This window comes from Lynx rufus, unplaced genomic scaffold (genome assembly GCF_022079265.1).
Source record: "Lynx rufus isolate CCGP_SWC_20201006 ecotype Redwood Valley unplaced genomic scaffold, mLynRuf1.p SCAF_10, whole genome shotgun sequence".
NCBI classification, from domain to species: domain Eukaryota; kingdom Metazoa; phylum Chordata; class Mammalia; order Carnivora; family Felidae; genus Lynx; species Lynx rufus.
In genome coordinates this window covers 1,765,371-1,837,459 of record NW_025814824.1, presented here as the reverse complement: position 1 = coordinate 1,837,459, position 72,089 = coordinate 1,765,371, and the positions used below count along the sequence as shown (strand labels likewise).

Genomic DNA, 72,089 nt, shown 5'->3' with positions numbered 1-72,089 from the left:
CCATTCATGTTAGGTTATCAATTCCAGAACCCCAGAAACCAGTTCAGATTGACCTTTTGTTAAACTGGAAAATAAAATGAAATTTAGTGGTTGCTCTGGTGCTGGAGAAAGGGAAGGAAATAAAACCATGAAGTCAAAGCTTTAAATTCCCAGTTAGAACTACACATAAGTGACCTGAAATTATCTATCTCTGCCCTAAAAGAAATGTTTATCTCCTGTAGCCAAAGAGCTGACATTTCTGAAAACAAAACCCAGAGTCTCATTCTGAATTACTGTGCAGGTTGAGTTTCTCACTTTGTATGGTGTGTTCTGTTAAAATGTGGACATTTATTGAGGAGGAATGGATCCCTGAAAATTGGAGTGAAAACATACAGAAAGATTCTGATGAAGCTAGAGGCATTGAACCCCTATATTACACTGACTCTTTTCTGCTAGTAGAAATAGGCATTCTGTCACCATCTGAGATTAATCCTGCTTTGCATGAATAAACTGTAATGTCTTTCTCTAAGGAAGTTATCTCACAAGATACTGCTGATTTTTTTCACAATTCACCCCCACCACTGTCCTTGTTTATGGACTTGAATTAGACTTCAGTTTCAGCAGGCCACAGGGTGAGGTCAAAAATGTGACTCGGAGGAGGGGGATACTACACTCCAAAAAACTGTATGGGTGTTTCATTATATACAGACATAAGTTTAGGAGTATGTTGGAAATTTTATTAATGGTGTAGGATAATGGTAGAAGGAACATAATGTTGTATCAGGCCTAATGTATTGGTAAAGGCCCACTAAGAGATTTTAAACTCAGTTATTGAGTGGATAGACAGGGCTCTAACAATTTGGTTGGTTGGTTGGTTGGCTGCAACATGGAACAAAAGGTGGCCTGTGCTAAATGAGGTTGAAATGCCAGAGCTTTCTTGATATACTGTAAAGTATTCATTGATTTAGGGAGATTGTTTAGGGAGGATGTCAGGATTTATCATGGTCTCACCTCAGGAGGGACCAGAGGGCCCAACTTTCACTACAGCTGTTAAGAAAGAAATCTGTGAGCACGTCCCGAGAATCCTTGGAGAGCATCATGGTCATTCTTCTCTGTAGGTCAGAAATTACAGTGGGAACTGTAGCCACTGAATTGGGATCCTTTAACTTTAGTTTAAATTGTGGTAAGGGCACATGATGTAAACTCTATCCAGTTAATATATTTCTAAGTATACATCACAATATTCTTAACTAAAAGTACAATTTGTACATATTTTTAGGACTTTTTCACCTTGCATAACTAAAACATTATGCTTGTTGAGCAGTAACAGTATGTCTGTATATATCTTCCTACCTCCATACTCATTCAAAGAACATTCTACTTCCTTCATCTGTAAGCCTCACTGGTTTGTGTACTTCATGTAAGGAGAATTGTAAAGTATTTGTCCTGTAACTGACTTATTTTGTCATATTTTTGCATATAGCAGGATTTGCTTATTTTTTAAGCTGAATGGTATTCCATTGTATATGTACTTTTTCTTCATTTATTCATCAGTGGATGTTTAGATTGCTTCCACATTTAGGCTATTGTGAATAATGCTGCAATGAACATAGAAGTGCAAATATCACTTTGCTGTCTTGATTTTAATTCTTTTGGATAAATACGCACAAGTAGGATTGCTGGATCATATGATAGTTCCATTTTTAATTTTTTGAGCGGCTTCCATGCTGTTTTCTGTATTGGCAGAACCACTTTACAGTTTCACCAACAGTGCACAGGTGTTCCAGTTTGTCCACATTCAAGTCAAGACTTATCTTTGAACTTTTTAAAAAATAATGGCCATCCTAACAGGGACGAAATGATCCTATTGTGGTTTTGATTTGCAGTTTCCTGTTGATTAGTGATGTTGCACCACAGTTTCATATACCTCTTAGCCATTTGTATGTCTTCTTTGGAGAAATATCTATTAAAATCCTTTGCCCATTTCTAAATTGGGGTATTTGACTTTTTGCTATTGAGAGTTGTAGTTTCTTCTATATTTTGGATATTAATCCCTTACCAGATAGATTATTTGCAAATATTTTCTCCCAGTCTGTCAGTTTGCCTTTTCATTATGTTGTTTCTTTTGCTGTGCAGAATCTTTTTTTTATTTTGATGTAATACATTTGTCTATTTTTGCTTTTGTTACTCTGCTTTAGGTTTCATATTGAAGAACTCACTGCCAAGACTGATGTTATGAAACTTTCCTTGTGTTTTCTTCTAGTAGTTTTACAGTTTCAGATCTTAATGTTTTTCAAGTCTTTAGTCCATTTAGAGTTGATTTTTGTGTATGTGTAAAATTAGGGTTCAACTTTGGTCTTTTGTACGTGAATATACAGTTTTTCCAACACCATTTATTAAGGAGACTATGCCTTTCCAATTGTATGTTCTTGGCACCTTTGTTAAAGATCTGTTTATTGTATATGCATGGGTTTCTTTCTGGGTTCTCTATTCTGTTACATTGGCCTATGTCTGTCTTTTAGCCAGTACTGTATGTTTTAATTGCTGTAGCATTGTAATATATTTTGAAATCAGGGATTTTGATGTCTTGTGCTTTATTTTTCTAAAGATTGTGTTCACCCTTTGGGGTCCTTTGTGGTTCCATATGAATTTTAGGATCATATGTTTTACTTCTGTAAAAAAAAAAAAAAAAAAAAGTTCGTATTTTGGTAAGGTTGCATTGAATCTGTAAATTGCCCTGGCTAGTGTGGACATCTTAACAATATTAAGTCCTGTTGTCCATGAAAACAGCACGTATTTCCATGTATCAGTGTTGTCTTTAATTCCTTTCATTAGATTTTTTATACTTTCTAGTTTATAAAGCTTTCACCTCTTTGGTTAAATTTAACCTTAAGTACTTTTTTGTTCTTTTTGATGCTGTTGTAAATGGGATTCTTTTCTTAATTTTCCTTTCCTATATTTCATTGTTAGTGTATGGAAACATAATTGATTTTTGTATGTTGATTTTGTGTCCTTCAACTTTATTGTTTCTAAGAGTTTGCGGACTCTACAAACAGATAATTTCACTTCTTCCTGATTTGGGTGCTTTTTATTTTAATTTATCTGGCTGAGACTTCCAGAATCATGTTGAATAAAAGTGGCAAGAGTGGGCATTTTACCTTCTTCCTGATCTTAAAGATTACAAAGCTTTTAGTTTTTCACCACTGAGTATGGTTAGCTGTGGGCTTTTCATATATGGCCTTTATTATATTGAATTAATTTTCTTCTATTTCTGTCTTGTTGACAGTTCTTGTCATGGAAGGATGTTGAATTTTTTAAAGTCCTTTTTCTGCATCTGTTGAGACAATTGTATGTTTTTTTGTTCTTTCATTCTGTTAATGTGGTGTGTGTATCACACTGATTGATTTATATATGTTGAACTATCCTTGCATCCCTGGGATAAACTCCACTTAGTCATGGCATATAGTCCTTTCAACAGCCATTTAATGTGCAGCTTGCTAGTGTTTCATTGAGTTTTTTTTTATATCTGTATACATTAGGGGTATTAGCCTGTAATTTTTTTCTTGTAGTGTCTTTGTCTACTTTTGATATCAATGTCATGCTAGCCTCATAAAATTAGTTTGGAAGACTTCCCTGCGTTTAATATTTTGCAGGAGTTTGCTATGGTCTACATGTGTTCCCTGCCACACCCCATTCACATATTGAAAACTTAATGGCCAATCTGATGGAATTAGTAGGTGGGGACTTAAGATGCTTGGGTTATGAGGGCAGAGCCATCATGAATGGGATTAGTGCCTTTAGAGAAAAAAAGACTCCAGACATACCTGTAGCTCCTTCAATGTGAGAACACGATGAAAAGGAACTAGCTTTGAACCAGAGAGAGGGCCCTCATTCAACTATGCTGACACCATGATCTCAGATGTTCAGCCTCCAGAACTTTGAGCAATAAATTTCCTTCATTTATAAGTGACTAAGTCAGTGCTATTTTGTTATAGCAGTGCAAATGGCCTAAGAAAGCTTGAAAAGGATTGTTGTTAATTCTTCTTCAATTGTTTGGTAGAATTCATCTGTGAAGCCATCTGGTCCTGGGGTTTTCTTTGTTGAGATGATTTTGATTACTAATTCAATCTCTTTATTGGTTATAGGTCTGCTGACATTTCCTATTTTTTATTTAGTGTTTGTAGGTTGTATGTTTCTAGGAATTTATCTGTTCCTTCTAGGTTATCCAGTTTCTTGGCATATTGGCATATAATTGTTCATAATAGTCCCTTATAATCCTTTTTATTTCTGTGGAATCTGTTTTAATGTCTACTCTTTCATTCCTATTTGATTTATTGGAGTCTTAGTGTTTCTCAGCTTTTTGGCTAAGATCAAGTGATCTTATTGGATCTTATTGGATCACTTATTGGATTTATTGGAGTGTTTTCACTCACACTTGCAAGCTGTTTGTTGGTTTTCTGTCTAGATGTTCTATCCATTGTTGAGAGTATTGAAGTCCCTTACTATTGCTATGTTGCTGTTGTCTCCCTTCTGTTACATCATAATTGCTTTGTGCATTTATGTACTCTGATGTTAGGTGAACTTAGGTTTATAATTGGTTATATGTTCCTGGAGAATTGATTCATTTATGGTTATACAATGTCCTTTTTTGTCACTCGTGACAGTTTTTGACTTAAATTCTATTTTGTCTGATTTAAGTATTCCTACCGTGCTTATCTTTTGGTTGCCTTCATCGTGGAATACTTTTTCCATCTCTTCACTTTGAGCCTGAGTGTGCCTCTTAAATCTAAAGTGAATTTATTGCAGACAGCATGTAATTGGGTCTTGTGTTTTGTCTTATTCATTCAGCTGCTCTTTTGACTTGGGACTTCAAATCCATTTACATTTTAGTTAATTATTGGTTAGGAAGAACTTAGGATTGCTGTTTTGCTAATTGGCTAATTGTTTTTCTGTCTTGTAACTCCTTTGTCCCTCTTTTCCTCTCTTGCTGTCTTCCTTTGTGTTTCACTTTTTGTAGTCAACATGCTTTGATTCCTTTTCTTTAAGCTGATAACAGAACTTCAGTTGTGTGCAAAATATGTATACATTTACTTCTCTTCCTACACAGTGTTATTGACATCAAAGTTTACACCTTTTATATTGTGAATCTCTTAACATATTTATATATTTTTATATGTCTATTACTTCTGTACTAGAATTAAGTGATTTTCTCATCATTATTACAGTATTTCAGTAGTCCATATTTTTCTACATATTTACCTTGACCAGTGAGTACAATACTTTTATTTGCTCTCCTGTTGCTGTTTAGCATGCTTTCATTTCACCTTAAAGAATTCCCTTTAGCATATCTTGTAAGGAAGGCTAGTGGTGATGAACAACTTCAGCTTCTGTTTATCTGGGAAAATCCTGATCTCTCCTTTGCTTTTAAAGGATAGTTTTGCGGGGTGCCTGGGTGGCTCAGTCGGTTGAGCATCCGACTTCAGCTCAGGTCATGATCTCGCAGTTTGTGAGTTCGAGCCCCGTTTTGGGCTCTGTGCTGACAGCTCTGAGCCTGGAGCCTGCTTCAGATTCAGTGTCTCCTCCTCTCTGCCTCTCCCCTGCTCATGCTCTGTCTTTATCTCTCAGTAATAAATAAAAATGTTAAAAAAAAAATAAAGGATAATTTTGCTACATACAGTGTTCTTAGTTGGCAGTTTTTTTCTTTTAGTGCTTTGACTATATTGTCCCACTACCTTCTGGACTGCAAGGTTTCTACTGAGAAATCTCAAATTTTATGGGAGGTCCTGTACATGAAAGGTTGCTTTCTTCTTGTTACTTTTGAAATTCTTTGGTTTTGGCTTTTGACAATTTGATTATAATGCTTCTTGCTGTGGACTTCTTTGGATTCCTCTTACTTGAGTCTGTTAAGTTTCCTGGAAATGGATGTCCATTTCCTTCCCTAGACTTGGGGAAATTGGGGCCATAAGTTTTTTTTTTTTATTAAATTCAGTATTCTGTGCTTGACAATATTCTGTGCCTTGACATTTGAAGCCATCAGGACCTCATATAGTATACTGGCAAGGTCTCCTCTCCACTCTTGTCCTGTCAAACAACCTTCCTTATCATAAAGACTAGGCATAGTGCCTTATTCATGAGAAGTAGGTTTCAGTTCCTTGACAGTCCATAGAATTACTCAAACAAAACAATAACACAGTCCTGTGGAAACCAGAACACTGTACAGTTTGTCTCCCATCATGGCAGGATCAGTGCTTTGTTCCTAGTGGAATAGACACTTAGTCTATTAGATATGGTTTTGCATTCCCTGCATACACTGCTTTTGCCAAAACTATCATCTGTGGATTTACCGAATGTTTTATCTACCATCATGGTATTCCATACAGCATTGCTTCTGGTCAGGGAACTCACTTCACAGCAAATGAAGAGTGAATGGGCTAACACATGGAATTCACTGGTCTTACCATTTCCCCACCATCCCGAAGCAGTTGCCTTGATAGAACAATTAATTGGCCTCTTAAAAACTCATTTATAGTGCCAGGCTAGATGGCAATACTTTGCAGGGTCAGTACAGTGTACTCCCAGAAGCTATATATGCTGTAAATCTGCCTTCAGTATATAGTGATGTTTCTCCCACAGCCAGGATTCACTGGTCCAGGAATCAAGGGGTGGAAGTGAAAGTAGTTCTGCTCACTATTAGCCATAGAGATTTGTCAAAAATTTTGCTTCTACTAGGAGACGGCAGTAATTCTACTGACCTGGAAATTGCTACTTTCAGATCCTCATGCCTCTCAATAGGCAAAAAAGGAGGACAGCATACTGGGTGGGGTGATTGATCCTGATTATTAAGGAGAAATTGGGCTGCTACTACACAATAGAGTTAAGGAAGAAAGGGTCCAGAACAGAGGAGATACCCTAAGACATAAAGGTGTGATTCAAGACATAAAGATGTCATTCATCCTGTGATTAAAGTCCATGGAAAATTATAATTCAGCTAGAACTAATGGCCCATTCAAAAATGAAAGTTTGGGTCACTTCATTTGGCAAAGAAAATACGGAATGGGTAGGGGAATAAGGTAGGTGTAAATACCAGATTCAGCCACATGACCAGTGAACTCCATATAACCAAAAAGGAACTACCACTTCCCTGCAAAGGAGTTGTATCATGTTAGGCAGAATGACTTTGTTGTTGTTTTTATTTGGAGATTAAGTATGGTTTAAGGAGATGTATATAGGTGTTGACAAGGGGTGGGCTGTGATAGATCTATGTGTTAACTTGGCTACACTGTAGTACCTAGTTATTTAATCAAACACAAATCTAGGTATTTGTGTGAAGGCATTTTGTGGATGGTAATTAACATCTACCATCAGTTGACTTTAAGTAGAGATTACTCTTTGAAAGTGTGGCTGAGCCTCATCCAGTGATTTCAAGGCCATAACAGCAAAAACCAAGGTTTCCCAGGTAAGTTATGTCCTAAGCATCATTTTTGTTTGTTTTTGCTTGTGTTCCCCTCTGGGAATCATGAGTTTGTTTTCTGTATCTGAGTCTGTTTCTGTTGTTGTTGTTCATTTGTGCCCCCAAGCATACCTCTCACTGGGTTTTCAGCCTCCTGGCTTGTCCTACAGATTCAGAACTGCTACCCGTGAATCATATGAGCCAATTCCTTAAAAAACACACATAAATCTATTGGTTCCGTTACTCTGGAGAATCCTAATACGCTGAAGTTTTTTTTGTTTTCTGTTTCATTTAGTTTCTATTATCTTTCATATTTTCTATGTTCTTTTTCCTTGAGCATTTACCTGTTATTTTTCTGACTTTCTGAGGGAAATGCTCATTTCCTCCAAATATTAGTGTCTAATGATGTCATCTTGGCTATTGATATCCCTTTAACATTTTAGTTCTCTGATATATATTGGGTTTAGTGTTACTCAGTTACAAACATTATTAGATTTACACTATGATTTCATTTCTGATGTGTTAATTAATAGAATTTTGTTTTCTAAGAGGTTTTTTATTATTTGTAATTTTATCGTATTTTGGTCTAAGAAAATGTTGTAAGGTCAGCTCCAATGTTTTGATTTTGGATTTTTGTTCATGTTTTATTTGATGATTTCCATTTTTCAACATAAGTTTTGTATCAAAACTGTATGATTTTCTAGAATTTCTGTGTTGGGGAGTGGGTATATACGTTAGCACAGTGTGTCCTATTCCAGGGAACCTGATGTTTTATTTAAGGGGAAAAACCCCTAAAGTTTTTACTTTACAATTTGTTATAGAAGAGCTAAAGTTAGCAATGGGAGGTTTCTAATATTTGTTGATTTCCCTCTATACCTTGAACATTCTACATGTTGTCTCACTTATTTCTTAAACAAAAAACCTAAATGGTAGATGTTATTATGACCAGTTTCAAGGGTGACAAATAATTGTCCTGTGGACAGAATAAATGTGAGTCGTGTGCTTGGCCTCCAATATCCTGGAGTCCTGTGACCGTTTGTGCCACCTTTTCTCTATCTGGACCATTTCTTCTGAGAGTTCTCAGCACACTTCAGTCTGATTCCTTCTGGAATGGAGCCAGGGACCCAGAGAGGGGGCAGTGCTGATTGCAAACCCTATCCCATCAGGAGACCCAGGAGTGAATAAATAGTGGCTTGCGAAGGAAACCAGAATCTTCCTACAAAAGACCCTCCGTTTTGTGCTCAGCTAGACCAACCATAGGCCAGAGCCTCCAGAAGATTTGGGGGATTTAATAGAAGAAAAAATTGTTTCCCATGTTTCCACCATTTTAAAAAAGGTGATTGGACTTTTTGTTCCCAAATGGAATAGAAGCAGCACCGCAGTTGCTTGGAATTGGGAAGATCCACGTTCTCTGTTCTGAACCTCCAAAACACACCACTACACAAACTTCCCTTGTGGCGTTCAGCTCTGCCCTGGTTGATATAAGGCCAGTGGACTTTATTAGAAATGTGGTGCTTATGGGGCCCTACACATTAATTTTTTTCTCCTTTGTAAAGTTTTGAGTTTATTTACAATTACTGAAGTGCTTATTGGTCTGAAAAGTTAGCACAAGAGCAGTTGTAGATCTTAAAAGTTCCTGAAAAAGAAACCAGGCCTAGATGGTTTCATTGGAGTAATTTACCCAGCATTTGGATTGGATGGATGGATGAATACCAATGCTGTGCAATCTGTTCCAGAAAAGAGGAATATTTCCTAACTTATTTCATGAGGCCAGTTCTACCCTGATACCCAAAGCAGACAATGTTAAAGTATAAAACGATAGACCAATATCTCATGAAGATGAATGCAAAAATCCTCAAAAACATTAGCAAATAGAACCCAACCATGTATAAAAAGAATGATACTATGAATTTAGTTTTCTTAGTGGTTATGTAAATACTCAGATTCTATCTATTTGATTTAGAGTTTTCAGATGTGTTTTTTGAGGAATTTGTCCACTTCAAAGATACATAGTTCATGACCGTAGTAAAAATTGTTCATAGCACTCCCTTGTTACCCTTTTGATGGCTATAGGATCTGTAGTAACAGATATCCTACTTTATTCCTGACTTTGATGATTTGTATTTATGCTCTAATTTTTGTCATTCGTACAAAAGGTTAGTCAAGTTTATTTTACTTTTTGGAGAACCGGCATTTTGTTCCCTCCATTATTCTTCTATGTGAACTACACTGATTTTTGTTTTTATTATTTCTGTCCATCTGCTTTCTTTGGGTTTACTTTGCTCCACTTTTTAAGCTCTTTAGTATAAACTTGTGTCACTGATTTGAGTCATTTTTGTATGTATAATGTGAACATTTAGTGCTATCAGTTTTCTTCTCATGGTGTTAGCTGCATCCCTTAATTTGCTATGTTGTATTTCATTTTCATTCACTGCAGTATATTTGTTAATTATTTCCTATGAAACATCTTCCTGTTTGACCATGGTTTAGTACTATGTTGTTAAATTTCAGAGTCTTTGTAAGTTTTCCTTTTGTCTCTGTTATTGATGTCTAGTTTGATTCCATTGTAGCTAAAGAATATACTCCTTATGGGGAGCCTGGGCAGGTCAGTCATTTAAGCATCTGACTTTTGGTTTCGGCTCAGGTCATGATCTCATGGTTTTGTGAGTTTGAGCCCCACATTGGGCTCCATGCTGACAATGTGGAGCCTGCTCGGGATTCTCTGTCTCCCTCTTTCTCTGCCCCTCTCCCGCTCACGCTGTGTCTCTCTCAAAATAAATAATAAATTAAAAAAAAAAAACTAAAAACAAAAGAAAAATACATGATTTCAATTATTTTAAATTTAGGTGTATCTTATGAGTCAGGATATGTATGGACTGTCTTGGTGAATGGTGTTTGAAAAACATTCTGTTGTTTTTGGATGGAATGATCTATATGTCAGATCCTAGTTCTTGATCATGGTGTTCAGGTTTACTGCATCCTTGCTGATATTTGTTCTGTAGTCCTCAGCTCCTGAGAGAGCAGTGTTGAAGTCCTCAATGATTATGATGAATTTTCTCAGTTTCTGTTTCAGCTCTATCAGTTTTTGCTTCATGCATTTTGTTATTTGGTTCATTCACATTTAGGATTGTTATACCTTCCTGATGGATTGATTCCTTTATTACTATATAACATCCCTCTTTGTCTCTAGTCAGTTTCTTTGCTGTGAAGTCTACTATATTTGATATTAATATGGGAACTTAATGCCTTTTAAAATTCATGGTTGCGTGGTTTTGTTTTGTTTTTTCTTTTGAATCCACCTTTGCAATCTTTGTCTTTTGATTAGCGTAATTAGAACCAATGTCTAGATAATAAAGTAATTGCTGCTATGTTAGGGCTTAAGTTGGCCATTTTATTACTGAATTAAAATTTGTTTTCTCTAGATCTTATTTTTCTGTATCTCTTTTATTGCTTTTCTGTGGGTTATTTGTTGTTTAAGATTCCATTTAGATCCATTCCTCATGTTTTTTAGTGTATCTCTTTGTATAATTTTCTTAGTGGTTCCTGTGGGTATTACAATACACATATGTGCCTTATCACAGTATATCAGTATATTATCACTTGGAGTGAAGTGTGAAAATGTTACTTTTGTTTAGGCCCCTTTATTACCGTCCCCACTTTTAAGTCATTGTCTAGAGTATCAAGTGATATTACAACTTACCACATTTGATTTTAAAAACCTGTGGGTGGAAGGATGCCAATTTATATAGTTCTATTTGTGTTCTTTCCATGATTTTTTCTTCCTTCCTGATGTGCCAGTGTTTCTTTTATCATTTTCTCTATTGAAGAATTTCCTTTTAGCCATTTTTCAAGGTCAGGTCTGCTAGCAGCAAATTCTTAGTTTTCTTTCCCTGGGAATGTGCTTAATTCTACCTTCATTTTTGAAGGATAGTTTTGGTAGATATTCACTCTGCAGTCAACAGTCTTCTTTTAGGACTTCGAAGAAAAATGTTGTGCCACCTGCCTGTGACCTCCGTGATTTCCTGAGAAATCTGCTCTCATTTGAATTGTTGTCCCCCTATGGGTAGTAAGTCATTTCTCTGGGGTTGCTTTCAAGATTTTTTTTTTCCTTTAGATTTCAAAATTTTAATTATGATGTCTTAGTGTAGATTTCTTAGGATTTGTTTTATTTAGTATTCATTTGGCTTCTTGAATCTGTATATTTATGTTTCTTGACAAATATGGGATATTTCTGGGCATTTCTTAAAAATATTTCTTCAAATATTTTCTCAATTCCACTTCTTTTCTTACTTTCTAGGACTTTGATGACACATGTTAGCTTTTTTTGTTTTTCTCCCAAAGATTCTGGCTCTTTTTCTCAGTCTTTTTTCTCCATTGTTCAGATGGGCTGAATTCAATTGATCTGCCCTCAAATTCTCCCCAATTCCATTTTCTGCCATAACAACTCTACCCTTAAGCCCGTCCAAATAGTTTTTAAATTTGTTGTCTAGTTTTTTTTTTTTAACGTTTATTCATTTTTGAGACAGAGACAGAGCATGAATGGGGGAGGGTCAGAGAGAGAGAGAGACACAGAATCTGAAACAGGCTCCAGGCTCTGAGCCATCAGCACAGAGCCCGATGCAGGGCTTGAACTCACGGACCGCAAGATCATGACCTGAGCTGAAGTCGGACGCTTAACCGACTGAGCCACCCAGGTGCCCGTTGTCTAGTTTTTAATTTAACAATTTCCCCTTCAACTTTGGTGTAACTTCTATTTTTTGTTGTTGCTGAGATAGTGTATTTTTTTCATTTGTTTCAAGAGAACTTGTGATTGCTTGAAGCATTTCTATGATGGCTGCCTCGATATCCCTGTCAGACAGTTCCATTGTCATGCTTATCTCAGTGTTGATGTCATTTGATTGTCTTTTCTCATTTAAGTTGTGTTTTCCTGGTTCTTAGAATGATGAGTAACTTTTTATTGCATTCTGTACATTTAGCTGTTAAGAAACTCCGGGTCCTCTCTAAACCTTTCCTTTAAACAGGGTGACCAGGCAGGCAGTCACCCTGCTTTAAAGGGTACCTCCCCAATTGCAGCCTACTTTTGTGGGCTCTGTTTGATCCAATGACAGTGTAGCTTTCAGAGTTCTTGCAATGCTATTTAGGTCTACTTGACTTATTTGGTACCACTATTCCTCCCACTTTTCACTGCTGGTATTAGAGTGTGGAAGGAGTTTCCCTCAAACGGGCTACTTGGTGTCTCCAGATAGAAGGGATGCTCTGGCCCCAAAGAAGAAAAAGCTTCACAGGTTGAGCTGCTAATGCGTCAGGATCCCCATGGTGTCTATCGGTAAGGGAGATGGGTCTCCAGATGTGGAGGAGGGTTTAGAAAGCAGCCATGTCCAGCTCCCCTCTCTCCTCAGCCGTTGAAAGGACCAGTATGCTTCTTGCATTCCACTTGAGGAAAGTGCAGCACTGCCCATTGCTTCCTGCTGGCTTCACACTCATGGGAAAGGAAAGGTCATGACCCTTAATGGCAGGGGTTGAGGGCCAGGTAGGAATTTGGGGGAGTCCAGAGAGCAGAGTGCTATGAACTGAATTCTCCCCAAAAGTCCTTGATGAAGTCTTTTCCCTAATGTGACAGTGTTTGGGTACAGGACCTAAGGAAGTAATGGAAGTTAAATGATGTAAGGATGAAGCCCTCATCTGCTAGGCCTGGCATCCTTATAAGAGTAAGAAACACCAGAGCTCACTCGCTTTCTGGCACACATACAGGGAAGGGAAATACCATGTGAGGAGAGCACACCATCTGCCAGCCAGGAGGTGAGGCTTCAGTCGGTCAGGGTGATCTTGGACTTCCTGTCTCTGGTTTTGTTATGGTAGCCCTGACAAAAGAATACAGTTTTGGTACTGAGAGTGGTGTGTTATCATAGTATATATGAAAAACTATGGAGGTGGTTTTAGAGCTGGGTGATGGGTAGAGGGTAGAAGAGCTTTGAGGTGCTTGGTAGAGAAAGCTGGGGTTGCTTGAAAGAGACTATGGTAGTAATAGGGGCATTAGAAGTGATTCTGCCCCAGCCTCAGACATAAATGTGGAACATTACTGGAAACTTAAGGAAAGGCATTCCTTGTTATTTATTTACATGTATATGGCAGCAAAGAATGTGGCCAAGTTGTGTCCCAGTGTTTGGTGCAAGGTAGAAATCTTAAGTAACAGAAGTGACAAATTCCTAGCAAAGTGATGGAAGGTGTAACCTGTTTCTTCTCATAGAAAAATGTGACAAGGGAGGTGAATCGAAGGAAGTGTTCGGCAAAAAGAAGCCAGAACTTGAAGATTTAGAGAATTCTCAGCCTGTCCATATTGCAAAATGAGAAAGCATGTTCTGGAGAAAATACCAGTGGTGTTGCTGGACAGTCATTTGATAGAGATTAGTTTGGAACCAGTCAACCCTCAGTGGAAACTGTGTGGCTCAGCTAAGGATATGTAGATGGGACACAGTGAAGGTCAGGTGTCGGACCTCTGTGGTGTTATCCACCAAGAGGAGGAAACAGTGACCCTCATGGTGAAATATATCAGGTCTGCCATCCCCACAGTGGGCTCAGAGGGTGAATGCCTCCATGGTCTCACAGGGACTGCATGCTGCTACAACAGCAGGACCAGAGGGCAGAGCATCCAACCAGAGAATTTTCTCAAGCCATAAAACGTAACAGAATTTGCTTGCTAGGTCATAAGATGTGCTTGAGACCCATCAATTTTTTCTTCTTTCCCCCTGTGGAAAGGAATGCAAATTCTACATCTGTGGTAACTGGTCTGGTTCACAGATTCACAGCTGGAGAGGAACTTTGCCTCAAAATGAAATATACCCCTAACCTCACCCACACTTGATTTACATGAGATTTTGGATAGAGTCAGTGCTGGAATGGGTCAGCACTTTGGGAGCTTTTAAGAATATGGATGTGAGGGGCGCCTGGGTGGCTCAGTGGGTTGGGCGTCTGACGTCGGCTCAGGTCATGATCTCGCGGTCTGTGAGTTTGAGCCCCGCATAGGGCTCTGTGCTGACAGCTCAGAGCCTGCAGCCTGTTTCAGATTCTGTGTCTCCCTCTCTCTCTGACATTCCCCCATTCATGCTCTGTCTCTCTCTGTCTCAAAAATGAATAAACGTTAAAAAAATTTTTTTAATATTCTGTGGATGTGAGAACATGAATTTTGGGGGTTTGGAGGACTGAGTATTATGGACTGAATTGTTCCAAATTCATACACTGAAGCCAGAACCCCCCAATGCAACCTTATTTGGTCATAGATTGGGGGCTCTAACCTAGTAAGTCTGGTATCCTTAGAAGAGGGGGAGACACCAGGAAAGAGCATGCACAAAGGCCATGTGAGGACACAGTAAGAAGGCAGGCATCTGCCAGCTGAGGAGAGAGGCTTCAGTAGAAACCAAACTACACACATTGATCCTGGACTTCAGTCCCAAGAACTGTGTGAAAACTGTTCTTCAGCCATCAAGTTTGTGGCGTTTTTTTAATGGCAGCTTTAGCAAATCAAAGCCATCGCTAGTACAGAAAATAAACCATAAATGAATGATCTTACAATCATTGAAAACACATTTTTTCCCCTCCACTGCATTTGAAGAAAGTGGAACATTTCCTAGTGCTTTCTGCCATCTTCACAACCGTGAGGAAAGGAAAGGTCAGGAGAGCAGCTCTTGAGGTGGGAGGCGATGGCCAGACTTGGTCCTCCTGTGTCTGTGGAGGTGAGACTTCTGGCTGAAGCCTCGGCCACACTCCCTGCACACATACGGCTTCTCCCCTGAGTGGGTGCGCTGGTGTCTGATGAGGGCCGACCGGAAGCCGAAGCCACGCCCACACTCACCGCACACGCACGGCTTCTCCCCTGAGTGTGTCCTCTGGTCAGAGGTGAAGTGAGACTTCTGGCCCAGTCCTTGCTCACACACTCTGTACACATCAGTCGCCTCCCCTGAGTGTGTCCTCTGGTGTCTGGTGAGAAGCGACTTGAAGCCAAAGGTACGTCCACACTCCGGGCACAGGTAAGGCTTCTCCCCTGTATGTGTCCTCTGGTGTCTGATGAGGGTAACCTTCTGGCCAAAGCCACGCCCACACTCAGGGCACAGGTAAGGCCTCTCCCCTGTATGTGTCCTCTGGTGTCCCATGAGGGAGACCTTCTGGCTAAAGCCGCGGCCACACTCAGGGCACAGGTAAGGCTTCTCCCCTGTGTGTGTCCTCTGGTGTCTGACAAGGGTGACCTTCTGGCGAAAGCCATGCCCACATTCAGCACAGATATAAGGCTTCTCCCCTGAGTGTGTGACTTGGTGACTGAGGAGCAGTGCCTGCTGCCTGAAACCACGCCCACACTCAAGGCACAAGAAGGGTCTTTCACTCGAATGTGAGCTTCGGTGTTGGAGGAGCGATGCCTTCTGGCAAAAGCCTCTCCCACACTCGGGACACACAAAGGGCTTCTCCTCCAAGTGTGTCCTCTGGTGCAGGATCAGGGCGATCTTTTGGCGAAAGCCTCGCCCACATTCCTGACATTCGAAGGGCCTCTCCCCAGAGTGTATCCTCTTGTGGTTGGTAAGTGAGGACGTGTACCTGAAGTGGCGGCCACACTCCCGACACACATAAGGCTTCTCCCCTGAGTGTTTCCTCTGGTGGATGGTGAGGGAGGACTTGCGGCCAAAGCCTCGCCCGCACTCCCTACAGCTGTAAGGCTTTTCTCCTGAGTGTGTCCTTTGGTGCTTGGTGAGGTCTGACCTCTGGCAGAAGCCTCTGCCACATTCGGGACATACGTGATGTTTCTGGAGGCTTAAGAGACTGGATTTGGGACCAAGTCCCAGTCTGTACTTCCCACACATGGCTGCTCCAGATGCTGAAAGGTCTGCTTCTTCAGGACCCATCCCCTGGTCTACTCCCCCAGCTCTTTTGCCTTCTACCCAGTCTACTGGCCGACCCTGAGAGGATCTGAAGAGCACCCGGGAAACCCCACTCAGCGCAAGTCTCCCTTCTATCTCTTCCTCATCTCCTTGTTCACTTGAGCAGCTTGGAGCTTCCGTTGAGATGGGGCTTCCTGCATATGAGCTTGGGAAGATCTGAGGAAGGTGACCGCACAGCACGTACTGTTGAAGGAACTGTGGACTGGAAAAGGCCACCGGGCAGGAAGGGACACATGGCTGGAATTCTGTTCCTGGTTCTGCTGGAGAGAAAATGTTGGTCAGAATCACTACAGGCACCTTGTGAAAGGTTGGTTGTACCTGCCCAGCAGTCATTGCTCCGATGTTCTCACAACCAAGACTTCCTTTACATACCTACTTTCCATCCTTTGCTGACACATTATTGCATATCTTACTACAACACAGAAGATACACATGATGAGGCAGCTCTAACACCAGCCCAGCTCTATAAACTGCTGCCATTAGAGTTACACATTTCCACCAGTACGGTTCACTTGCAAGACATCATCAATGCTAATGCAGACGTTAATCCACAAATGTATATATGCTTCCACTAAGAAACAACGTGACTCATGGGGGCAGGGAGCGCAAGATGGTGGAGCAGGAGGACCTCAGCTCACCCCATCCCATGTTTACAACTAGGTGTCACTCACATCCACATCAGTAAACTGGAGAGTGATCTGGCAGAACAGACTCCACAACTCAACAGAGAGCAGCCACCTCTGAGAGATTGTGAAGGACAGAAACGGTCGTCAGGAGCTGCCCAAAAGGAGCAATGAGGAGCTGTGGTCATGGGGATGGGAAGCCCACACAGAAAAAGGAAATCCCCATAGCATCCTGCCTGGAAAACCAGAGGAGCTGAATTCTGTGAGTTTGTATACCCAGTGGGATTTGGAGCCTAGAGCTTTAAAAGTCAACCACTTCAGCACTGGGTGAGTGATAACCAGGGCCTGCCCCTAAAGTGCAGCCCAAGGAGAGTCAACACAGAAGCGACAGCTTGCACAACAGGAGGGAGATCTGTTTATGCTGATTTTGGAGTGTGCTGAGGAGACTTCTCTGGGAACAAAGGAACTGGCAGGTGACATTTTCCTTCCCCCACTCCCCCAGCATAAACACAGGGCCACCTGTGGGAAGTGGGGCTGCACGGACACTTGCTAGCACTGTGCCATGTCCATGTATTCTCCTGAGGACTTGCTCATCCTGCTGGCCTTGGCCCTGGGCTTATCACAAATTCTTTTAATACCCTGTGTGCCATGGCCCTCTGGCCTGCATTTCTTTGGGGGATCTGGTTTAGGATTAGCAGCTCAGTGCAAATTTTGCTAATGTAGTGTACATGCCCTGCCCAGTTCCTGCAGAACCCCAGGTCACAGCCACTCCTGTGCTCTGCACCCCTGGCTGTTGCCTTGCTTTGGGGGATTAGCCTAGGACACATGGCTCAATGCAAATTTTGTTAACATCATACATGCCATGACCGTCTATCACATGTCAACTGCCATGTGCCCGTTGTTGCCACCTCAGCCGCTTGCGTTACCCCTCGCCACTGCCAATGTGCACCACGCTCCTAGCCACCACCGTGCTTTATGGCATCTATAGCCTAGGACTAGTGGCTCAATGCAAATCTTGCTAATACTGCCATCCCACTCTTGAGCCCTCGTACGGTCACTCCACTTTGAGAGCCAGCCTGATTCAGTCTCCCTAACGCCACAGAGCAGGCACAGCCCATAACAGGCAGAATGAGTGAAGTCTGCACTGAAAAGAAAAGCTACTCAGACACAATAGTAGGATGCAAGCAACACACATAGGAGACACCCCTGAAGCGCCAGCTCCTGGTGAACAGGGGACACTACAGGACCTCTTCTTCATAGAACCACTGCTTTCAAGAGCAAGAGACATTGCAGACTTTCCTAACACATAGAAACAGACAAGATGAGACAGAGGAATATGTCCCAAATGAAAGACCATGATAAAAACACAGTAGGAGAGCTAAGAGAATTTAAATTAATGACCATAAAGATACTCACTGGACTTGAGCAAAGAATGGAGGACATCAGTGAGATTCTTAACACAGAGATAAAAAATAACGTATCAGAGATGAAGAACTCCATAAATGAAACCAGAAATACAACAGATGGAATAGGCAACAGGAAGGAAAGGAATATATCAGCGACCTGGAGGATAGAGTAATGAAAAGCACTCAAGCTGAGCAAAAGAGAGACAAATACTCCATAATGAGAATAGCATTAGGGAAGTCAGCGACACCATCAAGCATAGTAACATTCACATTATAGGGATCCCAGAAGAAGGGGGGGGGGACAGAAAATGTATATGAAGAAATAATAGCTGAAAATTTCCTAAATCGGGAGGGAAACAAATCCAGATTCAGGAGGCACAGAGATCCCTCAACAAAATCAACCCAAGGAGGTCTGCACCAAGACACATAGCAATTAAAACGGCAAGAAACAGTGGTAAAGAATTTAGAGACTGCAAGAGAAAAGAGGACAGGTACGTGGGGAAACTCCATAAGGCTGTTAGATTTTTTAGCAGAAACTTGCTGGCCAGAAGGGGTTGACATGATGTACTCAAAATGCTAAAAGGGAAATATCTGCAGCCAAGAATACTCTATCCAGCAAGGCCATCATTCAGAATAGAAGAGAACAAGAATTTCCCAGACAAACACTATAGGAGTTTGTGACCACTAAACCAGACCTGCAAGAAATGTTAAAGGGAATTCTTTCAGTGGAAAGGAAAGTTGATAAGTGAGAGTGTGAAAAGTAGACACAAAAATAGTAAGAATAAGTATTTCTGTAAAAAAATCAGTCAAGACATTCATAAAAGGATATAAAATGGGACACCATATATCTAAAACATGGAGGGAAGAAGTAAAGAATGAGTTTAACATTGAGCAGCCCTCAGCTTAACACAGACTGCTACAGATGCAGAAAATGTTAGATATAAACTGAATGGTAACCACAAAAAAAAAAGTAATAGATAAGCAAAACATAAAGAATCTAAATATATCACTAAAGAAAACCAACAAACCACAAAAGAATCAGAAAACTACAAATATAACCGCAAAACAAGTAACAAAATGGCAATACATAACTATCAATAATTACTTTCAATGTAAATGGAATAAATGCTCCAATCAAAAGAATGACAGAAGGGTGACAGAATACATTAAAAAAAAACAACAACCCATCTATATGCTGCCTACAAAAGGCTCATTTCAGACCTGGAGACACATGAAGATTCAAAGTGAAGGGATAGAGAATATCATGCAAATGGATGTCGAAAGCTTGGGGTAGCAGTACTTATATCAGACAAAATAGACTATAAAACAAAGTCTGTAAAAAGACAAGTACACTATATAATAATAAAAGGGACAATCCAACAAGATCTAGCAACTGTAAATAGTTATGCACCCAATATGGCAACACCCGACTATGTAAAACAGTTAATAACAAACATAAAGGAACTATGTTATAGTAATACAATAACAGAAGGGGACTTTAACATCCCACTTACATCAATGGACAGATCATCCAAACACAGAAAAGCAACAAGGAAAACAGTGGCTTTGAATGACACATGGGAACAGATGGATTTAACATATGTTCAGAACATTCCACCCTAAAACAAGATAGAATACACATTCTTTTCAAGTGCACATGGAATGTTCTCCAAAATAGATCACATATTATGCTACAAAACAAGTCTCAACAAATTTAAAAAGATTGACGTCATACCGTGCATTTTTCTCAACCACAACCCTATGAAACTAAAAATCAACCATAAGAAAAAATCTGGAAAGACCACAAATACATGAGGGTTAAATACTATGCTACTAAACAATAAGTGGGTCAACCAAGAAATCAAAGAATAAATCAAAGAGTACATGGAACCAAATGAAAGTGAAAACACAATGGTCCAAAAACTTTAGGAATGCAGCAAGAGTTGTTCTAAGAGGGAAGTTTATAATACATCAAGAAGCAAGAAAAATCTCAAACAACCTAATCTTACACCTGAAGGAGCTAGAAAAAGAACAACCAAAACCCAAAACCAGCAGAGGGAAGGAAAGAATAAAAATTAGAGCAGAAATAAATGATACAGAAACTAAAAGAACAGTGAAACCAGGAGCTGGTTCTTTGAAAACATCAAGAAAACTGAAAAGGTTCTAGTCAAACTCATCAAAAAAAAAAAAATCAAAAAATCATAAGTTGGAGAAATAGTAACCAACAAATAACACAAACTGTAAGAGAATGTTATGAAAAACTACATGCCAACAAGTTAGACAACCTAGAAGAAACAGATAAATTCCTAGAAACATATAACCTACCAAAACTGAAGCAGGAAGAAATAGAAAATCTGAAGAGACCAATTATCAGCAAGGAGATTGAAATCAATAATCAAAAACTTCCAACAAACAGAAGTCCAGGACCAGATGGCTTCACAGGCAAATTCTACCATACATTTAAAGAAGAGTTAACCTATTCTCGAATTCATTTTGGGAGGCCAGTATACCCGATAGCAAAACCAGATAAAGACACCACCAAAGAGAAGAACTACAGGCCAATATCTCTGATGAACATAGATGCAAAAATCCTTCACAAAGTACTAGCAAAGAGAATCCAACAATACATTTAAAAAATCATTCACCAAGATCAAGTGATTTATTCCCAGGATTCACAGGTGATTCAGTATTTGCAAATCAATCAATTTGATACATCACATCAATAAGAGAAAGTATAAAAATCATATTTCAGTAGACACAGAAAAATTATCTGTAAAAGTAAAGCATCCATCCATAATAAAAACCCTCAACAAAGTAGGTTTAGAGGGAATATAACATAATAAAGGCCATATATAAAAAACCCACAGTAAACATCATCCTTAATGGGGTAAAAACTGTTTTCCCCCTAAGGTCAGGAACAAAACAAGAATGTCCACTCTCACCACTTTTATTCAACAAAACATTGGAAGTACTAGCCACAGTAATTAGACAACATACAGAAAAGGAATTCAAATTGGTAAGGAAGAAATAAAGCTTTTACTACTTACCAATTTGAATTCCTTTTCTGTATGTTGTCTAATAACATAGGTGACAGGAGAGTATACATAGAAAACCCTAAGGACTCCACCAAAAAGCTACTAGAACTGATAAAGGAATTCAGTGAAGTTGCAGGATACAAAAGCAATGTGCAGAAATCTGTTGCATTTCTATACACCAATAGTGAAACAGCAGAAAGAGAAATTAAGAAAACCATCCTATTTACAATTGCACCAAAAGCAGTAAAATACCTAGGAATAAACTTGAGAGGTGCCTGAAAACTATAAAGCTAATATAAGAATTTTATATTATTCTATAAACTATATTTATAAAAAACTATAAACTATAAAAAACTATTAAAAACTATAAAAAACTTTATAAACTATAAAACTAATATAAGAAATTAAAGACAACATAAGGAAATGAAAAAAACATTCCATGCTCACAGACTGGAAGAACAAATACTGTCAAAATGTCTATACTACCCAAAGCAATCTACACATTTAATGCAATACCTATCAAATACCAACAGCAACAATCCTAAAATTTATATGGAACCACAAAAGACCCCAAATTTTATGAGAAACTGATCTTAAAATTTAAGTGGAAATGCAGAGAGCAGTCTTTAAAAAGAAAAATTAGGGGTACCTGGGTGGCTCCACTGGTTGAGCATCTGACTCTTGATTTTGGCTTGGATTTTGGCCCAGGGTCATGGGATCAAGCCCCATGTCAGGGGGTGGGGGAGGAGGGGGTTGAGCATGGACCCTGCTTGGAATCTCACTCTCTCTAAAATAAAAGAAAAAAGAAAAAAAAAAAGAAAAACTTCTACCTGACTTAGAGAGGGAGAGTACTTCCACTACCTGACTTTAAGACTTCTGATGGTCCTACAGTAATACAGTGTGGTTTGTTTAAGGATAGGGCTATTCTATTGAAGAAATAGAACTGAAAGTGTAAAACAGACCCACACTTAGCCATTGGATTTTCAACAAAGCAATTCAATGAGGGGAAGGCAAGTCTTTTCAGCAATTGATGCTAGAGCCACTGGGTATCCATATGAAAGAGTAAAATCTTGATTCCTGCCTGACACCATATACAAAAGTTACTTCAAGGTGGATCATGGACTTAAAAGCTAAAACTATATAGCATTTAGAAAATATAAATTATCTTCATGACAATAAAAATTTTAAAGGAGAAAAATTAGACTTCCTCAAAATTAAACATCTGCTTATCAAAAGTAACTTTAAAAAATGAACAGAAAGGTTTCAGACTAAGAAAATGTTTGCAAAATGTACATATGACAAATTGGTATCCAGGATTAATAAAGAATTCATAGAACTCAACAATTTTAAAATGCAATAAACTGGAAGAAGATTTAATAAATACTTCACAAAGTAAGATATAGAATAAGGCACAAAGAAAGTGCTCAACACTTAACCATCAGGGAAATGGAAATTAAAGATCCCATGAGAAACCACTACATATCCATCACAGATAAGGTGAAAACTGTGGGGGAAGTTGTGAGACAAATGTCACTCTCTTCTTATGTGTTCATGGAAGTGAAATATGGTACAGCCAGTTTGGAAAATAGTCATTTCTCATAATACTGCATATAGTGTAACCCTGTGACCCAGTGTATCAAATTGAATGGTATCCCACCAAAATTCATTTCTACCTATAGGACTTCTTTTGAAATCCGGTTTTTGCAGATGTGATCAAGTTAAGATGGGTCATACCAAATTAGGGTGAGCCTTAATCCAATGACTGGTGTCCTTACAAGGAGATAGACTTAGATACAGAGATGCATAGAAGGAAGAAGGCTGTGTGGTCACAAGGCATGGATTGGACTGACAAAGCAACAAGCCAAGGAATGATTGCCAGCAACCACCAGAAGCCAGGAGAGGTGAGGAACAGATTCTCCCTCCAAACCTCCAAAAGGAACCAACCCTGCCAGCAGGTTGATTTTGGACTTCTAACTTCTGAACTGTGAGAATAGATTTCTTTTGTTTTAGCCTTTCAGTTTGTGGTAAATTGTTACAGCAACCCTAAGAAACTAATACACCTGGCATTACTCTAGGTCTTTATCCAAAGGAAATGAAAACATAGGCTTACCAAAACAAAAAACCTAGCATAAGATTACTAATAGCAGCTTTTTCACAATAACTAAGGACTAGAAACCATCAAGGTGTCTGCCAAGGAGAAAGGATAAATAGTTGTATATTCACATGATGGGAAGCCACGCAGCATTAAAAAGGAACAGGTTACTAATGTATGCAACAACATGGATGAAGTTCAAAACCTTTGTACTGGGTGAAGAAGCCTACACAAAAGAATACGTATCATTCCATTCGTGCAAAATTGTATAGTGGGCAAAATTAATCCATGATGAAATAAAATCAAGACCAGAGGTACCTCTGAGGGTTAGGGTGGGAGTTTACTGGAATGGGCCATAAGGAACTATCTGGAATGCTAATAATCTGTATTTTGATAAAGTTTGAATTGTAGAGATAGACACATTGTTTGAACTCTAGCAAACTTAAGAATTTGCATTTCCTGTAAGTAAATTCTATCTGAAAAGAAGAAATACACTAGGTAATGATACACATCTACCCATTGCTCCTGTGGTCAGCCACCTTACATGACTCTGCTTAGCTGAGAAGAACTACCAGGGATTACCCTCTTAAAATGCAGTGTCTGAAGATGCTTAGCTGGACACCCTAGACCTGAGTCCGTGGGCCCTTGCCTGCCAACCACTCACTGAGCCAACCTAGGAAGAGATGGTCTCTTTCCCCTCACTTGTTAGACCATCTTTGCCAGATCCATTCAGTGGTCAGATCAGATCTTAACACACACACACACACCTGCCAACCACTTTTGGATAGAGATCGTCTGGGAAGAATGAACAGAGATGCAAGGACATGCCACAAAGACCTTGCAAAATGACAGCAACAGCCACCCATAACCAGAGGCCTCATAAGCTCTTTACCCACAGGGAGAACACCAGTCTCTTTTCCAAGGAAACTAAATCCTTTATACAGTGCACAGACTCAGATATGCCCAGCTCTCCATGAGAGGAACTGCTTGCACTAAACCCCTCACTCTTACTAACCAAGGAGATATTTCTAGAAATCTGTCAGAATGGCCAAAATAAAAAATAGGGCTAATACCAGATACTGGCAAGAATGTGGAGAAACAATCATGCAGATGTTGCTAGTGGGAAGATAAAATGGTGTAACCATTCTAGACATGGCTATGGTGGTTTTTAACAAAACTAAACATTTATTTACTATATGACTCAGCAACTGCACTCTTCAGCATTTATCCCAGAAATAAGGCCTTAGGTTCACACAAAAACCCGTATAGAAATGTTGAAAGCACCTTCATCTATAAAAGCCCCAAACTGTAAACAACTGAAATATCCTTCAGTGGGTGAATGGTTTAACAAACTGTGGTACATTCATACTATGGAATACTAGTCAGCAATAAAAGGAATGAAGTATTGGTACATGCTACAGTTTGGATGGATCACAAGAGAATTATGCTGAATGAAAAAAGGCAATCCCAAAATGTTAACATACTATATGATTTCTTTTATATAACATTCTTGAAATGACAATTCATAGAGAAAGAGAACAGATTAGTAGTTGCCAGACAGGGCAGGGGAGGAGGGAGAGAGTTGGCTGTGGCTATAAAAGAGCAGCACAAGGGATCCCTGTGATGGAACTATTCTGGATCTTTGGATATACTGGCAGTTACAGGAATGTACATGGGATAAAATTTCATAGATCTAAACAAACGTATACCCACACATACAAAAGAGTGAAGGTAAAACTGGTGAAACCTGAATAAGGTCAGTGCATTATGTTAACAAAAATACAAGCCTGATTTAACAAGGGGAAAAAAAAAAAAAAAAACGCCTTTCACCTCATATGTGGAATTTAAGACACAAAACAGATGAACATAGGGGAAGGAAGAAAAAAAAAAAAGAGGGAGGCAAACCATCAGAGACTATTAACTTTAGGAAACAAACTGAGAGTTACCAGAGGGGAGGTAGGTGGGAGATGGACTAAATGGGTGGATATTGAGGGCACTTGTAATGAGAACTGGGTATTAGATATAAGTGATGTATCACTAAATTCTCCTGAAACCAATATTACCCTATATGTTAACTAACTAGAATTTAAATAAACTTGAAACATAGAAAAAAAGGACTGCACTTGTCAAGAATGACACATGGAATTGTTTTGAATCACTCTATTGTACACCTGAAACTAATGTAACACTGTATGTTAACTAAAATTAAAAACTTTATAAAAGACTAAAAAAAAAAAAAATAGATCATAAATGATCACCTCAAAAGATGCCCAGAAAACATTTAACAAAATCCAACATCTATTCCCAATAAAAACTCTTAGCAAAGAAGGAACAGAAGTTTGTTGTGCTCATAAAGGGCAGCTATAAAACTTACACTTAGGAGAAAGCATTCCCCCATAAGATCAGGAACAAGGAAAGGATGTCCACTCTCACCATTTAAATTGATCATTGCACTGGATGTTCTCGCCTGTGCAATGTGGCAAGAAAAAGAAAGACATACTGAATGTAAAGAAGTAAAACTATACTTATTCACAAATAACATAATCATCTATTAGAAAATCCTATAGAATTTGACAAAAGCTACTAGAACTAAAAAGTAAGTATGCAAGTTTACCAGATACAAGATGATTATCCATAAGTTAATTGTGTTTCTCTGTACTTTCAACAATTGAAAACAATGTGAAAATAGCTTCTGTGGTATAAAAAAATACGAAATATAGAGGGATAAATCTGAGTAGAAATGCATAAGACCTCTGTACTAAAAATTCTAAAACAAGGCTGACAAAAATTAAAAGAACTCCCATAAAAATGGATATACTGTGTTCACATATTGGGTGATGCAGTGTTATTTCCATGTAAATTCTCTCCAAAATGAGGTAGATTTAATTCATTCCAAATCAGAATCCCAAGTAGGGTGTGTGTGTGTGTGTGTGTGTGTGTGTGTGTGAAAATTGCTATTCTAAATCCATATGGAAATTCAAAGAACCTAGAATAATTAAAACAACTTGAAGAAGAAAAAAACGTTGGAAATTTATATTGTCTGAACTCCAGACTTATAAGGCTAATCAAGACTGTGTGGTATTGGCATCAAGGTAGAAAAAGGAGTGAAAAAAAAAAAATAGAATCCAAATATAGACCCATACACATTTGGTCAATTCATTCACCACAAAGGTAAATAGGCGATTCAATAAACAACAGGTTGCCTTTTCAATAAATGGTGCTGGAAAATTTAGGTATTTGTATGCAAAAATAAATGTACTTAAATCCAGAGGTGGTACCAAGTATAAAAATTTATTCACAATAGATTATAGAGCTGAATATAAAATAAAAATTGTAACACTTCTAAAAGGAAAAAAAAATGAAAATCTCTTTCACCTTAAGTCAGGCAAATATTTCTTAAACACACTACCAAAAGTGAAATTTGTGAGACAAAAACTTGGACTTCATCAAAATTAGGAATTTCTCTTTGAAAGACTATTAAAAGATTGAAAAGGTGGGGCACCTGGGTGGTTCAGTCAGTTAAGTGTCCAACTCTTGATTTCAGCTCAGGTCATGAGCTCACAGTTCATGAGATTCAGCCACATGTCCAGCTCTGTGCTGACAGCACAGAACCTGCTTGGGATTCTCTCTCCCCCTCCCCTTGCACACTCTCTCTCTCTCAAAATAAAGAAAAGAAAAGGAAGCCATAGGGAAAATATCTGTAAATCAAACATCTGACAATGACCTTCTATACAGAATATATGAAGAACTTTCAGAACTCAGTAACAAAAATATAAGAAAACAATTTTTTTTAATGGGCAAAAGATTCAAAGAGACATTTTACCAAAGATGTACAGATGGCAAATAAGCATATGAAAACATCATCATCAGCCACTAGGAAACTGTCAGGCAAAACCACAGATGCCACTACACAGCTGTGCAAATGTCTAAAATGAAAACAATACCAGGGTGCCTGAGTGGCTCAGTCGGTTGGGTGGCTCAGTAGGTTGAGTGTCCGACTTTTGATTTCAGCTCAGATCATGATCCCAGGGTGGTAGGATCGAGCCCTGCATCCACACTGAGCATGGAGCCTGCTTAAGATTCTCTCTCCGTCTGCCCCTCTCCCCCCCTTCACATGTGCTCACTCTCTCCCTCTTTCTCGCAAAAATAAGAAACTTTTCATTTCTTTGCCAAGTTTTGGCAAAGATGTGGAGCATCGGGAACCCTCATACCTTGCTGGTGGGAATGTGAATAGCGTAGCCACTTTGGAAAATAGCTTTTGAATACTGTAAAAAGTTAAATATACACTATATCCTATAACCCAGCCATTCCCAGTTCCGGGTATTTATCCAAGAGAAATAAAAGACTTGTCATGAACATCCATGCTGATTTTACTTGTATTAGTCAAAACTGGAGACGACTCAAATGTCTTTCAGTAGATGAATGGTTAAATGAATTGTGCTATCTATGTAATGGAATACTATCCAGCAGTAAAAAGAAATGAACTATGATACAAACAGCATTATGGATGAAATTAAAAATAACTGTTGAGTGAAAGAATCTGGTATACATTCTATATATTTAACTTACATTAATTCTGGAAAATGTGAGCAAATCTATGATAGCAGAGCAGTGGGTACCTGAGTCTGCGGAGGAGGGAAAGACAAAAGGATAGGAGATAGGGACTATAATGAGGCACAAGGAAACTTTGAGGTGACAGTTAGGCTTGGTATTTGGATTGTAGCAGTGATTCCATAGCGGTAGCCAAATTTTACACTTAAAAACTAAAGTATTTATCCCTAAACTATTATACCATAATATACCATAATACATTTTATATTATACCATTATCATAGCTTATATAATAGTTTCTCTTTAAAAAAAAAAAGACAAAAGCACTGATTTCTGATTTTGCTATAAAGTACAAGTCTAGATATATGGTTGTATTTAGAAACAAAATGCCAGGAATGTTGAAAACAAAAGAATAAAAAAAAATCAGGAAAAAATTTATTCTTACCTCCAGTCATTCACATAAAATTAATTCCCACTGGATTAAAGACCTACATGTTCCCAGAATTTATATGGAATTTCTACAAATCAATAACAGAAACAGCCCAAATGAAAAGGAGGGAAACCCCATGAACAGACAAATCACAGAAGAGGTAAATGACCAAACAACATAGGAAGAGATACTCATGTTCCCTGAAAAGCAAAGCTCCTCTGAGATTCAAAGCAAAGGGAAGAAGTCTGACAATACTTAGTATTGGTGAGGATGTGTGGGACAAGAACCTCTGAGATTCACTGCAAAGGGAAGAAATGTGACAATACCCAGTATTGGTGAGGATGTGGGACAAGAACCTCTAGGCTGGAAAAATTCTTGCCCCTGTTTGTATGGAAGTAACAGGAGTATGTAGATAGCATTATTTAATAGCCAAAATTGGAAATAAGTGTCCAAAAGAAGGGAACTGGTAATGTGTTTTAACAGGATACTCACACAAAGTCAGTGAAAAAGCATGTTCCAGAAGGATGTGTACAGGACAATACTATGTGCAGAGTTTACAAACATGCAAAACAACACTATATGGTTGAAGGACCCATCGAATGGGGAAAAAGAAAAAGGGCACATGAGAATGCTAATGCACAAACTGGATTCTTGGCTGGGGTGGAAGAGCAGGACACAACAGGGAAGGTGTGGGGGCTGTTAACTGGTGTTCTAACATCTATTTCTTAGGCTGCAGGGAAGGCACACAGGCACTCATATAATTCTACACACCCTGTTGTAATCTTAAATAATCCATCATAAAAGAAGCAGGCTTATGGGAATTTATGGAGTAAAACCAATGCACTAAGAAATTCACATGTTATAAAAAAAACTAGATAGTGTCTCCCAGAGACAGCAGACTTAGTCTCAGAAGGCAAGTGCTATGCAGAATATCAGGCCAACCAACAAAAGCCCAAGAACAAGGAGATCCTAGAACTGGAAAAGGTGCTGGAAAAGAGACACCACATGAACAGAATGAGCCTGCAGAGGGGAGGGGAGGACGGCCAGGGTAGCCCTCTCTGGGTAAGCAGGATATCATGGAAGGGGGGCCCAAAGAAGAGCCCTCCCCAGGAGTTCATAAGCACTCCTTCCTCATCTGCTAAGCACCTCACTGCCTGGTCTCCTCACCAGCCCACTGCTTCCCACTCACCTGGACAAAGGTCCAGAAGACATTCGCTCTCCTCTCTCCAGGGCTCATCCCCTTGCTCCAGCTGGGTGATGAGTTTGGGTTTGGAAAAGGCAATTCCTACTCACAGGGAAAGAAACCAAGGTGACCCTGGGTTAGTGGTTTAAAAGGCTATGGCAGAACTCAGAGTCAGCAGGGGAATGCAATAACCCAGAAAGCTGGGGGGGGGGGGGGGGGCGGTGGCAGTGCGCAAAGGCTCTCTGAGTGCTGAGAAAGGATGACTAAGGGGAGGGGGAGTCCCAGATCTAAAGTCTCCCCTGTGGTTAACTGAATACCACTATTCCCAAATTTGAGGCAAGATCACTTTGGAGGAAGGGCCCAACCTTGGAAGAGTCCTGGCAATTCAGTGTCACATAGCTTCACCCCCACCCCCACCCCCGCCACACACACACCTTCACTATTTCAGCTGTACAGAATCCAAACACTCTCTAGGGATATAGGGAAAATATTGTTTTTCTTTTTGACCCAAAAGTATCATGGCTACTACATAAAATCTTAAGATGTTCACAGGCAGTCTGAGACCTGAGACAAGACATCCTTACCCAGCGACACCAAGTGGCTGTAGTTCTCCAGCATTACATCCCGATACAGGGTCCTCTGAGCAGGACTCAGTAGCCTCCACTCCTTCTGGGTGAAGGCCACAGCCACATCCCTGAAGGCCATTAATGCCTGTAACACAAACACATTCCTGCTCACCCAGAAGCAAACCACATGCACTAGTCAACCTAAGCTAAGCCACTAACTAGGGCCAAGGCAGGAAGAAAGGCTGGTGTGGGGCCCCAGGTGAGATTCAAAGCCCCTGCTTTTAACCCAAAATCTAGTGCCGTGTGTTCAAGACTATTAATCCCCTTCTCACATTGCTCATGGGTCTAGTTAGGGGATCCTCTCTTTTCTTCTCTTGATCTTATGTCTATGATGCTGCTATATAGTAGGTCTTGAAATCAGGTAGAATGATTCCTCCCACCTTATTATTCTTTTTACTCTGTTGACTGTTCAAATCCACAAATGTGGTATGTCTCTCCATTTATTGTCTTCTGATTTCTTCCATCAGCATTTTGTGATTTTCAGCATACAAATCCATATGTTTTGTTAGATTGACACCTTAGAATCTCTTTAAGTGATTTTAATGGTATTTTTAATTTCAGTGACACTATGTTCATTGCTAGGATACAAAAATACAATTGTTTCTATCTTTATCTTAAATCCTACAGCCTGGCTGAACTCACTTAGTTCTAGGATTTTTTTTCCTCCTAGATTCCTTTAGATTTTCTACATAGACAAGCATGGCATTATTTCTTCCTTTATAATCTATAATCTATATGCATTTTATTTCCTCTATTTTTTTGGTGCCAATTTTAAATACAGTTTTAAGACACTGCATTTTCTACTTAACAATACAGTGCTTATAAAGTGTAACGTTGTATTTCCTTTCCTTGTGCACGTATTCCATATTCAAGTATCAAGAATGCCCAGTTAATTAACTATAGCAGCTCAACTTCACTGCCATGGAATTTGCTACAAATTTGGGTCCTTCAAATGTTTTGTGTGAAACAATGCTAAACCTATTCTCAGGTTGGCTTAATCAACCTCTTCAATGGTGGGCCCAGAGGAGGCACCACCAGAGGGGGCAGCCCCACCACCAGGGAAGCCTCCAGGCATTCCTCCAGGCATGCGTCCTGCACTCTGGTACAGCTTTGTAATGATGGGATTGCAGACCTTCTCCAGCTCTTTCTGCTGATGTTCAAATTCTTCCTTTTCTGCAGTCTGGTTCTTATCCAGCCAGTTGATGATTTCATTACACTTATCCAGAATCTTCTGTTTGTCCTCATTATTGATTTTACCCTGAAGCTTTTCATCTTCAACAGTTGCTTTCATGTTGAATGCGTAAGATTCAAGTGAATTCTTGGAGGACACCTTGTCTCGCTGCTTCTCATCTTCAGCTTTGTACTTCTCAGCTTCCTGGACCATGAGCTCAATGTCTTCCTTGCTCAAGTGACCTTTGTTGTTTGTGATGGTGATCTTATTCTCTTTTCCTGTCCTCTTATCCACAGCAGAGACATTGAGAATGCCATTAGCATCAATATCAAAGGTGACCTCAATCTGAGGAACGCCATGGGAGGCAGTACGTATGCCTGTGAGTTCAAACTTGCCAAGTAGGTTGTTATCCTTGGTCATGGCACGCTCACCTTCATAAACCTGAATGAGCACACCAGGCTGGTTGTCAGAGTAGGTAGTGAAGGTTTGGGTCTGTTTAGTAGGAATGGTAGAATTGTGCTTGATGAGAACAGTCATGACTCCACCAGCAGTTTCAATGCCAAGAGAAAGGGGAGTGACCTCCAACAGCAGCAAATCTTGAGCATTTTCAGATTTGTCTCCGGGAAGGATGGCTGCCTGGACAGCTGCACCATAAGCGACAGCTTCATCAGGGTTGATGCTCTTATTCAGTTCCTTCCCATTGAAAAAGTCTTGTAGAAGTTTCTGAATCTTGGGGATACGTGTAGAACCACCCACCAAGACAATATCGTGGATCTGAGACTTGTCTAGCTTGGCATCCTGAAGAGCTTTCTCTACAGGGTCCAGGGTGCCACAGAACAGGTCAGTATTTAATTCTTCAAACCAGGCATGAGTAATAGAGGTATAGAAGTTGATTCCTTCATATAGAGAACCAATCTCGATACTGGCCTAGGTGCTGGAAGAAAGTGTATGCTTGGCATGCTTGCAAGAGGTACAGAGGCGACGGACTGCCTTCTTGTTCTCACTGATGTCCTTCTTATGTTTGCGCTTGAACTCTGCAATAAAATGGTTTACCATTCGGTTGTCAAAGTCTTCTCCACCTAAGTGGGTGTCTCCAGCAGTAGCTTTGACCTCAAAGATCCCATCTTCGATAGTGAGGATTGACACATCAAAAGTGCCACCTCCCAAGTCAAAGATCAGCACATTCCTTTCGGCTCCAACCTTTTTCTCTAAGCCATAAGCAATAGCAGCAGCAGTTGGCTGCTGTACTTTGATGATTCAAAGTACATTAAGACCAGCAGTAGTTCCAGCATCTTTGGTAGCCTGACGCTGAGCATTGTTAAAATAGGCAGGTACTGTGACTACAGCATTGGTAACAGTCTTCCCAAGGTAAGCCTCTGCGATTTCCTTTATCTTTGTCAAAACCACAGAAGACACCTCCTCTGGATAGAAACTTTTGGTCTCTCCCTTGTATTCTACTTGGACCTTGGGCCTGCCAGCATCATTCACCACCATGAGGGGCCAGTGCTTCATATCAGATTGGACAACAGCATCGTCAAATCCACACCCAATCAGGCATTTGGCATCAAAAACTGTGTTGGTGGGGTTCATTGCAACTTGATTCTTTGCAGCATCACCAATCAATCGTTCAGTGTCAGTAAAGGCTACATAACTTGGGGTGGTTCGGTTTCCGTGATCGTTGGCAATTATTTCCACTTTCCTGTGCTAGAAGGCACCCACACAAGAGTAGGTGGTGCCAAGACCAATGCCAACTGCAGGTCCCTTAGACATAGTTGCTTCATTATGGGCCTGGCCTGGCTTGCGAAGGAAACAGCAACCTGGAGAGCAGTCAATGATCTGTTTCCTCTTGCTTTATTGCAGAACTTGTAGCACAATGAGAGTGGTGAGAACAGACATCTTTGCCTTATTCTTAACATGAGGAGAAAAGCATTATTATGTCTCACAGCGTTAAGATAAGATGCCACACCATACCCTCTATGATGGCTACTACCAAAGAAAAGGGAGAGAACACGTTCTGGCATTGTGGAGACATTTATGCTTTTCTGATGGGAAATGTAAAATGGTGTGGTTTTTGTGGAAGAGTCCAGCAGTTCCTCAAAATGTTAAACATACCACTGACCCTGCAATTCAGCAACTCCACTCCTAGCTATCTACCCCTATATACTTGTACAGCAAAGTCCCTAACATAATGGCATTATTCACAATAGCTCAAATGGCCATAAACATAAAATGTGGTGTATGCATACAATGGCATATGTTGAGCCTTAGAAACAAAGGAAATTCTGATACATTCAACACCAAGGATTAGCGTTGAAAACGTTAAGTGAAATATGCCAGTCTAAGAAGGACAAAAAGTGTTTGATTCCACTTACAGCAGGTAACCGAGAATGGACAAGTCCATAAAGTAAAACAGAGGTTACCAAGAGCTGGGAGGAGTGGGGAATGAGGAAGGAGTCCATGTTTAATGGACACAGTTTTAGCTTGGGAAGATGAAACAGTGCTGGAGATGGAGAATGGGAATGGTTTCACAACCGTGTGCATGTACTTAACACCACTGAACCGTGCATTTAAAAATGGTTAAGGGGCACCTGGATAGCTTGGTTGAGTGTCTGACTCTTGATTTTGGCTCAGGTCATGATCCCAGGGTCATGGGATAAAAGCCCATGTTGGGCTCCACACTGAGCGTGGAGACTGCTTAATGCTCTCTCTCTTTCTCCCTCTGACCCCCTCTCTAAAATAAATTTGTGAAATGGTTAAAACAGTAAATTGTTTTATATATATAGTTATATATTATTACAAATAAATATATATATAGTAGACATGTTTATATAAGCAACAAAAAATGTTAGATATATATTTTTTTGTAGATGTTCCTACTCAAGTAGAGGAGTTCCCCTGCATTCCTTTTGTTCTAAGATTTTTTTTTCCCCACAGTGGTTATTGAATTCTGACAAATAATTGATTTTACTGCATCAACTGATATAATCATGTGGTTTTTCTTTTTTAGTCTGTTAAAATGGTGGATTACACTAAGTTTCAAATATGGAACTAGTCTTGCATGCCTAAAGTAAACTGTACTTGGTAATAGTGTATAATTATTTTGGTATTAACATAATACCTGCTTCACAGAGTGAATTGGGAAGGGTTTGTTTCTTCCTCTTCTATTTTCTGGAAGAAATCACGCAGCACTGGCACTAAGTCTTTAAAGATTTGGCAGAATTCCACAGTGAAAACATGTGGGCCTATACATTTCATTTGTAGTAATTTTTAGATTGCAAATTGAACTTCCGTAATAGCTATAGAGCTGTTCAAATTATTCCATATTGGGAAATTTTCAGTAGTTTGTGTGTTTCAAGGAAGCAGTTCATTTCATGTAAGTTGTGAAATTTGTAGGCTGGTATTCTTTTGATGGCTTCAGAGTATGTAGAGATACCCTTTTTTCATTCTTGATGTAGTAATTTGTGTCTAGTCTCGTTTTTCTTAGTCTTGCTAGAGGTTGTTTCAATGTTATTATTTTCAAAAGAACAGCTCTTTCTCTGTTTTTTTCAATTTCACTGATTTCTGCCTTTATCACTATTATTTCCTTCTATGTGTTTCTTGAGTTTATTTAGCTTTTATTTTTCTAGGTTCCTTAGAAGCTTATTGATTAGAGACTTTTCCTCTTTGGTAACATACACATCCACTGCTACAGGTTTTCCACTCAGGACTGCTTTAGTTGTACTCCACATACTTTGATACATTGTATCTTCCTCTCCATTCTCTTTTCATGGAGAATGTTTTATTTCCCCTTAAAACTTCATTTTTGATGCATGGATTACTTGGAAGTGTGGAGTTTAAATATTTTCTAAGTGTTTAGAGACTTTTCTGTCAACTTTCTCTTACTGACTTCATGTTTGATTCTATTATGGTCAGAGAACATACCTTGTGTGGTATCAATTCTTTCCATTTGTTAAGATAAACAAATTTCTTATGTTTTATGGCCCAGGATATGCTTATCTTGGTATATGTTTTTGTGAGCATTTGAAAAGAATATGTATTCTGCTATTTGGGGGTGAAATGTTCTGTAAAGACTAGATTCTGTTGGTTGATGGTGTTGACAAGCTCTTCCTGATTTGGGGTTTAGATTTTCCACCATTGAGAGAAGGGTGTTGAAGTCTCCACTTGTTGATTTGTCTATTTCTTTGGGTTTCCTCTTCACATGTTGTGAAACTGTATGTGAGACACACACATTCAGGATCACTGTCTTCCTGTAATTGATCACCCTCTGTGTCTGGTAACTTTCCTTGCTCAGAAGTCTACCTTACTGATTTAGTATAGCCACTCCTTTCCTTTGATTAATGTTTGCATGTTTCTTTTCATCCTTTTAACTTGCCTAAGCTGTAATATTTGAAGTTTCATTTAGGCAGCACATTGGGTTTACTATGGCTTCTTTTTTTCTTACTCTGTTATGCCAATTTCTCTCTTTTGGTTGGTGTATTTAGACCATTTTGTTTGTTCTTTTTGCTTGGTTTTCTTTTTACTGACTTCCTTTGGGTTATTTGGACCTTTTTCTTTTTCCTTTTTAGAATTCTATTTTGAAATATCCAGTGCTTTCTGTGTATCTCTTTGTATATAGCATTTTTAGTGGTTACTCTGGGAGCTCCATTACATATGCATAACTAATCAGTCTACTGGTATCTTCATTTTACGAGTTTGAATGCAGTACAGAAGCTTTATCTCCTATTACATCCTTTTGCCCTTACTGTCATTTTAAGTGTTTCCTCTCTATATATTTAGAATCATAGCAGAATGTGTAATAATTTTTGCTTCAACCATCAAAATTAGTTCAGAAAATTCATGTGTAAGAGGAGTGCCTACTATATTTACCCATATTTTTCCTGTGTTTTCTTTCTTCCTGATTGTGTCAGGGGTTCCCAAGACCACCCCCAGGTTCGATGTTCACTAGGACTCACAAGACTCACATGGTTGCACACTTGGCTATAATTATAACAAAGGGATACAAAGCAAAATCAGCAAAGGGAAACCATACAAGAGACAAAGCCCAAAGGAAACCAGGAACAAGCTTCCAAAAATCCTCTCCCAGTGGAGTCACACATGACCCACTTAAATCCTCCACCAAAGACTGTGACAACATGTGCTAAATGTTATCTAATGAGGAAGCTCATTAAAGGCTCAGTGCCCAACTTTTTTAGTGGGGGCTAGTCACACAGGCACATTCAACATAACCCTACGGTTTGCATAGTTTTAGGCACAGTGAGCCATTCTTATCAGTTCTGGGAATGGTGCCAACCCTCCAGAAATGCAAGATCCCAATGCCAGCCAAAGGATAATCTTGCAAGCAGGATTTCCTAACAATAGCAGTCTCAGGCCTATTATGTTAACTCCTTACTGCACACAGATGTTCCAAGGTTCCCTCTCTTATTGTTTCCTTTTTGCTTATAAAATTGCCTCTATCCGCTCTCCTAGGGACAAATTCTCAGTTTCCCTCCATTTGAGAATGTCCTGAGTTTCCCTTCAATTCCTGAAAGATATTGTCATTTGGTACAGGATTTGGGGTTGACAATTTCTTTCAGCACCTGAAGAACATCACACCCCTTCCATCTAACCTCTGTGGTTTCTGGTAAGACATCCACTACCATTCCAATAGTTTTCCCTATAAGAAAATGTGTTGTTTTTCATTGGCCACTTTCAAGATGTTTTCTTCATTTTTAGGTTATGGAGATAAATTGTAATGTGATTTGACATGGATTTCAGTGGGCTTATCGTGTTTAACATACATTCAAGCTCTTTGAATCTTTAGGTTTCCATCTCTTGCCGAATTTGGGAAGTTTTAAGCCATTAGCTCTTCTAATACTGCCCACCTTTACTACTTCCAGAACTACAGTGACACAAATGTTATTTTGCTATACTCCCGTAGTTTTTGAGGCTCTCTTCATAACTTTTTTCCCAGTATAATTTCTATTGTTCTGTGTTCCAGTTCAGTGATTTGTTACCTCTAATGTGCTAGTAAGCCATCTACTAACCATTTTCTTTCAGGTATGTATTTTCCAGTTCTGAAACCTCCACATATGTATTCATTATATCTACTTCTTCAGAGACTTTCTAATTTTTCATTTATCTTGTGTTCTTTTAGCATAGGTATCCAGTTGTCCAAGCACCATTTGTACAGACTGTCCTTTTCCAATTGTATGGACTTGGTACCCTTGTCAAAAATCAATTGACCATATATGTGAGGGTTTTTCCTCAGGCTCAGTTCTGTTCCATTGATCTATATGTTTACCCTTATGTCAGTAGCAAGCCGATTTTGCCACTGTTTGTAGCTTGGTACGGAGTACTGAAATCAGGCAGTGTGGTTCCTCCATACTTTTTGCTTTGCAAGACTCAAGGGTCTTGTGATATTCCAAATGAATTTTAGGATAGTTTTTTCTATTTCTGTAAAGATAACCACACACACAAATGGAATTTTGATGGGGATTGCTTTGAATCTATAGATCACTTTGGGTAGTACTGTCATCTTAGCAATATTAAGTCTCCCAGTCCATAAGTATGGGAAGTCTTCTCATATACTTTGGTTTTCTTTAATTTCAGCCATATTCTTTGGGTGTCAGTGAACAAGTCTTTTGCCTCCTTGGTTAAATTTATTGCTGAGTACTTTATTCTTTTGGATTCTGCTATAAATTGTAATTTTATTAGAATGTATTCTTTGGAATTTTATTTTATTGGAACTTAAAAAATATATACTTCCTGTTCGGATAGTTCATTGAAAGCATACGGAAATAAAACTGACTTTTTGCATGTTGATTTTGTATCCTGCAACTCTGCTAAATTCATTTATTAGCTCTGACATTTTTTTCATGTGTATGGATTCTAATGTTATATGGATATGAGAGAGTGGCTCCAGTGAAGACATCATTTTACTTCTTTTACAATTTAGATGCCTTTTCTTTTTTCTGTGTAATCATTCAGGCTAGAACTGTCAGTACTGTGTTGAACAGAAGTGGCAAAAGCTGGCATCCTTATCTCATTCATGTTCTTCAGAAAAAAAGGCATTCAGTCTTTCATCAGTAAATATGATGTCAGTGTGAATTTTTCATATGTGGCCTTAATCATGTTGAGGAAGTTCCCTTCTATTCCTAGTTTACTGAATGTTTTTTTTCCCTGAAAGTGTGTTCAGTTTTGTCATTTGCTTTTTGTGCCTCAGTTGAGATCATGTGGCTTTTATCATACATTCTCTTAATGTGATGTATTACAGAATTGATTTTTTTTTAATTTTTTTTAATGTTTATTTATTTTTGAGACAGAGAGCATGAACGAGGGAGGGTCAGAGAGAGAAGGAGACACAGAATCCGAAGCAGGCTCCAGGCTCTGAGCTGTCAGCACAGAGCCCGACGCGGGGCTCGAACTCATGGACTGTGAGATCATGACCTGAGCCGAAGTCGGACGCTGAACCGACTGAGCCACCCAGGCGCCCCTGCAGAGTTGATTTTAACAGGTTGAAACATTCTTGCATTCTGGGAGTAAACCTCACTTGCTCAAGAGGTACAATACTTTTTTTTTAACGTTTATTCATTTTTGAGACAGAGAGAGACAGAGCATGAATGGGGGAAGGTCAGAGAGAGAGGGAGACACAGAATCTGAAACAGGCTCCAGGCTCTGAGCTGTCAGCACAGAGCCCGACGCAGGGCTTGAACTCACGGACCAGCTGAAGTCGGATGCCCAACCGACTGAGCCACCCAGGCGCCCCAGAGGTACAATACTTTTAATACGCTGCTGAATTAGCTTTGTGCATATTTTGGTGAGGATTTTTGCAATTGCTCATAAGAGATATTAGCCTGTAGTTTTCTTTTCTCATAGTGTCTTTGTCTAAGACTTCTGGTATCAGAGTAATGTTGTCCTCATAGAATGAGTTAGGAAGTGTCCTCTTCAATATTTTGGAATAGTTGGAGAAAGATTTTGTTAATTCTTCTTTATATGTTTGGTAGAGTTAACGAGTAAAGCCATCTTTACTTGGTTGTGAGCTTTTCTCTGTTGGGAGGTTTTTTATTATTATTGATTTAATATCTTCACTATTTCTAGGTCTTTTCAGAATTTCTATTCTCTCCTGAGGTTTGGATAGATGGTGCATTTCTAGAAATGTATCCATTTCACCTTGGGTAGCCAATTTATTGGCATACAGCTATTCCCTTGTATAAGTATTTACTTGTAACACTTCTTAAAAAAATTAACAGTAATGTCTCCAGTTTCATTTCTGATTTTAGTAACTTGGGGGGTTTGGTTAGTCTAGATAAAGGTTTGTCAATTTTATCTTTTTCAGGAACCAGCTTTAAGTTTTGTTGCTTTCTCTATCATTTTTCTGTTCTCTATTTTATCTCATCTTTCCTCTTTTATTATTTGCTTCCTTCTTCTAGTTTGGGTTTAGTTTGCTCTTCTTAAATTGTATAATTAGGTTGCAGATTTGAGATCTACTGTTTACATGATGCATCTACAGCTATAAAATTCCCTCTATGCATTGCTTTTTCTGCATTCCTTAAGTTTTAGTATGTCAAGTTTTCACTTCCATTGTCTCCGTGTATTTTCTACTTTCTCTTGTAATTTTTCTTCTTTGATACAAAGGTTTGAGTGTGCTATTCAATTTCCACATATCTGTGAATTTTCCAGAGTTCTTTCTGCTGTTCATTTCTAGTTTCATTCCACTGTGATCAGAAGTTACTTTGCATGATTTCAGTAATTTCAAATTCATTAAGACTTACCTTGTGGCCTAATGACCTATCCTTACAGGTACAATTAAGTGAAATATATATTTTGCTGTTGTTGGATAGATGGTGTGTGTGTGTGTGTGTGTGTGTGTATTAGTGCAGTTCAAGTTGTATATTGCCTTTGATCCTCCTGTCTGGCTGCTCTGTTATAGAAAGTTGGTTACTGAACTACACCCATTATTGTAGAACTAGTTTTCTCTTCAATTCTGCCCATTTTTACTCCCTATATTTTGGGACTGTACTATCAGGTAGTTATATAATTGTTATATCCTCTCTTCATAGTGAACCTTTTATCAACATATGATATCCTTCTTAATCTTTTGTAACTTTCTTTTTAAATTGAAGTATAATTGACATACAATTTCCCATTAGTTTCTGGTGTATATCATAGTGTTTCCCTCTGCTATACATTGTATCCTCATGAATTATTTATAATTAGAAACCTCTTAATCCCCTTCTCCTTTTTGGCCTACTCTCAATCCCTCCCCACTCTGGTGACCAATAGTTTTGTCTATCTGTGAGCCTGTTTCCATTTTGGTGTACTTTTTAGACTCCACATATAAGTGAAATTGTACAGTATTAGTCTTTCTCTAACTTATTTCACTTGGCATAATACCTCTAGGTCCATTCATGTTGCCACAGACAGCAAGCTCATTCTTCTTTTATGGCTAAGTAATATTCCCGAATGTGTGCGTAAACAACTTCTTTATCCACTCATCTGTTGTTGGGCACTTAAGTTGCTTCTGTATCTTGGCTTTTATAAATAATGGTGATGCATATATCCTTTTGAATGGGTGTTTTTGTCTTATATGGATAAATACCTAGAAGTGGAATTGATGGATCATACAGTTCTATTTTTACATTTTTGAGGAGTCTCCATACTATTTTCCACAGTGGCTGCACCAGTTTTTATTGCCACCAACAGTGCATGAGGGTTCCCTTTTCTCCACATCCTTACCAACATTTGTTATTGTCTTTTTGATAAAAGCCAGTTAGACTGGTGTGAGGTAGTAAGTCATTATGGTTTTGATTTGCATTTCCATGATGATTACAGATGCTGAACATGTTTCCAGATGTCTATTGGCCATCGGTATGTCTTCTTTGAAAAAATGTCTATTCAAGTCCTCTGCCCATTTTGAATCAGGCTGTTTGTTTTTTGTTTCCTGGGTTGTTTTGTTTTGTTTTGTTGTTTGTTTTATTTGAGAGCGAGCACGCAAGCGAGGGAGAGGGGCAGAAGGAGAGAGACTGAGAATCTTAAGCAGGCTCCACACTTAGCATGGAGCCTGATGCAGGGCTCAATCCTGCAATCGTGACCTGAGCCAAAATCAAGAGTCAGACACTCAGACAACTGAGCCACCCAGGCACCCGTTTGTTTTTTGAGTACTAAGGTGTATACACTCTTTATATTTTTTGGTTATTAACCACTTCTAGGATGTAGGATTTGTAAGTATCTTTTCCCATTCAGTAGATTGCCTTTTCATTTTGTTGATGGTTTCCTTTGCTGTGCAGAAGCTTTTCAGTTTGTCATAATCCCATCTTTTAATTTTAGCTGTTGCTGCCCTTGCCTGAGGAGAATGGTTCAAAAAAATATTGCGAAAACCAATGTCAAAAAAGCTTACTGCTCACATTTCCTTTTTTATGTTTTATGGTTTTGGGTCTTACATTCAAGTCCTTAATTCATTTTGACTTGGTTTTTGTATATAGTGTAAGATAGCAGTCCAGTTTCATTTCTACGCATGTAGCTGCCCAGTGTTTTCAACACTATTTACTGAAGAGACTTTTTCACACTGTATAATCTTGCCTCCTTTATCACAGATTGACCGTATATGCATGGGTTTATTTCTGGGCTCTCTATTCCATTGATCCAGGAGTCTGTTTTCATTAACCTTCTTTTGATTTAAAATCTAGTTTGTCTCATAATACAGCCTTTTTTTTTTCTTTTTGTATGGAATACAAAATCTTTTGCAATATTTTTTTTCCATCCTTTTACTTTCAACCTCATTCTTTATAGTAACTCTCTTGTAGGAAGCATATACATAGATCTTGGTTTCTTAATCCAGTCTACTAATCTGGACCTTTTAATTGGGAAGTTTATTCCATTTGCATTTAATATGAATACTGAAAAGTACTTACTTATACCATTTAGTTGTTTGTTGTCTGTGTCTTTTGTTCCTCCATTCTTGCCTTTTTTTATATTTACTGATTTTTTTTGTAGTGTCACACTTATTTCTTTCTTCTCTTTTCAGTTTTTCTTTTAGTATTTTCTTAGTGTTTACCTTGTGGATTAAAATTAACATAGTAAACTTGTAAAAATCCACTTAGTTTCAGTAGTATATACTGTTTCTATACTTTTTAATCCCTCTCCTACTTTTGTAATTGTCACAGATTGCATTGTTACACACTATAACCTTGACATAGATTTATAATTTTGTCTGTTTGCCTTAAATCATACAGGAAAAGCAGAAGTTACAAACCAATAAAAAGTACAATATTGGCTTTTTTTAATGTTTATTTTTTAGAGAGGGTGTGTGCACAAGCGGAGGAGGGGCAGAAAGAGGGGGACAAAGGATCTGAAGCAGGCTCCACACTGACAGCAGAGAACCTGATGCAGGGCTCAAACTCATGAACTGTGAGATCCTGACTTGAGCCAAAGGTTGGATACTTATTAACTCACTGACCCACCCAGGTGCCTGCAATAGTGCCTTTTACATTTGCCTATGACGTTACCTTCTCTAGCGTTCACTTTTCTTTCTTATGGTTTAGAACTACTGCCGTGTCCTTTCATTTCATCCTGAAGCATTTTTTGTTTTTAATTTTTTTTAATATTTGTTTATTTTTGAGAGAGACAGACAGAATGCTAGTGGGTTAGGGTCAGAGAGAGAAGAGGCACAGAATCCCAAGCAGGCTCCAGGCTCCGAGCTGTCAGCAGAGCCTGATGCGGGGCTCGAACCCACAAGCTGTGACATCAAGACCTGAGCCAAAGTTGGACGCTCAACGGACTGAGCCACCCAGGAGCCCCCTGAAGCATTTTTTGTAGAGCAGGTCTACTATTAATGAGCTCTCTCAGGTTTTGTTTTTTGTTTTCATTGTTTTAAGTCTGCAAACCTCCTAATTTCTCCCTCATTCTTGAAGGATATTTTGCTGGATATAGAAATCTTAGCTGGGACGCCTGGGTGGCTCAGTCAGCTAAGCGTCCAACTTCAGCTCAGGTCATGATCTCACGGTTTGTGGGTTCAACCCCGCGTCAGGCTCTGTGCTGACAGCTCGGAGCCTGGAGCCTGCTTCAGATTCTATGTCTCCCTCTCTCTCTGCCCTACCCGCCTTGTGCTCTCTCTCTGTCTCTCAATAATGAATAAATGTTAAAACATTTTTTTAAAAAAATCTTAGCTGACAGTCTTTCTTCCAAGACCTTAACTATGTCATCCCACTTACTGGTGGTCTCCATGGTTTCTGATGAGAAATCAGATCTTTTTTTTTTTTTTTTTTAATTTTTTTTTCAACGTTTTTTATTTATTTTTGGGACAGAGAGAGACAGAGCATGAACGGGGGAGGGGCAGAGAGAGAGGGAGACACAGAATCGGAAACAGGCTCCAGGCTCCGAGCCATCAGCCCAGAGCCTGACGCGGGGCTCGAACTCACGGAGCGCGAGATTGTGACCTGGCTGAAGTCGGACGCTTAACCGACTGCGCCACCCAGGCGCCCCGAGAAATCAGATCTTATTGAGGATCCCTTGTAGGTAACAAATAACTTCTTGCTGCTTTCAAAATTCTGCGTGTATGGGTTTTGAGAATTTGACTATAATGTGTCTGGGTATGGATTTTATGGAGTTTATCATGCTTGGAGTTTACTAAGCTTCTTGGATGTATATATTTATGGATTGGGTTTTTTTTTTTTTTTTAATCAAATTTGGGCAATTTCTGGACATGATTCCTGAAAACTTTCCCTGTCCTTTCCCTCTGCAAGCGTATGCAAGTACATCTGTTGGTGTCTCACAGGTCTCTGAAGTTCTGTGCATTTTTCATTATTTTCTTTCTGCTCCTTGGAGTACATAATCTCAGTTGAACTATTTGCAAGTCAGTGTCTCTATTTTGCCTATTTAAATAAGCTGTTAAACCCCCTAACAAACTTTTCACTTCAGTTTTTGTACTTTGCAGCTCCAAAAGTTCTGTATGGCTTTTTATAATTTCTCTATCTGTTCAAACATTGTTCACCTAGTTCTTTTAGTTCAGTGTTCATGGTTTCCTTTAGCTTTTTGTGTATATTTAAACAGTGCAGGTAGTTTAAAATGCTGTAGCACTCTCCTGCCATAAATTAAGAGCTGCTTCACCAAATTTTCCACTTTTGACTAGGTTCCAAAGTTCGACAAAAGTTAATTCTGGCAGATTTTAGCAGCTCATTAGTTGCTTTGGGGTAGGCACAGAACCTCCTACTTCCCTTACTCTGACATTTTGATGTCACAGTGTTTCTAACTGTATGATCCCATTTATACAAAGTATCCACAACAGTTAAATCCATAGAGACACAAAGCAGGTTAGTGGTTGTCAGTATCTGGAGAGGAGCAAATGAAGAGTAATTGCTTAATGACTCCTAGGTTGCACAACACTGTGAATGTCCTAAATGCCACTGAATTGTACATGTAACGAAATTTTTTTATTTTTATTTTCTAGAGAGTGCACATGTAAGTCAGGGAGAGAAGCAGAGGGAGAGAGAAAAGGTGAGGTGGGGGGAGAATCCCAAGCAGGCTCCATGCCCAGTATGGAGCCTGACATAGGGCTTGATCCCACAACGCCGGGATCATGACCCAAACCAAAATTAACAGTCAGATGCTCAACCGAGCCACCCAGGCACCCCTGAACATTTTTAAATTGTTAGTTTTATGTTATGTGAATTGCACATCAATAAAATTTTTTAAAGTTACTTTCAAGGAGGAGATCTGTTTCGAAGGGCACTTTCCATATCCTAGTAGACGGCTCAGAATAGTTTCAACAAACTGGAACAGAGGCTACTTACATGATTCTCACCATCCTATACACAATCACTGAGTTTCCTCAGAATCTCCCTTACACTTGCTGGTGTCAATACTCTCATGTGGAATTAAGCCCTAAGTGGGCTTAGCACATAAAAGCTTCCTCTATGTCACTTGTAGCTATGGGCTTTCTCCCTCTATCAATTCTGACATTGAACAAATCCAGAGAGTCACACTGACTGTATTTACAGGGTTCTCTTCACCCTTCTGTATTTTCACTTATGGATTGTCTATTGTTAAGTCATAAATTTTTACTAAAGGCTTTTCCACATTCATGACATTTATCGGGTGCTATGGAGTGAACTATGTCCTTCTAAAATTGATACGTTGAAGCCTTAACCCCTAATGGAGACAATAGTCTCCCAGGAAGTCAGGTTAAATGAAGTCATAAAGGTAGGACTCTGGTACAGTTGGGCTGGTACATAAGAGACCACAGCTCCCTATCTGTCTGTCTCTGCCATGTGAACACACAGCAAGAAGATAGCCGTCTGCAAGCCAGGAAGAGAGACCTCACAAGGAACCGAATCAGCCAGCACCTTGATTTTAGACTTCCCAGCCTCAAAAACTGTGGATAATAAATTTGTTATTTAAGCCACCTAGTTTATAGTACTTGTTAAGGCAGACTTCTCAAACTACTACAGATTTTGGTATTGAGAGCAAGGAGCCGCTGTTAACACATACCTAAAACTGTGGAAGCAGCTTTGGAACAGTGTGATAGAGGCTGGAAGACTGCTGAGCCACATAGTAAAAGAACACAAGATTGACATAGTAAAAGAACACAAGATTGAAGGGACTGCTAATAGAAATAACAGGAGTTAAAGGTGATTCTGATGAGAGCTCAGAAAGAAAAGAGCTGGAGAGAACACTTCCGTTTTAGAGAATACACAAATAATCATGAAAATAATACTGGCAAAAATATAGACATTAAAGGCCATTCTGATGTCTCAGATGGAAATGAGGTACAGGTTACTGGAAACCATAGGAAATATGATTTTTGTTATAAGGCAGTAAAGAACTTCACTGAACTATGTTCCAGTGTTTTGTATAAGGTAGACCTTGTGATTAATGAGACTGGATATTTTAGCTGAAGAGATTTCAGGGCCAAGTGTTGAAGAAATGACTTGGTTTCTCCTGACTGCTTACAGTAAAATGTAAGAGACGTAAGATGAGCTGAAGAAAAAAATTGTTAAGCAAAAAGGAACCCAAGCTGAAGATGTGGAAAATTCCGTTTATCCACATTGCAAAAAGAGGGAGAGAGAGGGAAGGGGAGAGAAAACTTGTTCTGAAGAGAACACTGAAGGTGCGTCTGAAAAATAATTTGATACAGAGATTAGTATCGATGTAAACCATGAATTTAATCAGCCACCTAGAAGCCAGGAATTGAGATGGAATTATACCAGCAGAAACACTGCCAGCTGGGATTAAACAGAGGAAACAAGACAGAATGAGCAAGGCTGCAGACACCCGTTATTCTTTCAAAAAGGGGAAAGAAAGAATGACCCTGAAGGCAATTCAGAGGTTGTCAGAGCTGCCAATCCCACAGCAGGCCCAGGGGCAAGGATGCCCATCACTCCTCAGTTTGGCAGGGCCTTCTCAGAAAGCCACAGAGGTGGGGTCACCCATCTGACCTAAAGGGACACTCAACCCAGTGGGTCTGGAGGGTAGAACATCAAACCACGGAGGATTATTCATCAGCATTAAGATTTAATACATTCTCCCTTGGTAGGTTTTAGACTTGGTGGGACCCATCACATTTCTCCATTTTGGAATGGGAGTATGTATCCTATGTCTGTCTACCATTTTATTTTGGAAGTATATAACTTATCTAGTTTCACAAGCTCACAAGAAGAGAGGGATTTTGCTGTAGGATGAATGATACCTAGATTCATGCCTGACCTATATCTGACTTGGATGACATTTAGATGAAACTTTGGACTTTAAATCTGATGCTGGGTAAGTTAAGGCTTTGGAGGCTGTTAGCAAGAAATAATGTATTTCTGGGGCACCTGGGTGGCTCAGTCGGTTCAGTGCCCATCTCTTGATTTCAGCTCAGGTCATGATCCCAATCAAGCCCCACATTGGGCTCCACACTGAGCATGAAGCCTGCTTAAGATTCTCTCCCGCCCCCCTCTCCCTCCCACCCCTTCAGATAAATTTTAAAAATAATTCATCTTCATGTGAGAAGGACATTGAATGGGGGGGGGGTTCCAGGGGTGGAATGTTATAGCCTGAATTATATACTGAAATTTCATATACTGAAGCACTGACTCCAATATCAGTGTTTGTAAAGAAGTAACAAAGGTTAAGGGTGGGGCCCTGATCAAACAGGAATGGTACCTCGTAAGAGGAAAAGATACTTTAGCTCTCTGTCTCTACCATGTGAGCAAACAGTGAAAAAAGCAGCCATCTACAAACGAGGAAAAGTCCTCACTAGGAACTAAACTGGCCAGCACCTTGATCTTGGACTTTACAGCCTACAGAACTGTGAGAAAATAAGATTTGTGTTGCTTAAGCCACCTACTGCGTGGTATTCTTTTATGGCAGCCCTAGCAGACTAATGCGTGGGGTTTCTTTCCAGTGTAAACTTTCTGATGCTGAATAAGGTTTGCATTTTGACACATTTATCACATCCGTAGGGCTTCCCACCCGTGCGGGTTCTGTCGTGGACAGTGAAAGCTCAGGCTGAAGCGCTCCCCACAGATGCTGCATTTTTATGGCTTTTTCCCCATGCTTCAGGTTCTGTGACACTGGCCAAACTGTGGAAACCCCTCCCACATTTATCACATCTGCTGGGCTTCTCTCTGCAGTATTCTTTGTTGTTGGGCCAGAGTGAGCTACAGATCAAGTACCTCCACGCTCCATACACTCATAGGCTTCCCCCTAGGAGTCTGTGAGAACAAGGCATGAGCTCTAACTAAAGGCTTCCTCACCCTTCCAGAATTTCTAGGGTTTCTCAGGGGGGTGCACTGATTCTGAAAGAGATTTAAGCTGGATTTGAATCCTTTCTTTTCCTACATTTGTTGCATCCATAGGGTTCCTCTCCAGTATGAAATTTCTAATACTGAAGATTCGAATTCTGACTGAAGCTTTTTCAACATTTGGTACACTTGTAAAATTTCTCTCCAGTGTGAATCCTCTGATACTAAGTTTTGAACTTTGAATGAAGAACTTACTGTCACACACAAAAGGTTTCTCTCCAGAATAGATTTCCTCATGCTGCCTAAGCTCAAAATTGAGTAGGAAGCTTCTGCCACAGTGAGACACTGTGAGTTCTTCTTTCTGAAGTCTCACTCTGTACGAAGGTCTGCATTTAGACTGACATTGTTTACATGCTCATCACCTCCCTGGGCTCTTGCTCACATGGAATTTGTCTTGTGGAATATAGGTGCTTGCCAGGAACACAAGAGTCCCTTGGGGAGAGACTTGCAGAAATCTAACCTGAGCCAGTGTCACAAGCAGTCTCCACACCAGGTTCCTGAGGACCGTTCCTCAATGCCAAGAAGAAACCATCATCTGAGATTTCTTCTTTCACAAAACAAGACTGTGTGTCTCCGTCTTTAATGTACAGCTGCCTGTTTTGATTTAGGTTGTGTACATGAATCTTCTCCTACTTGAACATGAGTCCACTGAAGGCAGAGCCTGTGAAGTTTCTGTCCTGAAGTTCTCGTTTGCATTAGGCAAAGGATGCCCTGCCTTCTGGCCAAAGTGTCTAAGACCTAAGAAATGCAGATCCAAAGGGGCTCATCAGCCAAACTGGCAATCTAGCACTGTGGCCACACAGTCACCTCTGTCCGTGTCTGAGAAAGCAAGCAGGTGTTGGCTCTAGTCACTTTCCAACTGCTAACCCCCCTTGTTCATCCTCGGTGCTGACCCTTATAACCTCACCATCAGTCACAGACCATAAGCTTCAACATGAAGAAGCAGAAAGTCAGAAGGAGGGAGAACACGGAGGCCCAATAAAGCAATAGGCTGTCCTCTCTTGATCCCTCTGGCGATATCCAGGATGCCAGGGTTGAGGCTAGCACAGAGATCCTATCCCAGGGGTGGTAGAGGGCACTGCCAGAGTGCTGCTGGGGCAGAGCCACCAGATTGGCCTCCCACAAGATTTAATGATCTATTTCTATCATTCTATTTGAAATAGTCTCTTAATTTTGCAATTTCTCCTTTGATGTAAGGATTAGTGAAGAATGTGTCGTTCAGTTTCTAAATATTTGAGATTTACTTAGATATCTTATGGGTCCCTAATATAATTCAACTGGAGTTACAGAATATACACTGTGTTCTTTAAATCCCTTCAAATTCACTAAGTCTGTCTTGCTGAGCATACCAAATGTACTTGAAAAAGTATATTCTGCAGTTGTAGGGTACAGTGTTCTATAATTTTTGACCAAGATGATGCATTTGCTAGTTTTCTTTAAATCCTATGTCTTTACTGACTTTTCACCTAGTTGTCCTATCAGTTGCTCAGAGGGGTTAAATCTCTTTTTAAGGGTATAATTGCCTTTTTCTCCCTTTAATTCTGTCAAGTATTTTAAAGCTTTGTTATTAAACACATACATATATAATTGTCATGTCTTCCTGAAGCTACTCTTTTATTATCATTCTGAAATGGTCTTCTTTCCCTTTGTCATGAAGTGGATTTTATTGATATTACTACATTTTCCTGTTCCACACTGAGCATAGTTAAAATAGAGACTTTGAAGTCTATCTGATTATTTCATCCACAGGATGAATTCTAGGCTGTGAATTATATCTCTAAAAAATTAAAATTTGAAAGATGGGTAAGATTCAGAATAATCAAGAAAAGAGTAGAGGGCTGAGAATCTAAAATGAAGCATGTAGGAAAGTAAGGAACACAGATATCATGAGAAGAGGAAGAGAGGGAAAAAGCCCATGATGTGGGTGAGAAGCACCTGGCAGGGGGAAAAGGTAGCTAGTGGTAGAATACAAAGCAGAGGTGTTCTAGTATCCTGCAGATGGTTTTGAAAGCCAACAAAAAAAGAACACAGACATTCTTTTATTACAGAGTTGTAGCTCATAAAACTCAAAATACTCGTGTCATCTTACTTGGTCATTTGTGTTGAGAATAACTGACTGTAATCCTAAAATTCATTTCATGAACAAAATTACCCACAGAAACAGGTTCTCAGACATTAAGAACAAGTTAAATTTGCAATGACTGAGAAATAGTGGGATGGGATGGTGAAAATCTGAATGTTTTTAACCTGTAACGAGTCATAGATTTGAATGTGAATGTAAGTGGTTTCTTCATCTTTAAAGATCTGACACTGGGGTAGTCACTAGTTTTAATACAATTTTATCATTAAAATCTATCAAAAATGTCCACAGACCAAAGATATTAAGTCCCAGTGACAGGACATGTCTATCAACTGATGAATAAAAAACAAAATGTCATATATCCATACAATAGAATGTTACTTGACCATGAAGAGGAATGAAATATTACTGACTCGGGCTACAACATGGATGAACCCTGAAAATATGCTAAGTGAAAGAAAACAGATACAAAGACTACATATTATATGATTCCATTTATATGAAATAACCAGAATAATCAAATCTATAGAGATAGAAAATAGCACTTGCCAGAGGTCAGGGAAGGGGAGAAGAGTGACTCCTAATGGGTGTGAGATCTCTTTGGGGGTTATGAAAATATTATGGAATTAGATAGTAGTAAGGGTTGCACTACTGAACTATACACTTTAAAATGGCAAAATGTGGGGCGCCTGGGTGGTTCAGTCAGTTAAGCGGCTCAGGTCATGATCTCGCGGTCTGTGAGTTCGAGCCCCGCGTCGGGCTCTGTGCTGACAGCTCAGAGCCTGGAGCCTGTTTCAGATTCTGTGTCTCCCTCTCTCTGACCCTCCCCTGTTCATGCTCTGTCTCTCCCTGTCTCAAAAATAAATAAAACGTTAAAAAAAATTTTTTTTAAATAAATAAAATAAAATGGCAAAATTTATCAGATGTGAATTATACCTCAGTAGAAAGAAACTTTTAAATGTTTAACTCCATTTGAAGAATGATGACTAATTTATAATTTCTTAAAAATATCATGTATAGAACTAATACGTTGCTTTTACCATATAAATTCTAATTTATATGTAGCACAGTAGGGATTATGAGGAAAAGCACTGCCATTCTGCATTGTATAGTGATGTGCTATCTTGTGGGAAGAGGTCTATTGTGCATTGTTTTATTAGAGATTTAATGGTCAGGAGGAATTTTCTCATTTAGGTTTTCACCACTGAAAGAATAAAAGTGCAGTCTGTCTTCAAAAAAAAAAATGTTTAATTCCAATGATAGGTAAACCCTTAAATAAGATGGGAGTCCTATAAGAATGGAGGCCGTGGGGCACCTGGTGGCTCAGTCAGTTAAGCATCTGACTTTGGCTCAGGTCATGATCTCAGTTTGTCAGCGCAAAGCCCACTTCAGATCCTCTGTTCCCCTCTCTTTTCCCATGCTCCATGTGCACACGTGTGCTCTCTCTCAAAAATAAACACACACACAAAAAAAGAATGGAGGCTGTGCTATAAGTATCACTATTTGTTGACCAAAGACTCCTTCACACAGCAGACATTCAAAACAAATTTTAAGATTCAGTAAAATAGTGCCAATTTCATACTAGCTAAGAGCCTTTAGGGCCAGCCCCAATCTATGCCACAATCCTAAAGCACATTACAATTTCTCCTATTAAGCCAAACCCTTTAGACATGCGTAAATATCATGTGTGTGTATGTAGTCAACAATATATTCAATTAGAACATAGATCAGAATATTCTGTATAATTCAGATCAGCCACATACCTAAGTATCTGGACATGTAATTTAAGGAATCCTAAAATATGTAATTTCTATGCCTCAAATAACAAACTTAAACCCCTTTGTTCTTTCATTCTTTCAAAATAAGTTAAAATTGTGGTCCCTTTATGAAACAAGCCAGTGCCATGTTCCATTTTGGCCAAGAATGCTTCTCTATTAACACCATAAATGGTAAAGTGAAATATAAAAAAGTTCTCTCTTACCTTAAGGAACACTCTGAACTGCATGCACTACATAAACATGTTCTCTTAAAGGTATACAAGATTTGACAAAGGAGAGACGCACAGTTCTCAATGGTTCTGATGACGTCAGTCATTTTTAATTTGTACATTAACAGGCAACTGTCCACCATATGAACCCAGTATTAAGATCAAGTTGAGATTTTCTGCAAAGAAATTCTACACTTGATATGACAGGCATTGAAAAACTGAATGACACTATTTTGTGTAATTGATATAATAAGCACAAAAGTGTCTTACCTGGTATCTGTTTAGGGGGTTAGTAAATGTTAACTTTATCCAATTATGTCAAGTTCACATGCTGCCTAGTCTTAAGGATGAGAAAATCTGTCCGAAAGGACATATATTCACTCAGTTACCGTTAACAGTTGAACAACATAGGGGGATAGGGGTGCCAACCCACCATACAGTCAGAAATCTGCGTATAACTTTTGACTCCCCAAAAACTTAATAGCCTATGATTAACCAGAAGCCTTACTGGCAACATAAACAGTCAATGAACACCTATTTAATATGTTATGTATACTATATACTATAGTCACACAATAAACTAAAGAAAGTATTAAGAAATTGGTTTAAAAAAAGAAATTCTTAAGGAAGAGTAAATATGTTTATAGCACTGTCCTGTATTTACTGAAAAAAATCCACGTATAAGTGGACGCACAGAGTTCAAGTCCATGTTGTTCAGGGATCAACTATACCGCTTATTTCCAAATCCTTGATTTCAACATGGCAGACTCCTTCAAAATCCAGCTTGCTCCAAGTTCAGGCCCCCACTCCTCAGCCTGCCTTTGTAGATTCTGGCCGAATCTGGCTCAGAGCAGGTCAAGGCAAAACCTTCACGGGCCAGGAAAATGAGTGAGGCAGACTCTTCAGCCATGGTCAGAAAAGCCTTCCTTCGATTTTTCAGGCCTTGGGAATCACTGGGCACATAAGCATGAATGTGAAGGGGTGAAGGCATGACTGCACTGTGGAGACACTGTTTGGCTTCAGCTACTTGTCATCCACCAAAAGGGTGGACTCTGGAGAGTGGTAAGCAATCTTTTCTCAAAGAGGTTGGCAATCCAGACCTTCAGACACAATCTTCCAATTTTTAGGTGTGGAAAACTCATTTAAATATAAAGCATGGGGCTGGCCAAACTAAACGTATCCGTGATTCCCAAGCAGACAGCAGGTCTGCATCCTCACCTCTACACAGAGAAAACTGATGACCAAAGGCCACTGGCTGTTCCAAGCTTTCCAAATAGTGAGGGACAGCCTGCCCAGTCACCCAGTCTCTGATATGTACCAGACTTGCTGTCACACTCCCACTGGAAGACTTTCTCTCAGTTCTTCAACTTGCCAAGTCCATCAGAGGCAGCTCAGGCAACTCTGAAAAGAGCTTTCTCCTGAAAGCCTTCCTTCGATTTTTCAGGCCTTGGGAATCACTGGGCACATAAGCATGAATGTCCTATATTTGTATGTTAATTGTACTAATTATAGTCACACTTTACTACTTGGTGAATGCCTGAGTCATGAATGGAGCAGAGTCTGAGAAAGGGCTCCAGGTTAAGATGGGCCAAATCTCCAAAATCGGGGCTAAATATGACCTAACACCACCAGGGGAGCTCCAAGGACACGGAAAGGCAAGGAGTCCATCCTGCAAGAGCTAGGAAGAAATTTCAGGACTCACCTCATCCCTGGTCGTCAGGGGCCCTGGGGCCATATTCCTGGTCAGCTGAGTGCTCTTTCTAGAGAAGAGTCAAGTTGCAGAGGTAGAGCTGGGGAAAGAGAAGAAAGTGAGGGGGCGCTTGGGAGGAGTACCCTTCTATTAGCCTCCCAGTTCAGGGGAGATAAGGCAGGTTGCAGAGGGCATCAGAACAGCCTATTCTTAACCAGTGTCCTGTTAAAAAGGCCCCCCAGAACTAGGCCAGCAGCAGGCTCAGCCCCAGTCTCCAGTTGGGAATCGAAGCCTCCAGCCCCCTACAGCTAGGTGAGACTTTTATCACTGTGGGGTTTCTATTAAGCAGGAAAGGGCCTCAGAATACCCACAGGAGAGCACTCACGTTGAAAGCCAAAGTGACCTACCATGGGGAAAACAGAAACTCTCCATCTATATCTGCCCTAAAGCTAAAGGACAAGTCCTAGGAAATCCAAACAGAAAGAGTGCTACAAGTCTCCACAGAATTTGAGGGGAATGTGAAGCAGGGTGGACACCATTATCTGGTTGCCCCCCTCATTTATATATCCAAGATTGAGTTCCCAAGATTTGAAATGAGACTTGAAATTTAAGAGGCAGTCAGCAAATGGCCCAGGTCTTCAGCACAACAATATCATGAAGAAATAGGAGAGGGAAACCTTTCCTTAGGCAAAGATATTTACAAGATAACCATTCTTCAGATGTCCTTATATGCTTTGACTAGGTCCTATTTTGCACAGATGAACTGGAAAGCATTTTGGGGATTACAAAGGACACTTCAAGAGGAAGTGGGTGTCAGATGGTGTTAATTATCATGAACATGGTTAGCTGTGATCATGATATTCTGCACATGGGGAAAACAAATTGTTATTAAGTGGTGCTGAAGTACTGAAGAGTGAATTAACATATGTTTAATCTTTTTAAAATGTGAAGCTTTCAACAAGTTAACAGCATAAAAAGAAAGAGAGCTCTTGTAGAAATAAAAAAAAGACTTTAGATATACAGCAACCAAATGCAACACATGGACACTGTTTTGGCAGTTTTGAGCAATCCAGGAAATATGAACACTGAATGTCAGAGAACAGTAAAGGAGTGACATTAATTTTGTCAGGTTCACAGGTTAAAAACAGGCTGTGCTGACAGCCTCTGCAAATAACTGTGGTCGTGCTTAAAGAAAGGGTGGAAAAGCCACCAATCACAGTACTGCTTAATGCTGAGAAAACAGATGCTGTCCCTGAAGAACAGCAACAAGGCAAGGATGTCCCCTCTCATCTCTCCTATGAACATCACAATGGAAGTCCTACCTAACCTAAGAAGACAAAAAAAAGAAATAACGGTACACAGATTGAAAAGGAAAAAACAATACTATCTTTGTCTGCAGATGACCTGATTGACTATATAGAAAATACCAAAGAGTCAAGAAATTTCTGGCACTAAGAAGTGATTATATTGAGGCTGCAGGATACAAGGTTAGTAATATGAAAAAATCAACTATTTGCCTATATACCAGCCACGAACAAATGGAATTTTAAATTAAAAACACCACAACACTTATATTAACACCCAGAAAAACGAAATACTTAGGTATAAATCTAAAACAAATTTGCATAAAATCTGTGTGAGAAAAATTATAAAACTTCTTTAAAAAAATCAAAGAATATCTAAATAAATGGAGAGATATCAGTCAGTTAAGCATCTGACTCTTGATTTTGGCTCAGGTAATGATCTCATGGTAATGGGATCAAGCCCCATGTCGGACTCTGTGCTGACAGCACGGAGCCTTCTTGGGATTCTCTCTCTCTCTCTCTCTCTCTCTCTGCCCCTTCCCCTCTTGTGCACACGCATGCTCTCTCTAATAAATGTGCATAGCAGGGTACAACAGAACCTATTCTTCAGAAGGCCATGACTTTCAAGACCAGGAGTTGTATGTAGCTGACTTTCCTAACACAGAGAAAATGCACAGAGACTTAGACAAAATGAAGAGAGGAGTATGTCCCAAATGAAAGAACAGGACAAAATCACAGCAAGAGAGCTAAATGAAACAATGATAAGTAATATGCCTGATAGAGAATCTAAAGTAAGTTTTATAAAAATTCAAATACTCACTGGACTTGAGAAAAGATTGGAGAACTTCAGTGAGACCCTTGACAAAGAGATAGAAAACATAAAAGAACCAATCACAGATGAACTTAACTGAAATTAAAAATACACTAGAGAGAATAAGCCCTAGACTAGAGGAAGTAGAAGAACGGATCAGTGACCTGGAGGACAAAAGTAATGGAAAGCAATCAAGCTTAACAGGAGAAAAAATAATAATAAATGAAAACAAAAAACTCAGCAACACCATCGAGAGTAATAATATATGCATTATAGGGATCCAAAAAGAAGAAAAGAGAGAAAAGGGAACAGAAAATTTATTTGAAGAAATAATGGCTAAAAATTTCCCATATCTGGGGAAAGGAACAGAATTCCAGATCCAAGAGACACAGAGAGTCCCCCACAAAATAAATTCAAGACACATAGTTATTAAAATGGCAGAAAATACTGATAACAAGAGAATTTTAAAAGCATCAAGAGAAAAAAGTTACCCACAACAAAACCCCAAAAGGCTATCAGCTGATTTTTCAGAAGAAGCTTTGCAAGCCAGAGGGAGTGGCATGATATATTCAAAGTGCTAAAAGGAAAAAACCTGCAACTAAGAATCTGGCAAGGCTAGGGGCACCTGGGTGGCTAAGTTGGTTAAGCGTCTGACTTCGGCTCAGGTCACTATCTCGCAGTTTGTGGGTTCGAGCCCCGCATCGGGCTCTGTGCTGACAGCTCGGAGCCTGGAGCCTGCTTTGGATTCTCTGTCTCCTTCTCTCTCTGCCCCTCCCCCACTTGTGCTCTGTCTCTCTCTTCATGAGTGGAAAGAAAAGGCCATAACTATGAGTGGAAAGAAAAGGACAGAACCAGGAGTAAGAAAAGTAGGAAGCATAAAAGCAGTAAAATTAAGTACACCTATAAAAATCAGTCAAGGGATTCACAAAATAAAAGGATATAAAGTATGACACCATATAACTAAAACATGGGAGGGAGAGGAATAAAGAACGGGTTCAAACTCCTACAGCCATCAACTCATTATAAACTGCTGTATGCATAAGATGTCATCTATAAACCTAATGGTAATCACAAATCAAAAGCCAATAATAGATATGCAAAAAAAAAGGAAGTAATCCAAATATATCACTAAAAAAACCCAGAAAACTGTGAGAAGAGACCAAGAGAAAAAAGGAACAGAAAAGAACTACCAAAAAAAAAATCATAAAACAAGTAACAAAATGGTAGTAAGTACATACCTAACAATAATCATCTTGAATGTAAATGGACTAAATGCTACAATCAGAAGACACAGGGTGGCAGAATGGATTAAAAAGAAACAAAAAAAAAAAAGCAAGATCCATCTATATGCTGCCCAAAAGAGCCAGACACACGCAGATTAAAAGTTAAGGGATGGAAAGGCATTTATCATGCAAGTGGTAGTGATAAGAGAGCCAGGGCACAGTGTCGGAGAAAGTATGCCAAGCCTGTTTTTAACCTGTGAACCTGACACTGTGCCTTGGCTCTGACACTGGCCATAGCAACATTTTTCTAGATATGTCTCCTGAGGCAAGGAAAACAAAAGTAAAAATAAACCATTGGAATTACATCAAAATAAAAAGCTTCTGCACAGCAAAGGAAACAATCAAAAAACCTAAAAGACCTCCTGTATGGGAATATATATACTGGCAAGGTACATATGCAATAAAGGGGTTAGTATCCAAAATATATAAAGAATACAAAATATATAAAGAACTAATACAACTCAACACCAAAAAACAAAACAAAAACAAAAACTAGTCCAATTACAAATGGGCAGAGACAAGAACAAACATTTCTCCAGAGAAGACAGATGGCCAACAGACACATGAAACGATGCTCAATATCACTCATCAGGGAAATGCAAATCAAAAGCCACCTTACACCTGTCAGAATGGCTAAAATAAAAAATACAGGAAACAACAAGTGTTGGCAAGGATGTGGAGAGAAGAAAACTTTGTGCTTTATTGATGGGAATGCAAACAAGTGCAGCCACTGTGGGAACAGTATGGAGGTCCCTCAAAAATTAAAAATAGAACTACCATATGATGAAGTCATTTCACTACTGGGTATTTACCCAAAGAATATGAAAACAGTAACACAAACAGATATATGTACCCCTATGTTTGCTGTAGCATTATTTACAAGAGCAAAGATATGGAAGCAACCTAATTGTCTATTGATGGATGGATAAAGAAGATGTGATACACACACGCACGCACATACACACATAGTGCAATTAATCAGCCATAAAAAAAGAATGAAATCTTGTCATTTACAACAAGAATGGATCTAGAAGGTACAATGCTAAGTGAAACAAACCAGTCAGCAAAAGACAAATACCATATGGTTTCATTCATATGTGGAATTTAAGAAACAAAACAAATGAACAAAGGAAAAAAAAGAGACCAAAAAAGACTTTTAACTATCGAGAACAAAGGGATAGTTACCAGAGAACAGGTAGGTAGGGGGATGGGTGAAACAGGTGAAAGGGATTAAGAATACACTTATCCCGGTGAGTACTGAGTTATGTATACAATTGTTGAATCACTGTATTGTACACCTGGAACTAATACAACAGTGTATGTTAACTATACTAGAATTTTTAAGAGAGAAACCCCTCAAAATGGGTTTCTCATCTAAATGTGAGAACTGAAACCATAAAATTCCTAAAAGAAAACAGAGGCAGTAATTTCTTTGACATCAGCCATCACAGCATTTTCCTAAATATGTCTCCTCAGTCAAGAAAAACAAAAGCAAGAATAAACTATTCAGACTACATCAAAATAAAAAGGGTTTTCACAGTAAAGGAAACCATCAGCAAAACAAAAAGGCAACCTACTGAATGGGAGGAGATATTTGCAAACAATATATCCAATATTAATATCCAAAATACATAAAGAACTTCTACAGTACCACAAAAAATAATTTTCTTAATTGTCAAAGGACCTGAATGACATTTTTCCAAAGAAGATATACAGATGGTCAACAGACACATGAAAAGATGCTCAACATCACCTATCATCAGGGAAGTGCAAATCAAAACTACAATGAAATATCACCTCACACCATTCAGAAAGGCTAGTATTAAAAAGACAAATAACAAGTGTTGGTAAGGATATGATGAAAAAAGAACCCTTACATACACACTGTTGGTAGGAATGTAAATTGGTACAACCACTGTGTACAACAGTATGGAGTTTCCTCAGAAATTTAAAAATAGAATACCATATGATCTAGTAATTTCACTATTATTTACCCAAAGAAAATGAAAATGCTAATCTGAAAAGATACATGCACCCCTATGTTTATTACAGCATTATCTAAAATAGCCCAAATACGGAAACAATGTGTGCCTATTGATAAATGGATAAAGAACAAAAACACATGAACCAATAAAAAACAGACTCACAGAGAACAAAATGGTGGTTGTCAGAGGGGAGGTGGTGGAGGTATAGGCAAAATAGATAAAGGGGATTAAGAAAAACTTCCAGTTATAAAATAAATAAGTTATGGAGATGAGGAGTATAACATTGTATGGTGACAGATGGTGGCATTTGTTGTGGTAAGCACTGAATAATGTATAGAATTAAGTCAATATGTTGTACACCAACTGATAATAATAATGTATGGTAATTATATTTCAATAAAATTTAATAAAAAAAGTTTTAATTCCTAACAGATGCATACTGAAGTATTCACTGGTAAAATGATATCTGGGATTTGCTGCAAAATACTTCAGCAGAGAAAACCAAAAAGGAAGAGGGGAAGAGCAGAATGTTGACACCTGCTGAAGCCGATGCACAGATGCTCTTTGAAAATTCTCGCTATCTTTGTATTTGTAAAATTTTCATAATAAATTTTAAATTTAATAATCCCATTTCCCTCCACACCCTCAAAACTAAGAAAAGTAGAAGAAACTTTAAAAGTAGTGTCATTAATGTCACCAACAGAAGTTCATGTCATTAGGGGCTGAGACCAAGGATCAGGAAAAAATTTGGGGGTGTGGGGAGCCTGGTGGCTCAGTTGGCTAAGTGTCCAACTTTGGCTCAGGTCATGAGCTCACGGTTTGTGGGTTCAAGCTCCACATCTGCCTCTGTGCTGACAGCTCAGAGTCTGGAGCCTGTTTCAGATTTTCTCTCTCTCTCTCTCTCTCTCTCTCTGCCCCTCCCCTGCTCGCGCTCTGTCTCAAAAATAAACATTACAAAATTTTATGAAAATGAATTTAATTAGCATTAGATGTATGAGACAGTCTAAAAATAGAGCACCTCTCTTTTTAAATTTTCATTAACTTTGAAAGTTAAAGAACAGCTAGCTCCGTGGTAAAAGTTATTTAATCCTCTACTGTACCATTTACCTTTCTACAAAATGAATATTCTACCACATAATGTGCAAGATGGCTGAGGAAATAAAAATATGGCCAATACAAGACTACTGTTCTCACAACAGCACTTCTCACCATCTTTGTTTTGGCAACACCACAAGGCCCTGAGAATACAGCAGAGTGAACGTATGGAGATGCTGAAAAGCTCCTGAATGAAGGCAGAGGATGTGCCCGAGGACACCCTGTGCAGGAATGTGTCCTTTCAAGAACAAGCCTGGCTTCCTGGGAATCCACCTGCAGCTCTGAGCCCCACAGGGCATACTACACACACACTAAAGTCCACACCACAAGTACAGGAGGAGGTGGTGCCCATCCACAACAGGCTGCCAGGGCCCTAGGAGTCCTCCCCTCCTTAACAGGCAGTTAGTTCCCTCTGGATTGAGGGGGAGTAGGGAGGGGAGACGGCTTCAGGGCCCACCTGGGCACACCAGAAGTAGTTCCCACCTTAGGAGTCTCTCCTGGCCCACAGAGCAGGCTGGAAACCTCCAAGTGTGCAACTGGGTTCCACTCCACTAAAGTACTGGAAGCAGGCAGGGAAGGTAAGGACCACCCCAGGAACAGAGTCGGGGTGTGGGTTTTAGAGCAAGCCTGCTCTCGACGCATGCTGACGCCCAGTAGATTAATCCTCTATGTGCCGGGGGGGAGGGGGGAGGGGGGCGGGGGGGGGAGGGGGGCGGGGGGGGCGGCTTAGTAAAAACACTCGTGAATGTTTTCGAGCACTTAGCATGGGTCAGACACAAGTTTTAACTCTTTCCACACTCCACTCCAGGAGGTTCGGTACCTTGCCCAGGATGAGTCAGTGAGAAAGGGGCAGGTCTGGATTTGAACTCTCCCTAAAAGGAAGGGGGGTCGGGGGCTCCGACAGCAAGCCTGGCATAGGCCCGTGGGCAGACACAGTGCCCAAAGAGATGTACACTTGGGGGTTGCAGGCTGGGGGAGAAAAGATAGGGTTCTCATTGATAATTGGTGGATCAGACTGATGAACCCATAGAACTTCACGGCTACTCCTGGGTACGCTCGAGTTTCATTTTCACAAAGGAAAGTTTAAGGCCGGAGTTCTTACCATTCATTCCCTCTCCCACCTCCGGTGACTAGGGGATCTAGGGAAAGTGCTCTGCCCGGTAGGGTCCACTCCGATGGCACCACCCCATGCTCCTGGAAGGGCCCCAGGAGGGGGCTGGCACAAGCGGAAAGCGCCGAAGGGGACCCAAGGGCTCCCCCACGCAACCCGGGGATGTCTGACCCCGCCGGGCCCTTCCAACGCCCCGAGGAGCCCACGGTCCCGAGGCCGCTGACCCGAGTCTCCGCCCGGGCTGCCCCCACCATCGAGGCGAGGTTGGGTATCTGCCCCAGGCCAATCTTCCTCCAAAACCTGGGGGCAGGTGGCCAAGCGGCACCCGCATCACCAGAGCCGGCTTCGCCGAGCAGCGCCGCCCCACCGCCCCTGTGCCCCAAGTCACCCAGGCCAGCCCGGCTCCTCCAGGACGGGACGCTGGGCCCCCAGCCCCGCCTGACGGCGCTTCCCCCAGACTCCCGCCCACAGCCCCTCCCAGGTGGGCCGCCCCAACCCCGCCGGGAAACCCGAACCTCCAGCAACCCGCGGCGACAGCGAACCGACCCCGTCCGCTCTCGCCCGGCTCTCCCCACCGCAGTGCCCCGGAACGGCGGCAGCGGCGGAATCACTCACCACAAGCGCGCAAGGACCGTCACCAGCCACCAGCGACGCCGGCGGGCGCAGGACAGCACTACCCACAGTGCTCCGGGGTGCGCTACCCACAGTGCCCCGGGACGCGGGACTGCGCTACCCACAGTGCCCTGGGAGAGGGTCTTCAATACCCACAATGCCTCAGACCACAGCGCGCTGCGCCGCCGCCTCCGGACAGGGCGGGGTCTAGGGCGACCTCATCTGGTGCTTGCCCCTGAGCTCCATGGGATGCGTCAACTGGAGGGATTGGGTTACAGTCCGTTCGTTGGGCTCTTGAAGAGATTGTGAAAAGTCAGGTGAGCAAAATCAAACTGACTTTCAGGTGCAAGAGAAGGGTGGTTTAGGTGAGCAGAAGGTCGTCTTAATTTATAGAGCCTTGTAATTTTCGTTTAATAATAATAAAGTCAGTTACCTGGATGTGTGCTTGTCCTCCATCCTGAAGATTCACCCCTGTGAATCTTAATTTGAGTAACAGTATGAAATAAACGAACTTCTTAAAAAATGCCAAAGGTACTGGCATTTTTCTGTGTTAAAGAAGGTCATGAAGTTTTTTTAAAAAAGCATAGGGGTGCATGGGTGGCTCAGTTGATTGAGCTTCCAGCTCTTGGCCTCGGCTCAAGTCATGATCCCAGGATCATGAGACTGAGGCCCCCCACCCACCCTGTGTCCGGCTCAACTAGCCCTGAGGAATGAGGATGGTATGCACCATGAAAATGTTGTAAAACTGGCCAAACGGCACAGATTTGTCAAACCACCTGACTGGTAAAAGGGGTTCACAGGTGAATTCTCCCAAACATTTAAAGAAGAGTTAATACCTATTCACCATAATCAAGTGGGATTTTTTTCAGGAATGCAAGGAATATTCACAAATATTTACTATTCACAAATCAATGTGATTTGCCACATCAAGAGAAAGGATTAAAATCATATGATCATCTCTATATATGCAGAAAAAGCATTTGACAAAGTACAACATCCATTCATGATAAAAATTCTCGACAAATTTTTAGAGGGGTTAGAGGGAAGATACCACAACTTAATAAAGGCCACATATGAAACACCTGCAGCTAGCATCATATACAATGGTAAAAAGCTGAGAGCTCTTCCTCTAAGGTCAGGAACGAGACAAGGATGGCCACTCTTGCCACTTTTATTCAACATAGTACCAAAAGTCCTGGACACAGCAATCAGACAAGAAAAATAATAGGCGTTCATATTGGCAAAGAAGAAGTTAAACTCACTATTTGCAGATGACATAATAGTATACATAGAAAATCCTAAAAGACTCCACCAAAAAACTAGAATAAGTCAGTAAAGTTGCAGGATACAAAATTAATTCCCAGAAATTGGTAGCATTTCTATTCCCTAATAATGAAGTAGCAGAAAGAGAAGTAAAGAAAACAGTCCCATTTGCAATTGTACCAAAAAAGAATAAAATACCTAGGAATAAACTTAAAGAGGTGAAAGACCTGTACTCTGAAAACTATAAAACATTGATGAAAGAAATTGAAGATGACACAAATGAAAAGATATTCCATGCTCATGAATTGGAAGAATGAATTGTAAGAATGAATTGGAGGAATAAACATTGTTAAAATGTCCATAATACTCAAAGCAATCTACAGATTTAATGCAATCCCTATCAAAATACCAATAGCATTTGTCACAAAACTAGAAGAAATAATACCAAAATTTGTGTAGATCCACAAAAGACCCAGAATAGCCAAAGCAATCTTGAGAAAGAAAAACAAAGCTAGGGGTATCACAATTCCAGATTTCAGATATACTACAAAGCTGTAGTAATCAAATCGGTATGGTACTGGCACAAAAGCAGACACATTGATCAATGGATCATAATAAAGCACCTAGAAATAAGCCCACTATTATACAGTCAATTAATCTACAACAAAGGAGGCAAGAGTATACAGTGGGGGAAAAGATATTCTCTTTAATAAATAATACTGAGGGGCAACTGCGTGGCTCGGTTGGGCACCCAACTTCAGCTCGGGTAATGGTCTTGCAGTTCATGGGTTTGGGCCCCGCGTCTAGCTCTGTGTTAACAGCTGTTATCCTGGAGCCTGCTTCCGATTCTGTGTCTCCCTCTCTCTCTGCTCCTCTCCCTCTCTTTCTCTCTCCCTCTCTCTCTCTTTCTCAAAAATAAACATTATTTTTTTTAATTTTAAAAAATAAATAATACTGAGAAAACTGGACAGCCACATGTAAAAGAATGAAACTGGACCACCATGCAAACAAATAAACTCAAAATGAATTAAAGGCATAAATGTGAGACCTGAAACCTCTAAAAATCCTGAAAAAAACAGAGGCAGCAATTTCTCTAACATAGGGGACATTTTTCTAGTTATGCATTCCAAGAGAAGGAAAACAAAAACCAAAATAAATTATTGGGACTATACCAAAATAAAAAGGGTTTGCATAGCAAAGTAAACCACCAACAAAACAAAAAGGCAACCTATTGAATTAGAGAAGGTACTTGCAAATGATACATCTAATAATGGGTTAATATCCAAAATACAGAGAGCATATATAACCAAACACCAAAAAAAAAATCCAATTTAATAAATGAGCAGAAATTCTGAATAGACATTTTTCCAAAGAAGACATATGTATGGCCAAGAGACACATGAAAAGATGCTCAACATCACTGATCATTAGTAAAATGCCAATCAACACCACAATGAGATATCACCTCACATCTGTCAGAATGTCTAAAATCAAAGAGATAAGAAACAAGTGTTGACAAGAATATGGAGAAAAGGAAACTTCATACACTGTTGATGGGAATGTAAACTTTTATAGCCACTGTGGAAAACAGTATAGAGGTTCTGTAAAAGTTAAAAATAGAAATACTATATGATCCGATAATTCTACTACTGAGTACCCAACAAAAACTAAAATACTAACGTGAAAAGATACATGCACTCCTATGTTTATGGCAGCATTTATCTATAAGAGCCAAGTTATGGAAGCAACCTAAGTGTCCATCAATAGACAAATTGATGAGGAAGATGTGGTATGTATACACATACACACACACACACACACACACACACACACACAATGGAAAATTATACAACCATTAAAAAAGATGAAATCACGCCATTCATAAAAACATGGATGAACCTAAAGAGTATCATGCTAAGTGAAATAAGTCGGACTGAGAAAGACAAATAACATGATTTCACTGTGTGGAATCTTAAAAAAAAATGAATAAATAAATAAGCAGAATCAGAACTTTAAATACAGAGAAGAAATTGATGGTTGCCAGAGAAGAGGAGAGTGAGGGCATAGGAAAAATGGGTGAAGGGGAGTGGGACATACAGGCTACCAGTTATGGAATGAATAAATCATGGGAATAAAAGGTGCAGCATAAGGAATACAGTCAATAATATGATAGTGATGTATGGTGACAGACAGTAGCCACACTTACGGGGAATATAGCATAATGTATAAACTTTTCAAATCACTATGCTGTACACCTGAAACTATTATAATAGAGTGTGTCGATTACACTGAAATAAATAAATTACTTTTGGTTAAATCAGTGCACATGAGGAAGGACCATAGTCGTGTGTGTGTGTGTGTGTGTGTGTGTGTGTGTGTGTGTGAGAGAGAGAGAGACAGAGACAGAGACAGAGAGAGTGTGTGTGCACATGAGCAGGGGAGGGACAATGGGAGAGAGAGAGAGAGAATCTTAAACAGGCTCCGCACTCAGCATGGAGCCCACCACAGGGCTTGATCTCACAACCCTGGGATCATGACCTGAGCCAAAATCAAGAGTTCACACTCAACCAACTGAGCCACCCAGGCACCCCTGACCATAGTCTTTTTAAACATAAAACTAGCTGGAGTACCAGTGTGTGTTGGGGGGAGTATTCTCACAGTATTTTTGATGATGGGGATCCCATTTCTTAGAGATTTTTCTCTACAGCAAAGAGAAAAATCCTGAAAAAAACACAATTTCAGCAGGAACAGTCTGGGTCCAGAAGGAATCAGACCAAAGCCAGCATGGTTCCAGTAGGAACAGGCAATTCCAAAAAGAAGTTGGATTGAAGGCTAAATAAGTACTCTCAGAAAAAATAAAGCCTTAAAACAGATCCTGAATAAAGCCTAGAGAGCTGGAACACAAAGAGAGAAGAGCTCAAAATCCAGGAGAAAATCTACCCTCAAACTAAAGAGCCAGCAGGACCCAAGGAGCCTGGTTTGCTCTGAGGGGACCAGCACCCATTTGCTTCCTACTCTTGGAGTGGTTTAGGGTCTTTGCTGGATCTCACTTCTGATTAGCAAAGAATGTTAACCTTAGGAATAAGACAGCCGGTTATTTAACCAGCAAAAGCTGGGTTTATTTGGGAACAGCATAGGATTGCAATCTGGGACAAGCAAGCTCCAGCAAATGGTAGGCGAGCCCAGAAATTAAAAGAATGAAAAGTTCTTCTATAGAGGAAAGGGGGATTTGGGAGGAGATGTTGTAAACTACAAGTCCATTGGTGTAAACACGGAGCTGAAAGTGTAGTGGCTTCTCATTGGCTGAACTGTGACAGTCTCTCATTGGCTGGGAAGTTGCTATGGAGGAAGAAATCTTACTTTCTCCTGCTGGGTTAGTAAATTAGTAGCTACAGTAGTGTCTACTTGCAAAGTGCACCTCTTCCTGTTGGGTCTGCAGTTGACCATGAGTGGTAATTCGGGAGGGTGTGACAGTTCTCCCTGATGTCCTCCTGACTCAATGCTAAACCAGATTTCCTTTTATTAATTTTTACAAAGTAAATGTGAAAACACTTAAATCTATAGTAATTAAAACTAAAATTATTTGACTAATACAAAAAAAATCACTGATTTGATGTAATAGAACAGAGAGCTCAGAAACATCAAGGTCTTTATAAAGAGACACACCTCTTTTTCTAGGAATTTAACAAGTGTTTTCAAGCTACTTCCTATTAGCTTCTGCTCAAAATGAAGTAACAGGAACCAGATTTAACCTCCTGCCTAAAATAACTTTTAAAAGGACAAAATATACCGGAAAGTAGGTTTGAAGACATTGGATTAAGACAATGAAGAGCAGTGACCCTTGGGAGGTCAGTAATAAACCAGGTGAGCCCTTGAACTTTCTGGATGGAGAGAAAGTTCAGGTCACAGTCCAGAGAAGGGAAACCCAAGTGGGGATGCTCCTCAAGGGTCAGCTGAGTGCTGACCAACACACGTGTGTGCAGCCCCGAGCAAGGAACCACTGGATGGGATTAGAAAGAAATACTGTGAACTCACATAGGCCAGAAACCGCCCCTGTTCCCACCAGATAGAGTGAAAAATCTTCATAATTCACATGGCCTGGAATAAAGTACTCAAAAGGTTTTGTCTCAATAGTGGGGCAAAATTAGACCTGAATGCTTGATAGATAATTCTTATATTAAATTTGGGGGAGAAAACATATGTCTTAGGAATCTTAGAAGTCGCTTTCATTTTTACATGAATTATGTATTCAGAATTACACATATTCTTATATAAATAAAATGTTAAAGAAGACTGAATTCATGGTCTCCATAAAGTGAGCTGTACACTTAATACGATCCAATCAAATAGCATTTGCATACGTTTCAACACCACAAAGCAATTATCTGGATGACTATATTTTCAATACAATGGTGACAAACAATAGAGCTTAATTTTCTGTATCATTAGCATTTTAATACAAAACTATAATAATCAGTGTGATGATGGTCTGAGTCAGCTGAACGGAACTAAAGGGAACTAGGAAGGAGACGGAGAAAGAGAGAGGAAAAGTGAGACAGTTTCAATTCAGTTTGAAGTGGTTGAGAAAATAGTTATTTGCGGGAAGTTAAGTTGGTTCACAAAAGAAATGTAAAAAGAGAAATCAGAGACATAACATGATGAAATATAAATGATTTTGCAAACCACTCTGTTCCATCTGGTGGTATGGAAGGGCTTTGCATGAATTATAACAAAGCAGAGACACGAAAAGAAAGCCTCAAGACAGCAGCACCAGGACAAATGTGCTCATGCTCGTACACAGAGATCTCTCTCATCTCACTGGGCTGAAGTTCAGTGGAAGTGACTGAGTCTGCTATGGAGAAAGAGAAGGTACATTTCTGGAACTTCGTTACTGGTGGCTTAAGTTTTGAAACCACAAAAGAAAGTTTGAGGAACCACTACAAACCATGGGGCAAATTTACAGACTGTGAGGTAACAAGGAATCCTGCAAGCAAGAGCTCAAGAGTATTGGGTTTTGTAAGTTCTTCATACATGGCAGAGATTGGTGCTATCATGGCTGCAAGATCTCATTCAAATGATGGGACAGCGGTTAAGTCCAAATGTGCTGTAGCAAGAGAAATCCAGAAAACCTGGAGCTCATGTAACTATGAAGAAGCTGCTTGTGATGGAATTAAAGACAATACTAAAGAACATCAACGTAGAGATTATGCAAGGAATATAGAAAGCTTTATACCATTTGAGATCATTACTGATAGGCAGACTGGAAAGAAAAGAGGCATTGGTTTTATTCCTTTTGATGACCATGATCCTGTGGATAAAATTGTACTGCAGAAATACCATACCACCAGTGGGCTTTGTGCAGACAAGAAACACGGGAGGTAAAAAGTTCTAGGAATGGCAGAGAAAGGTATTTTGCTTTGAAGGGTTAATGCAGAGGCAATGGATAAGGAGGCAAGTTTAGAGGAGGTTCTTGCGGATAAGCAAGAAGACATGGATTTAGGGATAGCTATAACGGGTATAGAAGAGGATTTCGGTGGCAGTTTTGGAGGCAGTACTGGTTATGCGGGACAAAAATGAAGATATAGTGATGGAGGACCTGGATGTGGGAACCGGGGTGGGGGCTACATAGGTGGTTTTGACAACTATGTAGAAGAAATTATGGAAGTGGAAAATACAGTGACTTCGGATATTGCAACTAGCAACCTTATGACTATGGTCTAGTGAAGAATGGACATTTTGGTGGCAGCAGGAACACAGGGAGAGCATATTGTGAAGGAAACTATGATATAGGAAGGAGTGGAACAAGTGAAGGTTGTGCAGGAAGAACCCAGTACTGACTTTCTTCCTATTTTCCATGGGCTTCACTGTAGCCACTGAGCCGAGAAGGAATAAAACAGCTTTGGGCTTTCAAAATAACAATATTTAGAAAACTTATATCACAGGCATGCATAAATATGGAATGATATGGTCATACTTCCCCCTAACATGTAATTATCCTGCATACAAATGAAGACACTAACCCTTTTTCCAAAAGACAATGCAAAGACCTTAAATGATGTTTACTGTTCTCCTTTGATATCACATAACTTAAATACTATAATGTAAAATTAACAATATTTAAAGACTATAATATAAAGTCAATGCAGCTTACATTACATGATAAGGGGATAAGAGAACAACAAAAACAAAGATACTGTATTATGTACACACACACACACACACAACCACAACCACAAACATGTTCATAACAAAATAAGGAAGAAACATTCATGCCAATTACAGTTCTCATTTCTGTAACTGAGCACATGGTTGTAGCTGATATTGATAACTACCTTTATCACTGCCCATTCCATATTCTCTTTGCCCTCAGCAAATATCTCAGCTGCTCATGGTTATTTACCTGGTGGGGTGACCCAAACCTTCATTCCTGAAGTTTTTGGGCCAGTAGCCAACCTGCCTAGATTGCATTGTTGTACTTTTCCATTGACTTTAACCACAGATAATGGCAATACTAAGATACCCTGAGGAATCTCCTCTGTTCCATATATACTCTTCCTTACCTCTATTGTGGAGTTGTTAAGCTTCTCCGGGTAGTCCAAATCAATCAGCCCAGCCAGCATAGCAACTCCTTTCTCTCCCTGTTGATTCAGAGGCATGAGGAGTCCAAAATGGCCAGATGGCAGTCTTAATTCCCAGTTTGATAAGATCATTGTTCTATCTCCTGGTGGAAGTATTCCTGCCTTTGGAACTAAGACTTCTAGGCCAGCAGAGTATAAGACTGTGGGTATAAGAGGCAAAAATATTGTTAGCAGGTTATTAGGGGTAGTTGTGAGTGATGCCACTCCCAATTCCATCCCTAGATTCCTGGACCTGTGAATCCTGGCTACGGGAGTAACAGCACCATATATTGAGTGGTGATTCAGAGTATATTTAGCCTTCTAAAGAATCTTGTCTCATTCCTACAACGTATTGCCACCTGACTGGAAATGTGGTGTGAGTCACCACCCCTGCATCTTCCCAGTCCTTGATGGTAGCACTAATCTCAGAAATCCCTCCAGGAATTCAGTTCTACTTTTACTTTACTATTTTTCTAAGCAGAGACAGTTCTAGTGGCTTCCACTTGGCCTTTCCCACCATGGTAGCTCTTAATCCACAAGTCAGGGAATCCATGTGAGAATTCCTCAGTTACTGAGTCTATTTTAATGATGCATTCTAGAACTGGGGAAATAACCACAGGATGGTTTGGGGACCCACTTGGCCCAGTGTGAGAGAAATATGAGCCAAAACTCCATTTATCATGTAACATGCAAAATCCCTGATTTTAACTGGTGGACACCAGTGACATTTGAGTCTCCTGGAATTGGTGTCAGTTCAGAGCCCCAAAAAGTCTATTATTATTATTCCCTTTTCCCCAGTACAGAGTTAGCCTGGTAGAGGCTATAGGTTCCTTTGGGAAAGGCTGGGAAAACAACTAAAATAAATTTTAGCAGTATACCAGTATACCAGCAGTATACCAGTGTCCTTCCTCAAGGGAACCCATTCTTCGTTCAAGAATTTCTGGATCTAACTCAAGTCTGGTAATCTACTCAGGGGCTGTGACTCCCTATCTTTATTATTCAGGTACAACTTTTGTTCACTTGACCTAGAACTTTTCTCCTTATACAGACCAAGTAAAAACGTAGTAGGCTTCCAATCTACTTCACTTCTAAGGACACCACAATCAACTAGCCAAAGTCATAGGTCTGGAAGCAGAGAAGGGTGGTAGGGGTGGATTCTGAAGAGAATCAGCATTGTTTTGCAAGGCAACTGCCTCAAGGGACGCCATCAACAGTTTCCTGAGACAACACAGTTAGTCTCCTCAGACTGGGTGAAGAGGTTGCTACTACTGGCAAACAAGGCTTATCAGAATTTAGGTGCTCAATGTCCCCAGATTCATCAAGGTCTTTCCACACATCCCCGTGCCAACTTTCAGAATCTCATTTCTTCCTAATCAAGAGACATCCTGCAAAGCTGGGAATTCAAAATGCGCTGTAAGTCATCCACTTGCAAAATGCAATTCTGGGTTTGATTTTCGGCAATCTTAATCCTGTGGCTATAGGAGATAAGAGCCTCTTTCAGGAAAGACATAGACACTTTAGGTCATTTATCTGGCACTTGAGCCAGAAATTTAAATCCCTGAACTTATCTGTTTCTTTCTCCACTTTGTTCAGTGATATTAGGAGCGACCAGCAAAGTTCATTATACTCATTAGTTTGACAAAAGTGTTTGAAAATATATACATTGCCACTTAGATTCTTAGTTCTTATAAGTGTTTTATTAGAAGTATCCAATGATGTGGTTTCATTCATATGTGGAATTTAAGAAACAAAATGAAGAAAAAAAGAAACCAAAAAACAGACTCTTAACTACAGAGAACAAACCAATGGTTACTGGAGAAGTGGGTAGGGGGTGGGTGAAGGGGACTAAGAGTATGTGTATCATGAAGAGCACTGAGTAATGTATACAATTGTTGAATCACCATAATGTAGACCTGAAACTACTATAACAATGTATGTTGACTATACCGGAATTTTATTTTTATTTATTATTTTTTTAAGTTGGCTTCACACACAGCACAGAGCCCAACACGGGGCTTGAA

General features: G+C 39.7%; 2 protein-coding genes across 3 annotated transcripts; both read right to left on the bottom strand.

Annotated features, from left to right (window-relative positions):
- Window positions 1-14,600: 14,600 nt before the first annotated feature.
- ZNF169 (zinc finger protein 169) lies at window positions 14,601-61,956 on the bottom strand. 2 transcript variants are annotated; one of them, XM_047100735.1, is made up of 9 exons: window positions 61,568-61,956; window positions 54,000-54,087; window positions 52,568-52,654; window positions 52,292-52,486; window positions 42,360-42,502; window positions 30,680-30,877; window positions 30,258-30,384; window positions 29,680-29,775; window positions 14,601-16,610 (listed from the first exon to the last, which is right to left on the bottom strand). In XM_047100735.1, exons 6-9 carry the CDS (start codon window positions 30,737-30,739, stop codon window positions 15,097-15,099), a joined length of 1,797 nt encoding a protein of 598 aa, XP_046956691.1. In that variant the 5' UTR covers window positions 30,740-30,877; window positions 42,360-42,502; window positions 52,292-52,486; window positions 52,568-52,654; window positions 54,000-54,087; window positions 61,568-61,956; the 3' UTR covers window positions 14,601-15,096. The 2 variants fall into 2 exon arrangements, with proteins under 2 accessions (XP_046956691.1, XP_046956698.1); XM_047100742.1 differs by lacking the exons at window positions 29,680-29,775; window positions 30,258-30,384; window positions 30,680-30,877; ... (3 more) ...; window positions 54,000-54,087; window positions 61,568-61,956 and adding an exon at window positions 25,884-25,935 and having other exon boundaries at window positions 14,601-16,613.
- Window positions 31,017-33,354, bottom strand: LOC124527622 (heat shock cognate 71 kDa protein-like). Its single transcript, XM_047100723.1, is given in 1 exon segment — window positions 31,017-33,354. A coding segment is annotated over 1 exon segment (1,947 nt). The 5' UTR covers window positions 33,241-33,354; the 3' UTR covers window positions 31,017-31,293.
- Window positions 61,957-72,089: the final 10,133 nt, after the last annotated feature.

What these genes read in the sequence shown, in the direction of transcription:
- ZNF169 (XM_047100735.1), bottom strand. Translation starts at nt 30,739, where the DNA reads ATGGAGAGACATACCACATTTGTGGATTTGAACAGTCAACAGAGTAAA. An exon ending in CAGCCACTTGGTGTCGCTGG is followed by an intron (nt 29,776 to 30,257) that starts GTAAGGATGTCT and finishes CCCTGTGAGTAG; the next exon opens with GAATTGCCTTTTCCAAACCC. An exon ending in TCTTCTGGACCTTTGTCCAG is followed by an intron (nt 16,611 to 29,679) that starts GTGAGTGGGAAG and finishes TCTCTCCAGCAG; the next exon opens with AACCAGGAACAGAATTCCAG.